Source organism: Chiloscyllium punctatum, chromosome 20 (assembly GCF_047496795.1).
Source record: "Chiloscyllium punctatum isolate Juve2018m chromosome 20, sChiPun1.3, whole genome shotgun sequence".
Classification (NCBI taxonomy): domain Eukaryota; kingdom Metazoa; phylum Chordata; class Chondrichthyes; order Orectolobiformes; family Hemiscylliidae; genus Chiloscyllium; species Chiloscyllium punctatum.
This window is the reverse complement of record NC_092758.1, coordinates 91,300,352-91,372,440: the sequence shown is the minus strand read 5'-3', so window position 1 is coordinate 91,372,440 and position 72,089 is coordinate 91,300,352. Positions and strand designations below refer to the sequence as shown.

The following is a 72,089-nucleotide window of genomic DNA, read 5'->3' as shown; positions in this document are numbered from 1 at the left end:
CCAGACACTGGAAGAAACATTGTACATCCTGCTACACTTTGATTATTCCATTGGCCACTGTGCCTTCAACTGCTACAACCCTAATCTCTAGAATCCCACTCAAACTTGCCACATCTCCTTACTCCTTTAATATATTTCTTAAAACTCTATCCCTTTGAACAAGATTTTGACAATCTGTTCATTATCTCCTTCTTTAACTCGATCTCAAACATTTGTCTTATGACTGCCTAATAAAGTGCATTGGGACCCAGTGTTACATTAAAGGTGCTATATAAATACAAGTTGTTTAGATACTGGAGAAGTGGGAGGTAACAGGATAATTAGGTTGTTGGAATATTGCAGAGTGTACTGTGAAGATGCTATAACTTAAACTGGAATGACAATATTTAATATTGGAACACAAGGGAGATTATAGATTGAATCCTAATATCCACTGGTTCAGAAAGTAAACATTAAGCCTAAATGATTCTTATAAAACGAATGCTTTCTAACTCACAGTCATTGACAATATTTTCTGGCTGTATGCTTGTGTTGTAATTGTGTCGTTTTTGCATAAGTCGATACTTTATAAAATACCGATACACTCTCAAAAGTTTACTTTAAAAATGTAGTAAAATTTAACAAGCAGACTGTTGACACTTTGGGATGTGGAAGCAGATGGGAGGGGTGTGGGGTGATTCAAGCTTCAGACCCCATCAACAATGAGTCTCACTCATAATCTACAGCTACCCATTTCTGAAATAACCATTTATATCAACTGCTTGGGGGAGGTACAGGGTCAGGTCTGGCTCTAATGCCTGTCTGTAATTGAAAAGCCAACAAATTTTATTGCCTAGCTTCAAAAATAAATGCAACCCACCTGATCATGTTAGCAGGGGATGAGTGATACCAATGGGTAAATGTCTGAGTAATGGGGCAATGCCCAGGAAAGAATGAGAAGGAATAAAAACAACTGAAATTGGCAAAAAAAAACCGTCAGAATCTTTCTGGTGCAGATGCTGTGTATTAGATGCTGTGTAATTCTCAGACTCCAGCGCTCCATCTGTCTTCATTGAATGTATTGTATGTGATTTTTTTTCCCCATTGAGGACAGCAGTGATTAATTCAATAAATATATTTCCTTCCTTTTACCAGCCTCGGCCATAGACAGCTTTAATCCACATTCTTCCAGCACAAAAGAGCATTCAGATGCAAATGAGGCGAATCCAGCAAGTAATGTATACACTGATTGAGGTGCAATAATCCGCAAGTAATATCTGTGCGCACTGTCTGAGAGAGATCCGACAACTCGAGAACATTCCTATACACCTCTACAACAAAGACATCAACCTTTAGTCTATTCCTGAAATGGGCTTCGCTGTCCTCACTCATTGAGATGTTACAGTCAATAACACCATTGTGTGGGACACAGTTCATTAGCCAGAGATGCACTGGAGTGCCCAGTCATGCCCTTCACAACTGAACACCAGAGACTGAAGGTGAGTCATTCCAAAAACATCTTAGTCAATTGCAGTTAAGAAATTTAACAAAACAATACCACCCTATCATGCAGATAGTTAAGACATGTTCCATTACAGGACTAATGGGATAGTTTTTTGTAGTTAACACTGGTGGTGTGAATGAATTTTGATAATAATTTCCCAATGTGCTGGTATATAAGGTTATCTGCTGCCAACCAGTGTCTGTTTGGTGTTAGAAAATCACCCACAGTAACTGTATCCAACATTTGGAAAATACAATAAAACCAATAAGTGCATTGATATGGAGGTGCTGGTGTTGGACTGGGGTGTACAAAGTTAAAAATCACACAACACCAGGTTATAGTCCAACAGGTTTAATTGGGGAAGCACTAGCTTTCATAGTGCTGCTTCACAACCACCTGGTGAAGGAGCAGCACTCAAAGCTAGTGCTTCCAAATAAACCTATTGGACTATAACCTGGTGTTGTGATTTTTAACTTTGTAAACCAATAGGTGCAGTGTTGTTTTCCAAATTAGTGAGTAAATGAACTTTCTAGTGTACACAAAGACCAGCTTAGCCCTTAGTTTGATTCTGGATAGTCCAAGATGGAGGATGGGAAAAATTTCTGACTGTAAGAGCTGCTCCTTTTTTTTTGAGGTATTTTAGGTGCTGGAGGTGATTTCCTCGAATTCCAGGAGCAGCAATTACTGTTTCATATGCTGTTGCATTGTTTTGGAACTTTGGGAAAAAAAAGTCAAAAAAACAGCAGTTTTAAAAGGGAGAAGAGCAGACAAAGGAAGCACATGGTGAGGTCAGTTCAGGAGAGAGAGAGAGGGAGAGAGAGAGCCTGCACAGTTACTGACTTTGCTGTTTGAATTCGTGTATCGCTGGACATCGGAGTGTGTCTGGGAAAATTAACAAACAGTGAAATTCATAACTAATCTTGGAGGAACTGTTGGGTGAAGTTCACAGCACAGAATCAGATAAGTTAATTGTTGTTTTAAGTCTGTCCAAGAGAAAGGCTGTATTAGGGAGTACAGTGGGTTCTTGATTATATGTTTTTGGAGATAAGTCTCTTGATTAAACTTAAAATATAAGCCATAGCTATTAATTTAACCTGGGGCAGTGTTTGTAGAGGGATAAGACAGTGTTATTTTCTGGGTCTGTAGATTGTGAAGGAGCAAAAATGGCCTTTGCAGTGAAATCTACTTCTTGTCAGATGTGGGGGTTTAAAGAGAGTTTAAGGGTTACTGTGGATTATATCTGCAATAAATGCTGTTGGATGCGAATCTTATCAGATCGAGTGGATCGGTTGGAGAGACAGATAGAAGCAATGAGGAATTTGCAACAGCAACAGTATGTAATGGAGGCAGTTATATGAAGGGGGGAAAGTCTCAGATACAGTCACATAGATGGGTTAACTCCAGGAAGAGTAAGAGAGGTCGGCACCTAGGGCAGGAGTCTTTTGTGGCTATACCCATTTCAAACAGGTATGCTGTTTTGGAAAATGTAGGGGGTGATGGATGCTTAGGGGAACGTAGCACAAAGTTTCTGGTATTGAGACTGGCTCTAATGCAACGAGGGGTACACCGGCTTCCAAGAGATCAATTGTGTTAGGGGATTCTGTAGTCAGATGTAGAGACAGACGTTTCTGTGTCCAGCAGAGAAAAAGCAGAATGGTGTGTTGTTTCCCTGGTGCCAGGATCAAGGATGTCTCAGAGAGGGTGCAGAATGTTCTCAGTGGGGAGAGGGGCCAGCAAGAGGTCATTGTCCACATTGGAATCAACGATATAGGAAGGGAAAAGGTTGAGACTCTGAAGGGAGATTACAGAAAGTTAGGCAGAAATTTAAAAAGGAGGTCCTCAAGGGTAGGAATATCTGGATTACTCCCAGTGCTACGAGCTAGTGAGGGCAGGAATAGGAGGATAGAGCAGATGAATGCATGGCTGAGGAGCTGGTGTATGGGAGAAGGATTCACATTTTTGGATCATTGGAATCTCTTTTTGGGTAGAAGTGACCTGTACAAGAAGGACGGATTGCACCTAAATTGGAAGGGGACTAATATACTGGCAGGGAGATTTGCTAGAGCTGCTTGGGAGGATTTAAACTAGTAAGGTGGGGGGGGGGTGGGGGGGTGGGGGGGGGGGGGGGTACCCAGGGAGATAGTGAGGAAAGAGATCGATCTGAGACGGATACAGCTGAGAACAGAAGTGAGTCAAACAGTCAGGGCAGGCAGGGACAAGGTAGGACTAATAAATTAAACTGCATTTATTTCAATGCAAGGGGCCTAACAGGGAAGGCAGATGAACTCAGGGCATGGTTAGGAACATGGGACTGGGATATCATAGCAATTACGGAAACATGGCTCAGGGATGGGCAGGACTGGCAGCTTCATGTTCCAGGATACAAATGCTACAGGAAGGATAGAAAGGGAGGCAAGAGAGGAGGGGGAATGGCATTTTTGATAAGGGATAGCACTACAGCTGTGCTGAGGGAGGATATTCCTGGAAATACATCCAGGGAGGTTATTTGGGTGGAACTGAGAAATAAGAAAGGGATGATCACCTTATTGGGATTGTATTATAGACCCCCCCAATAGTCAGAGGGAAATTGAGAAACAAACTTGGAAGGAGATCTCAGCTATCTGTAAAAATAATAGGGTGGTTATGGTAGGGGATTTTAACTTTCCAAACATCGACTGGGACTGCCATAGTGTTAAAGGTTTAGATGGAGAGGAATCTAAGTGTGTACAAGACAATTTTCTGATTCAGTATGTGGATGTACCTTCTAGAGAAGGTGCAAAACTTGACCTACTCTTGGGAAATAAGGCAGGGCAGGTGACTGAGGTGTCAGTGGGCGAGCACTTTGGGGCCAGCGACCATAATTCTATTCGTTTTAAAATAGTGATGGAAAGGATAGACCAGATCTAAAAGTTGAAGTTCTAAATTGGAGAAAGGCCAATTTTGACGGTATTAGGCAAGAACTTTCAAAAGCTGATTGGAGGCAGATGTTCACAGGTAAAGGGACGGCTGGAAAATGGGAAGCCTTCAGAAATGAGATAACACGAATCCAGAGAAAGTATATTCCTGTCAGGGTGAAAGGGAAGGCTGGTAGGTATAGGGAATGCTGGATGACTAAAGAAATTGAGGGTTCGGTTAAGAAAAAGAAGGAAGGAAGCATATGTCAGGTATCGACAGGATAGATCGAGTGAATCCTTCGAGTACAAAGAAAGTAGTATATTTAGGAGGGAAATCAGGAGGGCAAAACAGGGACATGAGATAGCTTTGGCAAGTAGAGTTAAGGAGAATCCAAAGGGTGTTTACAAATATATTAAGGACCAAAGGGTAACGAGGGAAAGAATAGGGCCCCTCAAAGATCAGCAAGGTAGCCTTTGTGTGGAGCCACAGAAAATGGGGGAGATAATAAATGAATATTTTGCATCAGTATTTACTGTGGAAAAGGATATGGAAGATATAGACTTCAAAGTTTGGTAGAAGATTTGTAGCTCGGGTGCTCGTTGTTGTGGTTCTGTTCGCCGAGCTGAGAATTTGTGTTGCAGACGTTTCGTCCCCTGTCTAGGTGACATCCTCAGTGCTTGGGAGCCTCCTGTGAAGCGCTTCTGTGATCTTTCCTCCGGCATTTATAGTGGTTTGTCTCTGCCAGTTGTCAGTTCCAGCTGTCCACTGTAGTGGCCGGTATATTGTGTCCAGGTCGATGTGCTTATTGATTGAATCTGTGGATGAGTGCCATGCCTCTAGGAATTCCCTGGCTGTTCTCTGTTTGGCTTGTCCGATAATAGTAGTGTTGTCCCAGTCGAACTCATGTTGCTTGTCATCTGCATGTGTGGCTACTAAGGATAGCTGGTCGTGTCGTTTCGTGGCTAGTTGGTGTTCGTGTATACGGATTGTTAGCTGTCTTCCTGTTTGTCCTATGTAGTGTTTTGTGCAGTCCTTGCATGGGATTTTGTACACTACATTGGTTTTGCTCATGCTGGGTATTGGGTCCTTCGTTTTGGTGAGTTGTTGTCTGAGAGTGGCTGTTGGTTTGTGTGCTGTTATGAGTCCTAGTGGTCACAGTAGTCTGGCTGTCAGTTCCGAAATGCTCCTGATGTATGGTAGTGTGGCTAGTCCTTTGAGTTGTGGCATGTCCTCGTTCCGTTGTCTCTCCCTTAGGCATCTGTTGATGAAATTGCGAGGGTATCCGTTTTTGGCGAATACATTGTATGGGTGTTCTTCTTCCTCTTTTTGTAGTTCTGGTGTACTGCAGTGTGTTGTGGCCCTTTTGAATAGTGTCTTGATGCAACTTCTTTTGTGTGTGTTGGGGTGGTTGCTTTCGTAGTTTAGGACTTGGTCTGTGTGTGTGGCTTTCCTGTATACCTTTGTGGTGAATTCTCCGTTCGGTATTCTCTGTACCATCACGTCTAGGAATGGGAGTTGGTTGTCCTTTTCTTCCTCTCTAGTGAATCGGATTCCTGTGAGTGAGGTGTTGATGATCCGGTGTGTGTTCTCTATTTCTGTGTTTTTAATGATTACAAAGGTGTCATCCACATATCTGACCCAGAGTTTGGGTTGAATTTGCAGTAAGACTGTTTGTTCTAATCTTTGCATTACCGCTTCTGCTATGAGTCCAGAGATGGGTGAGCCCATGGGTGTGCCGTTGATTTGTTCATATATTTGGTTGTTGAATGTGAAGTGTGTTGTGAGGCACAGGTCCAGTAGTTTGAGTATGCCGTCTTTGTTGATAGGTTCAACGTCCTGTTGTCTGTTCTGTATGTCCAGCAGGTTGGCTATTGTTTCTCTGGCTAGGGTTTTGTCGATAGAGGTGAACAGTGCTATTACATGAGACCATAGTTTCTTCCTTGGTCTATGTGTATATTTCTGATTTCCAAGAATTCCTGTGTTGATTGTATGGAGTGTCTGGATCCGCTGATCAGGTGTTTCAGTTTCTGCTGTAGTTCTTTAGCCAGTTTGTGAGATGGTGTCCCTGGTAGTGATACTATGGGTCTGAGTGGGATGTCTGGTTTGTGCACTTTAGGTAGTCCATAGAATCTGGGGGTGGTGTTGCTTTCAGGTTTCATTCTTTGTAGGTCAAACCTGGTTATCTGTCCGTTTTTTTTTGTAGGTTCCTCAGTGTGTTGTTTATCCTATTGGTGAGCTGTGGGGTGGGGTCAAACTTCCTCTTTTGGTAGGTGTTGGTATCTGCAAGTAGTTGTGCTTTTTTGGATGTACTCTGCTTTGTCCAGGATGACCGTCATTCTGCCTTTGTCTGCTGGTAGTATGATTATGTTCTTATTGTTTCTTAGTGCTTTTAGTGCTTCCCTCTCCATGGTGTTGAGGTTATGTGTTTGTCTTTTCCTTGTTATCAGCGGTACGATACTTTGTCTCACTGTTTGTTGTGTCTCTTCTGTCAGTCCATTGTTCCTGAGTGTACATTCTAGTGCTGCTAGGAAGTCGGCTGTCTTGGCGTCCCTGTGGTTGTAGTTGAGTCCCTTGGCCAGTATTGTTCTTTCCGTGTCTGTGAGCTGTCTATGGGAGAGGTTTCTAACCCAGGTGTGCGTTGTGGTCCTCTCTGTTATGTGTTAGTTTGGCTATTTTTTCTTTTAGTGCCATTTTTTTGCGGTGTGTGGTCCTGTGCTGTCCTATGGTGATGGCCTGTTCTATGGTCCGGGTCCATTCCTGATTGGTGGTTTTTGAAATTAACGATTTTTGGCGCGCAATTTCTTGTCTGTATTTGTGTAGTCTGTTGTGAGCGTCTGTAATCATTACCTGGATCATCCTGAATCCATTCTGTCTGGCTGTGTCCCTGGCTTGTGGGTTGTTGACTCGTGGTCTGTATCTGACACATGGTGGAAGGATTCGATTCTTTCGGCATTCATGCAGGAACCGGCGTTGTTTGTATGTGGCGCTCAGGCGGTTGTCACAGGATTCCCATTTCCTGGCTTGTCTTAGCGTCTCTCGCCCGTAGGTGTTCAAAGTTTGGGAGAAGATTTGTAGCTCGGGTGCTCGTTGTTGTGGTTCTGTTCGCCGAGCTGGGAATTTGTGTTGCAGACGTATCGTCCCCTGTCAAGGTGACATCCTCAGTGCTTGGGAGCCTCCTGTGAAGCGCTTCTGTGATCTTTCCTCTGGCATTTATAGTGGTTTGTCTCTGCTGCTTCCGGTTGTCAGTTCCAGCTGTCCATTGCAGTGGTCAGTATATTGGGTCCAGGATTCACTCGATCTCTGCTGTCTATACTTATGCTTCCTTCTTTTTCTTAATCAAACCCTCAATTTCTCTATTCATTAGGCTTCCCTTTCACCCTGACAGGAATATACTTTCTCTGGATTCTCATTATCTCATTTCTGAAGGCTTCCCATTTTCCAGCCGTCTTGTTACCTGCGAACATCTGCCTCCAATCAGCTTTTGAAAGTTCTTGCCTACAACCGTCAAAATTGGTCTTCTTCCAGTGTAGAACTTCAACTTTTAGATCTGGTCTATCCTTTTCCATCACTACTTTAAATCTAATAGAATTATGGTCACTGGCCCCAAAGTGCTCCCCCACTGACACCTCAGTCACCTGCCCTGCCTTATTTCCCAAGAGTAGGTCAAGTTTTGCACCTTCTCTAGGAGGTACATCCACAAACTGAATCAGAAATTTGTCTTGTATACACTTAACAAATTCCTCTCTATCTAAACCCTTAACACTGTGGCAGTCCCAGTCTATGTTTGGAAAGTTAAAATCCCTGACCATAATCATCCTAATATTTTTACAGATAACTGAAATTTCTTTACAAATTTGTTTTTTAATTTCCCTCTGACTATTAGGGGGTCTATAATACAATTCCAATAAGGTGATCATCCTTTTCTTATTTCTCAGTTCCACCCAAATAACTTCCCTGGATGTATTTCTGGGAATATCCTCCCTCAGCACAGCTGTAATGCTATCCCTCATCAAAAATGCCACTCCCCCTTCTCTCTTGCCCCCCCCCCCTTTCTGTCCTTCATGGAACATTTAAGCTGCCAGTCCTGCCCATCCCACGTTTCTATAATTGCTATGATATCCCAGTCCCATGTTCCTGAGTTCATCTGCCTTCCCTGTTAGGTCTCTTGCATTGAAATAAATGCACTTTAATTGATCAGTCCTATCTTGTTCTCTGCTTTGTTCCTGCCTGCCCTGACTATTTGACTCGCTCCTTTGCCCAACTGTACCAGTCTCGGATTGCTCTCTTTCCTCACTATCCCCCTAGATCCCCTCCCCACCGTACCAATTTAAATCCTCCTGTGCAGCTCCAGCAAATCTCCCTGCTAGTATATTAGTCCCCTTCCAATTCAGGTGCAATCCATTCTTCTTGTACAAGACACTTTTATCAATGATCCAAAAATGTGAACCCTTTTCCCAAATACCAGCTCTTCAGCCAAGTATTCATCTGCTCTTTCCTGCTATTCCTACACTCACGAGCTCACAGCACCGGGAATAATCCAGATATTACTACTCTCGAGGACCTCCTTTTTAAATTCCTGCCTAACTTTCTATTTTCTCCCTTCAGAATCTCATCCTCTTCCCTTCCTATGTCATTCGTTCCAATGTGTACAATGACCTCCTGCTGGTCCCTCTCCCCTTTGTGAACATTCTGCACCCTTCTACAAAATTCAGGGAGACAACACACCATTCTGATTTTTTGCTGTGTTGTGGATGTGGTATCAAATTGCTCTTCCTTGCAGTTGAAATGACATGGAGGCACCATTAGAGAATCTAATTCACTAGAAGAGACTGACTGTTGTGTGCATATTGGCAGCTATTTATTATCTTTTTGAGAGAACTTTTCAGATTTTCATTTTTTTCTACTTGCAGCTTTGTTATAAGTTGCAACTTTCCTTTCAATTAAACTCCTTAGTTACACATTCCTACGGTCTCTGGCAGGATTACACATTCCATTGTGCTTCCAGACCAGATTATACCAGGATCCTTCTGGGTGACCTCCCCCACGTGACCTCCTTGGTGACCTTTCCATGTGACCAGCAGCACAAGGAGTAAAGTTTAATCTTCAATAAAAATGCAGCTGGTCAATGGGTCCAGTAACAGGACTGGGACAAGAAGTTTGATTCCTATTATAGGTTTATTCATGCAATTACATTTTGCCAAACAAGTTAAGAGAAACAAGTTAATTAAAACACCGAGTTGTTCAGTCCACAATGAAGTGCAATTAGTCATTATGTTGGCTGTCAAACTTTTGTTCATGGGAATGATTTATTGGTGGGATTTTATGTCTTTGCCAGATGTCATATATTGCACTAAACTCACTGATTATGAACTTTGACTACGAACAATGTGAACATCAAATGTATTTATTACACCCAATCTACAACTACATCCCGGGCAAGGTTCCCCAAGTTGTTACAGTTTTAGACAGGAACCCCAAATTTGAGCCCTTCAATGATTGTAACAAGGATAACTTAGAAAAGGTTCCTCTCCCCTGTGGATAGTTTCTTCCAGACCAAACAAATTTATGTTTTAGAAGGAGCCAATTTAATCAGGCTTCCTTAGGTTCACAACAAGATGAAATTTTTAATTACCACACTGGGAAGAAATAAGAACAGCACACAGACTGGAAATGAGAAGTGAGCCCGAGACAGATGAAGGTTAAAAGATGTACAGTTAGTTGCTGTGTCATTATTGAAGTGTGGATTGTGGAACGTTGGTAGCCGAACAATTGTTTTTGAGTTGCTTGGCTTTGCAGGTTAACTGGAATTCTTTTATCCCGTTCCATTTTGACGGTTTGTTGGCTAGCTGCCTTTTAGCACTCAGAGTGAGGGGTTCCAAGATCTTCAATGCAGGGGTGAGCAAAGAGTAATTCTTTGACTGTGACCTTCACTCAAAATCAGGCTGCTGCACAAGAGCACCTCAGCTCATGAGCACACCACTGTCCGCTAACATACACAGACCAGGGTTGAACTGACTTTGAACCGCATTCCTATGTAACCATTGTCCTTGTGTGTGCTTGAAAGAGGAAGGCATGAAATATGTCTTTTGCCCACATTGTTATGCCCATCATATCCACAGGCAACTCCCAGGACATTATAATTCAGTCTCCACTGTATTTCTTCCTTTTTAAATCCGTTTGAAGTTTCCTTGACTCTGTCAAGATGGTACTTCAAGGTGGCTTTCCCTACGCAGCCACTGAATTTACATCCCCAGTCATTTGTTTGACTGCGATGTCCTCTTTTAAAAAAAACGTACACTAGAATCAAAAGTTGGATACCTCCAAAGGTGAATCAGGATTATTATCTGTGGTCATGGCACATTCTTGTAACATGCAGGAGTCTTGTCACATGTAGAACTAGTAAAGATGGGAATATAAGGGGAATGGCAAAAATGAAGCAAATTTGATTCTACAATTGAATATGGCCTAGCATGATTTTGCCAAGTCAAGGTGTTAGATTTTGTAGAGTGTTATTGTACAGTTTAATTTACAATGTTATATCTGGTAGAGTATGCAATTTTGCAATATCCACCAGCTTTCACGCCACGTAGGTGCCAGGCAAAGGCCAACTCCAACAAGAAAAGCTCCAACCTGAAACTCTATCAGTATCTTGACTTTAAGAGCAAAGCAGTACTGCGAGATGAATGGCTCAACCTCACTTCACAGAACCTCTTCATCAACCTTCCCTGGTGTGCAGGAATTTTATATAAATGCCCAGCTCCACTAAAGCTTTTTGTGCAGCTGCACACATACATTGAATTAAAAATGAGCGAATACTCAGAGTTAAAGGGAGCACCACTTTTCATCATCTACAAAACTGCAGTCAGGAGTGTGATGCCATACCCGTCATTTACATGGACAGCTGAAAGTATAACAACACTCGAGATGTTTGCCATCAAATAGGACAAGTAGTCCTCTCGTCACAGTTTGTATGATCTCCAGCAATTTTCCAAGACTGCCAGCACTGTCCAACGCTGTGATCTTGACTGAGTGACACAAAAACAGTAAGAGTATGGGAACATTACAACCTGCATATTTCCATCTAAGTGTTGGGGGGGGGGGGAGAGAGAGAGTGGGTTACTCTTTGGAAGGTCGGTGTGGACTTGTTGGGCCAAAGGGTCTGTTTCCACACTGTAGGGAATCTAATGTAAAAAAAATGGAGAGGGTTCAGAAAAGATTTTACCAGACTGCTGCTAGGAATAGAAGGTCTGAGTTATAAAAATGGGTTGGATAGGTTGGGGCATTTTTTACTCTAGCATTGGAGATGACCAAAGTTTGTGAGAGGATTTGTAGCTCGGGTGTAATTCGACTGGGACAACACTACTATTATAGGACAAGCCAAACAGAACAACCAGGGAATTCCTAGAGGCATGACACTCATCCACAGATTCAATCAACAAACACATCGATCTGGACCCAATATACCGACCATTACAGCGGACAGCTGGAGCTGACAACCGGAAGCGGCAGAGACAGGCCACCATAAATGCCGGAGGAAACAGCACAACACAGGAGGCTCCCAAGCACTGAGGATGTCACCTAGACAGGGGACGAAACGTTTGCAAGACAAATTCCCAGCTCGACGAACAGAACCACAACAGTGGAGATGACCTGACAGAAGTTTATAAAATCACGAGGAGCATAGATAAGGTGAATAACAACTGCCTTTTCCCTAGGATGGGGGAGTTCAAAACTACTGCCATATTTTTAAGGTGAGAGGAGAAAGATTTAAACAGCCTTGAGGGGCAACCTTTTCACACAGAGTGGTTTGTGTGTGAAATGAATTGCCAGAGGAAGTGGTAGATGCTGGTACAGTTACAGCATTTGGATGAGAGCATGAATAGGAAAGGGATAGCAGGCAGGTGGGATTGGTTTAGTTTGGGATCACAGTCGGCATGGATGAGTTGGACTAAAGGGTCTGTTTCCACGCTGTACAACTCTGTGAACATTATTAACACACTCACTCACTGCAGTGCTTGCAGGAACAGCTGTACCATTGCATATTTTCAAGGTGTCTATATGATCGGGCAATTATTGCAATTTCCAGCATTGTCCACAACCTGAGAGTAAGTAAAATAAACCTTCTACTTGGTGCGATATCATAACCATTGGCTATTAACAGGCTGGGGTTGCCTAGTCTTGAAGAATTAGGCAGAGGACATTGCAGACATCAACATTTTTTTGTGTGTGTGTTGTGGAGTTTTAATTCTACAACAGATACCTTTTCTCCATCACAGATTCCTTGCCTTGCCTCCCTTCAGCTGCCAGGTTTCCCAAGGTTGGGAAAACTGGCAAACCCCAGTTCAAATATCAAGGTAGGTCAAATTACCAGTTAATAGCCTCATTAAAATATTAAAATTGACAAACAGGCCTGGAAGCAGTTAATCTCTAAACCTTACCTTCCCCTTGATTCCACTTTGTTTAAAGCCAGAAATTGGGTGAGAGTTTTGGGTTTGAGATTCTGTTTAACTCTTTTCAGTGTTAAAATTCATGCCATAGAATCACTAGGGTTTGTGTGACAGTGTTGAGTGTTTGACCAAGTTATCAGCCATATGCTCAGCCCTGGCAAGTTTTCCTTTCTAAGCTCATATCTAATTGCCTACTGAATAAATCAAGGATCACTGTTATAGGCACATATTTTACACAGGGACTCTGCACATCTGTGTAAAACAAAGTCCCATGAAGTTGGAAAATTATATTCGTTACATGCATAACACCCCCAAAATAATTGTGATGAAAACAGACAAAACTTTAAAGCCATTTGATGGATTCTCCTAGGGTTTCTGAGCTTGACATCAGGCTGTATCAGGTTGCTGACATTGCTGGACAAAACTGGAATGGGTCTGCTGTTGATGACCTGACCTCCTCTATATGTGTTACACGATACAGGCCCACACAGTAATTTCAGGAGCTGCGATGGATTTCAAATATTCAACAGGGAAGTGGTTACAAAATGTAAACAGTGTCAAACTATGTAGCTTCTGTGAGAAGAAAATGAAGTAAGATCTCGGGTTTAATATCTAATCTATACAGTAGTGTGTGCTACAAACAGCTTCAATGTTTTTGGTTCCAGGATGAAAAAAAGAACTAGATTATTCTTAAGGATGTTATTTTACCAGAACAGCAGATCATTTCCATTCATTGGCTTGTGAGCATTGTTGGCTGGGCCAGTCTTTGCTGCACATCCCTAATCTCTTTTGAGAAAGTGGTGGTGAGCCATCTTGTTGAGCCTCTGCAGTCTGTTGGCAGGGGGAGGAGTACATTGTTGTTAGGGAGGGGGTCAGTGTGGGAGCAGTGGTACAACTCCAAATCAGGATTGTGAATGGCTTGGAGGAAGGGCAACCTGCAGGTAACGCTGCTGTCCTTGTCCTTCGAAGTGAGAGAGTTCATGGATTTGGAAGGAGAAAGGTGCTGCTGACATCAATTGAGTCCATGATGGACTTCTCTATCGATGTAAGCCATTTCCCACAAGCTGTTATGGCTCACACATAGAAGCTGCCACTTGGGAAGTTTACCACCTCCAGGGGTATATTCCAACAAGGAGCCAATATCATCTGGTGAGGAGAAATTTGGCAGGAACATTAAGTGTAAAGAAACCTCTCACATGATGGAGCTGCCGATCACAAGATAAATTCCTGCAGAGTATTCAAAACTGCCCTTGGAAAGATGTATTGACTTCCTGATTTTGTTGTCAAAGGCAAGCAACAGGAGCATCCAGTGGGAAAAGCAAATTTGGATCCTGAATTTTCTTTGGCCAGAGGATGATCAGATCTGGGTTGCTGACAGCAGGTAATCCACATCAATGTCAGTAAAGATCAACCACTCGTCACTAACTCTGGCTCATCGCTGGAACTCACCTGCAAGTTTCAGCTCATATTTTGTAAGTTAATAGTTTCTGAATGTTGATCCAAGTTAGAGTTAAGCATCTCATTTTCCCTGGATTGTTTTTTCCTTATGGTTGGCAATTGTTGTGGCCAGTCATCAGTGTGCCTATTGGGATAAGGACCACCACCTCCTATTCTCAACAAAAAGTTGAGACTCCTCAAAAGAATCAATGCAGACCTCATCATTGGCACTGCTCTCAGATTGTAGTAGTAGCCGGGACCTCTACGGGGACAGATCATTGTCTCTGTGGTGGAATCATTGATTTCCACTTGGTTTGAAAAAGCAAATTAAAGTCTAGAACATCATTATGGCTGGTCACCATCATTCCCAGAATATTCTTTTCCACTTTTAGCTTCTCCTCCAAGTGAAAGGTTCAGAAATAAGACCATGCTTACACAGTAACCGCTCAAATTCATTTCTGTTACATCAAGCAAATAAAGAATATGTCAATCCTACATAGTGTCTCTATTTAATAAAGAAAATAATGATTGACATTCCATATATCATTCCCAATCATCTTTCTCCCATTGTAGTGAAGCATAGTTTGCATCTGTCCTTGTCCTCTTGTTCTGATTCCTCCTGAATCCTGAAGTTTGATGGGACCCTATTGGAAGAATTGAGGCTTCACCCTCAGTGTGGAATCTGAAAGAATAGATACATTCTCCCTCTATCCAGTTTAAAATCATATTCTTGCATTTTCCATGATATCTGTACATCATATGGCACCCCCTTTCCCATCCTGTACATTGTCTACTGGCACATTGGTAGCTATCAAATCAATCACAGACTGGGATGGAGTAAGTGTTCTGGGCCAGGGGATGTTTTATTTGCCCATGGATAAAAGCAGTATTCCATTTCTGAGGTTCAGGCTGTTTAGAAAATGGCATGGTCTTTGCTAATGTAAGGCCTTTTTAGTCTGTAAACATTCTGGTAAAATTTGATCTAGCCCTTCCACTGTCTGCAGTCCTTGAGGATCTCATCTCTGTTCCATGTTGGGAATTATTGGCAAGGTGGAATGAGTCATCAATAATCAGTGGTTATGGTGTCTACTTTGCCTTCTCTGTAAGGAGCTTGAATCTGCAATTGTTTTGTTTTACTGTGGTGAGTTGGGAGGTCATGTTGCAGCTGTACAGGACGTTGGTTAGGCCCCCTTTGAACTATTGTGTACAATTCTGGTCTCCTTTGTATCAGAAGGATGTTGTGAAACTTGAAAAGGTTCAGAAAAGATTTACAAGGATGTTGCCAGGATTGGAGGATTTGAGCTACAAGGAGAGGCTAAATAGGCTGGGGCTGTTTTCCCTGGAGTGTCAGAAGCTGAGGGGTGACCATATAGACATTTTATAAAATCATGAGGGGCATGGATAGAGTAAATAGACAAGGTTTTTTCCTGGGGTTGGGGGAGTCCAGAACGAGAGGGCATAGGTTTAAGGTGAGAGGGGAAAGATTTAAAAGGATCCTAAGGGGCATCTTTTTCACGCAGAGGGTGGTGCGTGTATGGAATGAGCTGCCAGAGGAAGTGGTGGAGGCTGGTACAATGACAACATTTAAAAGGCATCTGGATGGGTATATGAATAGGAAGGGTTTGGAGTGATATGGGCCAGGTCCTGACAAGTGGGACTAGATTGGGTTGGGATATCTGGTCGGCATGGACGGATTGGATGGAAGGGTTTGTTTCTGTGCTGTACATCTTTCTGACTCTATGATTTTTTTGCAGCTTGCTGTATTCCATTTTGCAAATTTACATGTTTTGTGGGGTCTCCCTCTCCATGGTCCAGTTTCTTGGGTGGCCTCAAAATCCACCTCTCCCTCTCACCGCAGGGCTTCTCCTCAGATTTGTTCCCTACTTCTGCGATTGGAATGGATTTGAATTCCTTCATCCTTCACACAATGATAGATTTCTCTGCAGGTCTCTGTTGTCTTTTCTGTGGATCTGGTTGCTGTTTGGGACCATGTGGTTTGTCGTCAGAAGGTAACATGATAAGAAACAGTAAGGGAGGAACCCAACAGGCATGTCTTCCAGTGCCATGTGACCTGACATCATTATGACAGCTCCTTATGCATGTGCTTTGCAGCTATGTTTGAAGGGCAGTTCTGAGGTATGGTCACTGGACCCGAAAAGTTACCTCTGATTTTCTCTCCACAGATGCTGCCCAAACTGTCGAGCTTTACCAGCATTCTCTGTTTTTGCTTTCTGATTAAAGGTGCAATTGACCCTTTATTCCATGCTAGCTTCAGCAAGTGAAGCATTTCATACAATCACAGACAAGGGAGGAATAAGTGTGCATTTAAATTATGATTGCTTTTTCCCTCTCAAGCCCAAGGCAGAGAGATATCGTTTGAATTTCTCTTTTCCCTTTTTGCTTCTCTCCAGAGGTAGGCTAATGGGTATTTCCCAAACTCTGAATTTTTTGGATTACAGTTTTGCAATGAACCCATCATTTAAGATGAAATCAGATATAGGTTTTAAGAGTAAAGCACTTAAAACCCAAGAGAATTGCTTTGCTATTCCATCTGCACACACGCACTCAGGGGATTAAGGAAGCCAGGACATAGAAGGAGATATGTAATAAATTGCAAATTTGGGTAATTCCAATGTTTCAAAAGTCAGTTCATATGAGGTGTAGTTTCCCAGAGGTCAGTGTCCAATAATAGTCTGCACAAAAGAGAATTAAATAAACAATACCTGGCCATGGCTTTTCACACTCAATGAAGAGTCAGCAACCACTAAAGGATGGCCCCCATTCATCCCGTCCTGCAGTGACTAACAGGAGGATTCCCTATCCATGGTTCACAAAATTTCAAATGCAAAATTTGTAAATTGAACTTGGAATATTCACTGCAGTGAGATTAATTTCCCTCTTTGAGACCCGTTTTCAGATTCTTGTTGGCGACAGTCACATACAGTGAAGGTGTAAACGTTTGTAAATTTCAGTAAGTCACCATCCAAAGCACCTTTCTGTCTTACGTAATGTTTGGAACATAAAGTTTCATCATGTTTATTGCAAAGGAAAATACCTGAAAAGGACTGACAAAAACAGCAGTGGTGAATTCTGGAAGAGATACGGTACCAGGAACTTTAAAACCGATTTTGTTGACATGTTTTACCATAAAGGTTTAATGTTTTAATAACTGCAAAATGAATCTTTTTAGAGCCAACTTAGACAATCCTGCCTTTCAAGCCAATAGCAATGTTTAAATATCTGTGGTTCTTTCAGGATACATAAAAATAATAGGAATCCTACACACAGCAGTACAACTCTCGGATTTCCTTTCATTGGGCCCATTTTAATAGGGATGATTTTTACTGTCAGTTGATAGAAATAATTTAACTAAAATGTATTGTCTTAATTTGGAAGCTCAAACATTTTGTGGAGCTGCAATAATCCCAACTGAAAATTCATATTACACTGGCATCAAAAAGTTAGCTCAATGTCACCCAGGTCCCAGTGCCAGACCCTTAGGCAGGCAGTTTCAAGGAACAGAGTACTTGACCGACAGCACGTCCAGTTATGTGTTTGAGGAAAATGGTTTTTAATTTCAACCAGGTTCATGAAGCGAGTAGATAAAGGCTAGCTCTGTGCAGTCACACTGAAACATTGTCTCTCCTTTTTTTCGATGCTTTTGAACCTGCCATGATTTCAAATGATCCTGTTTTTAAAAGGCTCCACATGTCTCAATTATGCTTTCCAAACACAGACCTCCTGAATCTCCTCAATAGCAATTGTGTCCACATTATTAAAGCAATAATTTGGCCTCTTCCCTATTTCCATTCGCATCTTTTATTCCTCCAACACTTTGCACTGTTTCACAGCTCCAGCCCTCCGCCCCTGCACCAAACCCACTCTCCACCATTTCCGATTTCAGTTACCTTCCTAATTCTCTGCTCTGCTACTAAAGTGCAGTGCTGTCTAAACTTAAAACAGCAAGTGCTGGAAATGCTCAGCAGGTCTGACCGCTTTTGTGAAGGGAGAGAAACAGAGTTAATTATTCAGTTTGATCAGCTTTCAGCAGAACAGTTCTGATGTCATGTTTGAAATCCAAACTCCATTTCTCTCTCCACAGATGCTGCCTGACCCGCCAACAGTATTTGGCAACTCTGGTGAAGAGTCATCTAGACTCAAAGCATTCACTTGCTTTCTCTCCTCAGATGCTGCCTGACCCGCTATGATCTCCAGCATTTTTTGTTTTCAGTACAGTTTCCAGCATCTGCGGTAATTTATTCCTCACAGCATGTAGTGTTTCTATTCTACTCTGTTAGCTGTGACAGGTTGGTACAGCACTTCCACCTCTGAAACATAAGTTTTCAGGTTTAAGTTCAAAACTCCAACTGACTTTCTGGTGTAGTGCTAAGGCGGGTGTTGGCTTTCATACATGAAGTCCCCCAGCTGCTTACAGAGACACCTGTAAAAGATTATGTAGCGGTAATTAAAGAATATGAGGGGAGTTACTCCAATCTACTGCCTGATATTGATCCCTCAAACAACATCACAAAAAGTAATGAATATTGCCACAGTGTTGTTTGAGAGAGTTTTCTAGGTGTGCTTTGAACAGCCATGTTTTCTGCACTTGCAGCCAAGCCTGTGCACTTGGATTTAAAGAGCTTTGAGACAATAGATGCTCCTGAGGACACTGTACAAAGCCTAAATCTTTCCTTTTTTTTTGCACCGCTCACCTCCAGAACCAAATCAATGCTGTTCCCATCGAGCTTTACCATCCTTTGAAACCTCTCTTCCCCTCTAGTCTCATTCATTACCAAGACCAGTTGTAATTACATATGTGCATGTCTCCCCAACGATGTAACCAGGGGAGTGGGGGAGTCTTCACAAATACATTAGAAAATTATAGAAATTTTGCAATTAGGTTCCTTTGAAAGAATTGGTCTATTTGGATTCTCTGAAGCCTAGCAACAGCAGATTTTTTTTTGTTTTCCAGAGTCAGGGCCATAGTTTGATGATTGAAAACCAAATTGTTGATCTTGTGTCTTTCTCTCCTTTTCCTGGGATATTATTGTGAAAACTAAGGAAGTATAACATAGACTGGGGCATGGAATTTTGCAATTCAGATTCAGTCTGCCCACTTGTTTGGAGTTTGATTAATGGAATATTTTCATTTAATGTTTAATGAACAAAGGAGACAATTTAGTAACAAAGAAAATAAAAACAGTGGAAATGACACGATTCACAACCTAGTAACTGCAGTTTCCCTCGGAGAATGCAGCATTGAAAATTAGATAGCTAGTTACTGCTAGAAACTTAATATCCAACTGTTCAAAATGGAGCCAAAGAAATGTTATCATTTAGTGATCATTTTTCCACTTACTGGGAACATTTGGTGTTGTGTGTAGGTAGCACATTATTGGTATTGCAACACTACAGCAATGCTCCCCATTCATGGACAATGGTGTCACAGTCAGGAACATCCTGCCTGGCAGGATTAGGGAATTGGTTTCATCATACTTTTTGTATTTTTTAAAAGTAAAACTGGCACCATTGGGGAAAATAGGTATGCAGTGGAAACACATTTAAAAATAAACAAAAGTAAGAAAGTTATTTAAAAACCAATCGTCAGCGAATCCGGAAACAAATCCAGATCAGTCTTGGAGCTAGCAAAATGGGAACTTTGCCTTAGACCTCCAGTTTATAATTCTTCAATGAGTTGGTAAAAATCAATCCAAAACAAATTTTGAATGAAGTATTATTTTTAAGAAAGTCCTTTCTTAAACCCACCAACTGGAGATTACAAATCCCATTATTTACCAACGAAACAAACAGGAAACACTGAATTGTGAAATTATCAGTCCTTTCCCGAGTGCAGGCAGTGACTAGTGGGGTACTTCCAGATTCAGTGCTTGAACCCCAACCATTCAAAGCAGGTAGAAATAACGTTAATGAGGGAACCAAATACAACATTTGCAAGTTTGGCAATGATACAAAACTTGTGGGGGGGGAGGATTGAGAGAAGGAGGCTTCAAAGTGATTTTGACAGGTTGAGTGTCTGAGCAAGCACATTATACACATATTATCACGTGGTTATATGTGAAGTTATAATCTGGTGTGTAACACAGAAGGAGAGAGTATTATTTAAGTGGTGATATGGTGAGCAAGTGTGGATGTACAAAGGGATCTGCGTCCTTGTACACCGGTGGATGAAAGTAGACAGGCAGCTGCAGTAAGCAATTACAAGGCAAATGGTATTCTGGCCTTCATTGCAAATAGAGTTCCTTTGGTGCAATTTTACAGGGCCTTGATCACACCACGCCTGCAGTATTGTGTGGAGTTTTATTCTCCCAGTATAAGGAAGGAGTGCAGTGTCAGCTCAGTAGAATGGCACCGGGGCTGGCAAGTCTATCAAATGGGGAAAGATTGATTTGGGGAGTCAAGAACCAGGGGATACTGTCTTAGGATATGGGGTGGAGCATTTAGGACTGAGATGAGGAAACATTTCATCAAAGGGTGGTGATTCTGTGAAATTCTCTACCATCGGAAGCTGGGGAGGGCAAGTCACTGAATGTATTCAGGAAGAGAGAGGTTTTTTTTTATTTTGAAGGCATCAAAGAACACAGAAAGACAGTGGGAATATGGTATTGAGCTGATGGATCAACCACGATCCTGTTGAATGGTGGGGCTGGTTCGAAGGGCCGAATGGCCTACTCTTGCACCTAGTTTCTATGTTTCAATCCAAACTGACTGGTTAGAAAAACAGGAAGTCTCGCTACACCATCCTCTTCACCAATTTCTCTGCAAAACCTCACCCTCACTCTGTCCCTGTTACTGCACCCACCTCCCACCAAAGCTCATGCTGTACCACTCTCGCTGCTGTCTACAACATCTTCCGTCACGCACCGTCACCCAACCCAACCCATGACGACCACTAACACTGTGTGTCCTCTGCACTTCCTCTTCACTTGGTCAGGATACCTCTCCACTTGCAGCAACAGTAAGAGCTGTGCCATTTCCATCTCCATCAGATCAGCCTCCCTTCCATTCCAGCAGGAAAGCAGCCCCCAAAAGGCAGAAAGTCTCCTGATTGGTTGTAGGATCCAGCTCCTCACCTGTCCTGAGGTCACCTGTCCTGTGGTCAACTCCTTCCTGACGGCATACCACTGTGCTGCTACCTCTGGTGGGCCTGAACTGTGAATTGGACAGGACGTTTATACATTACTGATCTAGATGAAGGAACTGAGGCTGAGGGCGTTATGGCTAAGTTTGTAAATGATGCAAAGGTAATTGAAGGAGAGTGGGCAAAGAAGTGATAGCTGGAGTACAATGTTGGAAAGTGTGAGGTCATGCACTTTGGTAGGGAGAATACAAGCAGGGACTGTTTTCTAAATGAGGAGAAGATTCAAAAATCTGAAGGGCAAAGAGACTTGGGAGTTGTACTCCAGGATTCACTCAAGGTAAACTTGCAGGTTGAATCAGTAGTTGGGAAAGCAAATGCAATGATGGCATTTATTTTGAGAGAACTTGAATATAAAAGCATGGATATACTTCTGAGGTTCTATAAGGCTCTGGTCAGACCACATTTGGAGTATTATGCACAGTTTTAGACCCCTTATCTCAGGAAGGATGGACTGGCATTGGAGCATGTTTAGGTGAGGTTAACAAGAATGGTCCCAGGAATGAAAAGCTTAACATATGAGGAACGTTTGAGGACTCTGGGTCTAATCTCGATGGAATTCATTGCCACAGAAAGCTGTTGGAGCCAGGTCATTGAGTATATTTAAGATGAAGATAGATAGGTTCTTAATTGTCAAGGGGATAAGGAGTTATGGGGAGACAATGGGAGAATGGACCTGAATAGCCTAATTTCTGCTCCTGTGTCTTATGGTCTTATGGACATATTCAGGGTGGGTGATGGTGTTATTGGGGACATTGTCTATGAGGTATGATTCGATGAGTATGACCATGTCGGGCTGTTGTTTGACTAGTCTTTTGGAGAGCTCTCCCAGTTTTTTTTGTCCAGGAATGTGGGATTTGCCTATGTGTATTATCGGAGTGGTTTGATTTATAACATTAGTGTTCAGCATTGAGATCAGGCTACAGTGTGGAGACTGGATTCACCTGTCAAGTACAGTGGGGTTTACTGGATTGAACTGTTTACCTTCAAACTCCTTGTCAGAGCTGGGTATGAACACATTCCTTTCCGCAGTATGCCCTCACTTTGTGCTCTTTAAGCCTGGAATGCTCTTGAGATGCTGCCAGTCAAGACCTCACAGGTTTTCAGCACAGAATTAATGAGCATTCCTTTGCAAAGGGTGATGCAGAATGGGAGAAGGAGGAGTATCTTCTGAGCAGTCTGAGGTCTTGGCATTCTCACTTTGTGACCCAGTGATTTTCCGCATCCCTCCCCCCCCCCACCCCCCCCCACCCCCCCCACCACCCCACCCCCATTCTCAGTCCGCTGAGCCATGACTGAGCAAACTTGCCATTCAACTGAGTCAAGAAAAGATTATGTTGATTAGTTTAAGCAGTGTGCTCTTCACTTCAGAACGAGTTGGAACGCAGATCTGAACATTGCGCTCTGGTAGTCATTCTCACATATAAACTCTGTGCATTCAATGAACAACAATAAGAAAGCTGAGATAGCCTGGTAATTTATCCCAATTTCTTATGTATTCTTTCTTTCTTATTTTTAGTCAGTCTTGCTTTCTGTCTTTATAATAGAGGTGCTGTTCTAAAAATAAACATTGAAATCTTAAATTACTGTATTGCCAGGGATTTTCTTGCAGATCTCCCCAAAGCAGCTAGTGTAACTTCAGTGGAGAATTGGTGGCAAATTTGGTTACTTGAACAATCTAGGATTTTGCTGATATTCCCTCGAAATTGCAGAAACAGCTAGTGTTTGCCCCAGAAAAAGAAACGGAATGCGGTTTTCCATGAAACCTGACAGTGGCAGGTGCATGAGATCAAGTCTCTGAATCGTAGGCTTGGAGATCTTTATAAATTAGCTCATGGGTTGATAGTGACCCTCACACAGCCATTATTTGCTGCCTACCGCTAAATGACGAGCTGCTGTCTTGAACTACTTAAAGACAGTGAATGGCTTGCAGGTTATTTCAGTGGAGTCAGAAAATTGTGAAGCAATTCAGTCCTTAAAACAATAAAACAAATTCATGACCATTTTTACTGAGATGGTATGAGTTAAATGCCTACTCTTTAGATGATTAAGCCACTCTGGATTACTAGTCTGGTAACATAATTCGGAGACCTGTTTTAATAATAGAAATCGCAAAACAATACAGTTTGTAATTTCTATTATTAAACCAGGTCTCTGAAGTATGTTACCAGACTAGTAATGTCTATCCTTTTAATTGTGTCATATTTCTAACTTATTCCAAGATTCACTGTAAAGTAATGCAACTACTTTTTTTTTATTCCTCTTTTTGTACCTAAGATAGCAACATAAAGGCAACATTGTAAACTTTTCACTGTGCTCGAGTACACATGATAATAAAGGATATTCTATTCTATATTCTGACTGCCGGGTAGCATGTTGAATTACCACATTACTTAATTACAGTGTTGATCCATGTTGAAGTGCAATTAAAGAATAATCTCTGATTATCCTGGTAGCTCCAAAGATAAGAGTTTAAGGTGAAATGTTGGGCTCCTAGATAGCTGATTCAGAAATAAAATTTCAAATTGGATTGCAGCGAATCAAATATCCAGCACCAACATATCGGGCAGCTAATGCTCCCTTGCCGTTCCACTGTTGCAACAGCTGACACAAGTGGCAGGCAGTGACCATTTCCAGCAAAAGAGAATCTAACCACCGCCCCTTGACATTCAGCGGTATTACCATCACTGAATCCCTCACTGTCAACATCCTTGGGATTACCATTGACCAGAAGTTCAAATGTACCAGACATACAGATACGGTGGCTGCAAGAGCAGGTCAGATGCTAGGAATCCTGAAGTGAGTAACTTAATTCCTGACTCCTCAAAGCCTGTCCACTATTGATAAGGCACAAGTCAGGAGTATGATGGAATACTCCCCACTTGCCTGGATGGGTACAACTCCAACAACACTCAAGAAGCTTGACACCATCCAGGAGAAAGCAGCGCTCTTGATTGGCATCACATCCACAAGTATCCACTCCCTCCTTCATGGCTGATCGGGAGCAGCACTATATCATCGATAATATACACAGCAGAAATTCCGCAAGGCTCCTTAGATAGCCCTTCTCAAGCCCATACTCTGTGCTGTTTAGAAAGACAAGAGCTGAGATAGATAGGAATATCACCACCTGCAAGCTTCCCTCCATGTTATTTACCATTCTGAACTTGGACGTCAACGCTGTTCCTTTGCTATTGCTGATTACAATCTCCCTCCCTAATAGTACAGGATGTTGCTGCAGTCCTTGGGGGGTGTAGAAAGTCAAGAAAATAGTTCACTATCACCTTCTCAAGAGCAATTAGGGAGAGGCAAGAAATGCTGGCCTAGCAATCTCTCTCCTCTGAAAAATAAAAATAAAATGACAGGATTATATTATTCCTCAACAACCAGCACCCCCCCCCCCCACCCCTGTATTTCCTATGTAAATCGGAAGGTATGTAGGTATTTTTCATAATCTCACCTTCTCTTTCTGTTGTGGAATCTGAAGGAAAAGTGAAAAGTGTAGCAGGCAATCTGCTCCAATCCCTTTCATGCAGACAGCCCGAAAGCTGTACTTCCAACCTGTATAACAGAATGAGCGGAGTGCTAATGTTACTGCCCTTATAATCCAGAGGCCTGAAGTAATACATAATGATACACCTCCTGAAGGTTTAAGTTCAAATCTGGGAACTGCTGGAGTTAGAATTGAATCAACTAATCTGTGGAGCAGAATTGTTCTCCATACTGATGACAAAAGAAACAATTGGATTGTTGGAAAGAAATCCTTTAGTTTCACAATGGTGCTTTTAGGGAAGGCAGCCTGCTGTCTAATCAGGTCTGATCTGAATGTAACTCCAATTCTGCACCAATCTAATGAAATGACCAGGTATCTTATTCAGTTGTATCAGGCTTCATACCTGGTTGTAGTGGATAAGGAAGAAGGCTTCACAGGGTAACAAGGGATAGCAAAAATGTTGACCTTGCCAGCCAGACCTGCATCCTGAAAGTGAACTAAGTTAAACTCCAAAAATCCTTTCAGGATCAGAGTCAGGAACTCTGCTTTAATAAACGCTCGGACAGCTATAGCACCCACTGCAACCAGACAGACCACTAAATTCTCCCTTTTGTACAGCACATTACAATCTGGGTAAAAGCAACATTAACTCTAAAATTTTACACAACTATCTCTCTTCAAGGCACAACAGAGGAATTCATCACATAACTGAAGAATTATAAATGATGTTTGAACACTTTGTTAATTTTAAGATGGTAAGAGAGGGAGAGAACATCGAAATGTAATGGCATCTAAGGATGATGTTTGGAAATCAAATCCAGGTATTAGTCAAGATCTGTAGTTCCCTTAACTTACTGGAAAAGTAATCTCCTTATGTGATGAAGCTTCTTCCATTGTTTGCTAGAAATTGCCTTGACTCCATTGAGTTGCACTGCAGTTCATGCAGTGTCTGGGCTATCTTTCAGGCAGAGGCCACAATATCAGGCTGGCCTCTGGGTTACAAGGCTTACACACACTAGTGCTAAACAGTCAACTCAACTGCCTTCACCGTATTGGAGGGTTGCTTCAGCGGTGGCCCAGCAGAATCTCCAGACTGTGATTCTGTGATACGCGTTGAGTATTTACGCTAATTCAAGAGGAGAGCAAGCCAACTGTTGGACCATGTTCCTAAAGGAACATCATCAAGATGAAAACACAAAAGCTTCACCATTTGGCCTTTGCAAGGCAGGTTAATGTCTAAATTACCTCACTTCACTAAACAAAGAAAATTCCTCAAGCTCTCTAAAAGAAATTGCCATCTCTTATCTGTTTCCACCCTAGGAGTTAGTCACTGACAAGTGTCAACCAGGAATTTCCTCTCTCACTGTCGTTGCATCTAGAAGTTTCCATAACAGGATAGCATCTCTATACACAGTTGTTACAGTTACTCTCCAGTCAATGTTTCCCAAGTTTTATTATCATTCCAGAGGCCACCCGACATCATTAAACTCCCAGATGAGAAATGAGGAACTGGCTTCCCTTCTTTATTCACAAGTTCCCTTGGTTAGTTGCAACAAAGCTAATTTTAAAGGGATCCACTTCCTTGGGGATCACCATTTTCCCAGACCAAATGAATTTATGTTTTAAAAGAAGCCAATTTAACCATTTCGTTTTGGGTTAACAAAAGAGTGAGTTTATCAGTACTGAATACAAAAGGAATTAGTAACACAACACACTTACACACCAATTAGGATTAAGAAGTCTAAAAAGTTAGTTAAAGTTAAAAGATGTATGGACCAATCTCTGGGTGACTTGTGAAGAGTAGATGATAGAATGGTGATTGCAGTCCATTGATAGTACTGGTCCTTAATTCCGTACATGACCTGTGTGCATCATTTGGGCTTTACCAAATCTGCTCTTTGTGTGATTGACCATAAGGCCAGCTGACTGTATGTTCTGGAATAGGGCTTCCAATAATACGTTGTCCAGGTGTCACTGTTCCTAGAAGTTTGCCTAAGTACACTACACAATGAGATAAACCAGCCATTATCTGGTTCATCAGCCTTTGAAAGGTGACTGAAGCATTTCGGGGACATGGTATAACCTGGCTAGAGTAACTAAAGAAGAGGTTTCCTTTGCATTAACAATCAAGAGAACCCAGGAGAAAGTGAGGACTGCAAATGCTGGAGATCAGAGTCCAGAGTGTGGTGCTGGAAAAGCGCAGCATTCCTGATGAAGCGCTTATGCCCGAAACATCGACTCTCCTGCTCCTCAGATGCTGCCTGACCTGCTGTGCTTTTCCAGCAACACACTCTCGAATCAAGAGAACCTGCCGGTAAACCATAAATAAATCTATCTTTATCGCGTAAGCTGCTTTACCTGAACTCTCTGTGTAATCTTCCAGCCAGGATTGATATCGGTTAGGGGTTAGTTTTAGTCAGTGCCTTAACCTTTCAGTAGTCAATACAGAGCCTTGAGGAGGTGACAACTTTGGCATGAGTACAGTAGAGGCTGAAGCTCCTGCTGCTGGGACTTAGTTGATGCATCAGCAATTAGTGTCCTCCCAAACCAACGCTAGCCTTTCTGGGCCTACTGATAGGGTTCATAGCTAATGGGAGGGCCCTGTCCCACATCCACATCACAAAGACTGAGGGCTTTGGTGTGGCTTGTTTGCCTCTCTTTATTGCAGCTTTGTTAGAGCTGTACACATTTCTGCATCTGGGAGAGTGAATAAAAAGCCTCTACTTTCTATTGGCTGGCTGGATTGTAGTGGGTCTCACTCCAATTCATTCCCACTGCTACCCTCGTGCTTTAGGTTTGTGACAGTGGGGCAGACAATTACCTGCTTGTCCTCTTTTTGGCCTTGTCATGTTGACATGACATAGCCTTTTCCTTTTTCCCCTGATCTAGGCTGTCAATCAGATTATTGCCCTTCTGGGCCTTCTTTGCCACTGGATGGAGCCAACTGAATGGGACGTTTAAGAGTTCCCCTGGTGTTAGGAGGAGCACTAACACACAGTCTCCTGCTGAAAGGTTCACGTCCTGGTGAGTTTGCCTGTCTTTTGTTTCATAGCTGAAAATGTGTTGCTGGAAAAGCGCAGCAGGTCAGGCAGCATCCAAGGAGCAGGAGAATCGACGTTTCGGGCATCAGCCCTTCTTTTGTTTCATGGCTATCTCAGAAATTTTCAGGAGTTTCCGAGTCACTTCACTAGTTTTTGTGAAATATTTTTGGAACTCTACTGTGTAGTTAACATGGAGACTTTCTGCTATTGCTCCAAAAACCTCGCTTGGAATAGTTTCACAGGTCGTCACACTTGGCGGCTTTAGCATCGTTCGGATGGAATAAAACCAGTGGCCTCACTGGCAACAAACAGAAGAGATTCTAGCCTTTTATCCCATTCATAGGTTTACTCATGGTCTTATGCCCTGATCATTTTTTTTTATCGTTTGACAGTACAATCCAGTGCCCTTATAGACTGTGGGTGATATGCTAAAGGTTTCAGTTTGTTCACACCTATGACCTCCTGCATATTTTGAGCATGAAGTCTAAGCCCTGACCTAATGGACAGACTAGATTAGATCAAGAATTCGGTCAATTCCTTCACCAGTGTCCTGGTTGATATCGGTTTCAGGAGAACAGCCTCTGGGAATGGGTAACCATGTTCATGGTGGTCAATCCTATAGCCACGTTTTCTTTTGGACAGAGATCTGACATATTCCACTAAAGCCTTGTTGAATGGTTCCCCAACAGCCAGTCTGGGAATTGTAAGTGTTGTTCTTATTGCGGTTTGGAGTTTTTCCAAGATGTGGCAGTTCTAGCAACTTCTGCAGAATCTGACTACCCTGGAGCTGCGGCTATTATAAATACTGGTTTGACATGGGCATGGCTTTACGTATACTGATATTCCCAGCAGTTGGAATCCTGTGTGTTAGTGCAATGTTTTCCTACAGTACCTCAGTGACACTAGAGCAATAGCAGAAAGTTCCATGTTAACTACGCGGCAGAGTTCCAAGAAAGTTTCACATAAGCCAGTGAAGTGACTCAGAAACTCCTGGGTAGCTGCAGCAGAAAGAGCCTGTCATTTTCCCCGACCGCGTGCTCTCACGGACTGGGGCAGCCAGAGGAGGTTGAGTTGACAGTACGAACTGAAGCCTTCCTGCTTTGGTTCTCTGAACTCTTTTACTGGAGGCAACAATACCCCAAGGAGGTAAAAACAGAGCTGCCTTGGTAGCAGCTCCAACAAACTGACCCAGTAAGTAAAATCAATGGCTCAGCTCACTCCTGTTAGAGCCGATGCAGAAACAGTCCCTGAAAGCTGGAGTATGAAAGAGAAGGTACTGATGAGTTAATGGAGAGCCTGTCCCCTCACAGACCTGCACTTGTGAGGTGGATAGTCATCCACCAGGTAGTAGTGCCACTGAGGTGGTGTGAACAATATTATGGCGAGTGAACCTAGTTCAGATGGATGAGTATATGGATATGTGCAAAACCCACTTCTTGTGTGCAGGTCTGTGAGGGGACAAGATCTCTATGAACTCATCTGTTGCAGCTACTCAGTCTCTATGACCTCCGTGGGATTCTCGGAGACCCCAGGGGATACTGTTACCTTCGATACCAGCAACTCATTGCTGAGGAGCAGGGCAACTCCATAACAGTGAGGACAGCACCGAGGGTCAGTGATCACAAAACAAGGTCACTCTTCAGAAGTACACATTGGAGAGGAGTGGGCATCGACCCTCCTTCCATCCCTTTTCCACACTCCTCACAACTTGTGCACTCTCTAGTGCAGCCGGGTTCCACCTGGTAGAGTTTAGCTGGTGGTAGTATCACTCAGTATACCTGCCTGCCTCACTGAGGAAGTGGGACCACCTTTCCTTTGGGCAACGAAATTCCAGTAACTCCCAGGGATTTGCTTAATCTCATCCACATTCTCAGGAGTACAGGGATTCACAGCTGCAGTCTGAGCTATACCCAGGTAAGGAATCCAAAACAGCACATTATATTTTGTGTGTCATCTTACCAGTTGGAGGAAGACTTCAGTATTTTAATTTTGAACACTCCATTTGCCTTTCTAGCTGCTTGTTGCACTTACATGCTTGTTTTCAATGACTGATGCACAAAGACAACTAAATTCCTTTGTACGTCATCCTTTCCCAAACTATCAATATTTAAGTATTTCTCTACATTTTATTCTCCTTACCAATGTGGGCAATTTCATATTGATCCACATTAAACTGCATCTGTCATGTACTTTCCAATTCCCTTAACTTGTCTAAATTGCCTTGAGGCCCCTCCCATCCTCCTCACCACTCACAATTCCACACATGACAATAAAGGATATTCTATTCTAGTTTTGTGTGATCAGCAAAGTTGGGAATATTACACCGGATTCCCATCCAAATTGTTGAGCTATATTGTGCACAGCTGGGCCTGAAGCACTGATCCCTGTGGGATTCTATTTGCTCACCACCTTTTTTTCTGAAAATGATCCTTTTATTCTTACCCTCTGATTCTGGTCTGCCAACCAATTCTCAAACCACACCAGTATATTACCCCTAATCCACACCAGTATATTATCCCCAACCCACACCAGTATATTACCCCCAACCAACACCAGTAATTACCCCCAATCCACGTCCGCATATTATCACCAATCCACGCACGTATATTATCACAAATTCACACCAGTATATTACCACCAATCCACCCCTGTATATTACCACCAATCCACACCAGTATTTTACCACCAATCCACCCCTGTATATTATCACCAATTCACGCCAGTATATTACCACCAATCCACGCCAGTATATTTCCAACAACCCACACCATATTTTACCACCAATCCGAACCAGTATATTACCACCAATCCACATCTGTATATGACCACCAATCCACACCTGTATATGACCACCAATCCCCACCTGTATATTACCACCAATTCACAGCTGTATATTAACACCAATCATTCCAGTATATTACCACCAATCCACGCCAGTATATTACCCCCAATCCACGCCAGTATATTACCCCCAATCCACGCCAGTATATTACCCCCAATTCACGCCAGTATATTACCCCCAATCCACGCCAGTATATTACCACCAACACACATGAGACAATTACCACCGATCCACACCTGTATACTATCACCAACCCATGTCAGTATATTACCACCAACCCACTGCTGTATATTACCACCAATCCACAGCTGTATATTACCACCAATCCACACCTGTATATTACCCCCAATCCACACCTGTATATTACCACCAATCCACACCTGTATATTACCACCAACCCACTGCTGTATATTACCACCAATCCACGCCAGTATATTACCACCAATCCACACCTGTATATTACCACCAACCCACTGCTGTATATTACCACCAATCCACACCTGTATATTACCACCAATCCACACCTGTATATTACCACCAATCCACACCTGTATATTAACATCAATCATGCCAGTATATTACCACCAATCCACACCTCTATTTTACCACCAATCCACACGTGTATATTAGCACCAATCCACGCCAGTATATGACCACCAATCCACACCAGTATTTTACCACCAATCCACACCTGTATATTATCACCAATCCACGCCAGTATATTACCACCAATCCACGCCAGTATATTTCCAACAACCCACACCATATTTTACCACCAATCCAAACCAGTATATTACCACCAATCCTAACCAGTATATTACCACCAATCCAAACCAGTATATTACCACCAATCCACAGCTGTATATTACCACCAATCCACACCTGTATATTAACATCAATCATGCCAGTATATGACCACAAATCCACGCCAGTATATTACCACCAATCCACACCTGTGTATTACCACCAATTCACACCTGTATATTAGCACCAATCCACACCAGTATTTTACCACCAATCCACACCTGTGTATTACCACCAATCCACACCTGTATATTACCCCCAACACACACCTGTATATTACCACCAATCCACGCCAGTATATTACCACCAATCCACACCTGTATATTATCACCAATCCACACCAGTATATTATCACCAATCCACAGCTGTATATTACCACCAATCCACACCTGTATATTAACATCAATCATGCCAGTATATGACCACCAATCCACACCTCTATATTACCACCAATCCACGCCAGTATATTACCACCAATCCACACCTGTATATTATCACCAATTCACACCTGTATATTATCACCAATCCACACCTGTATATTACCACCAATCCACGCCAGTATATTACCACCAATCCACACCTGTACATTATCACCAATCCACACCTGTATATTATCACCAATCCACACCTGTATATTACCACCAATCCACGCCAGTATATTACCACCAATCCACACCTGTATATTATCACCAATCCACGCCAGTATATTACCACCAATCCACACCTGTATATTACCACCAATTCACACCTGTATATTATCACCAATCCACACCTGTATATTATCACCAATCCACACCTGTATATTACCACCAATCCACACCTGTATATTATCACCAATCCACACCTGTATATTACCACCAATCCACACCTGTATATTACCACCAATCCACACCTGTATATTAACATAAATCCACACCAGTATATTACCACCAATCCACACCTGTATATTACCACCAATCCACAGCTGTATATTACCACCAATCCACACCTGTATATTAACATCAATCCACACCTGTATATTACCACCAATCCACACCTGTATATTACCACCAATCCACACCAGTATATTACCACCAATCCACAGCTGTATATTACCACCAATCCACAGCTGTATATTACCACCAATCCACACCTGTATATTAACATCAATCCACACCTGTATATTATCACCAATCCACACCAGTATATTATCACCAATCCACAGCTGTATATTACCACCAATCCACACCTGTATATTACCACCAAACCACACCTGTATATTATCACCAATCCACACCTGTATATTATCACCAATCCACAGCTGTATATTACCACCAATCCACACCTGTATATTACCACCAATCCACACCTGTATATTAACATCAATCCACACCTGTATATTACCACCAATCCACACCTGTATATTACCACCAATCCACACCTGTATATTACCACCAATCCACGCCAGTATATTACCACCAACCCACACGAGACAATTACCACCGATCCACACCTGTATACTATCACCAACCCATGCCAGTACATTACCCCCATCCCACAGCTGTATATTACCACCCATCCACACCAGTATGTTACCACCAATTCACACCTGTATATTACCCCCAACACACACCTGTATATGACCACCAATCTACACCAGTATATTACCCCCAATCTACACCAGTATAGTACCCCCAATCCACGCCAGTATATTACCACCAACCCACACGAGATAATTACCACCGATCCACACCTGTATACTATCACCAACCTATGTCAGTATATTACCCCCAACCCACTGCTGTATATTACCACCAATCCACACCTGTATATTACCCCCAACACACACCTGTATATTACCACCAATCCACACCTATATATTACCACCAATTCACAGCTGTATATTACCACCAATCCACACCTGTATATGACCACCAATCCACGCCTGTATATGACCACCTATCCACGCCAATATATGACCACCAATCCACACCTGTATACTATCACCAACCCATGTCAGTATATTACCCCCAACCCACACCTGTATATTACCACCAATCCACACCTGTATATTACCACCAATCCACACCAGTATATTACCACCAATCCACAGCTGTATATTACCACCAATCCACACCTGTATATTAACATCAATCCACACCTGTATATTATCACCAATCCACACCAGTATATTATCACCAATCCACAGCTGTATATTACCACCAATCCACACCTGTATATTACCACCAATCCACACCTGTATATTATCACCAATCCACACCTGTATATTACCACCAATCCACACCTGTATATTACCACCAATCCACACCTGTATATTATCACCAATCCACACCTGTATATTATCACCAATCCACACCTGTATATTACCACCAATCCACAGCTGTATATTACCACCAATCCACACCTGTATATTACCACCAATCCACACCTGTATATTAACATCAATCCACACCTGTATATTACCACCAATCCACAGCTGTATATTACTACCAATCCACACCTGTATATGACCACCAATCTACACCAGTATATTACCCCCAATCTACACCATGTATAGTACCCCCAATCCACGCCAGTATATTACCACGAACCCACACGAGATAATTACCACCGATCCACACCTGTATACTATCACCAACCTATGTCAGTATATTACCCCCAACCCACTGCTGTATATTACCACCAATCCACACCTGTATATTACCACCAATCCACACCTATATATTACCACCAATTCACAGCTGTATATTAACACCAATCCACACCTGTATATGACCACCAATCCACGCCTGTATATGACCACCTATCCACGCCAATATATGACCACCAATCCACACCTGTATACTATCACCAACCCATGTCAGTATATTACCCCCAACCCACACCTGTATATTACCACCAATCCATACCTGTATATTAGCACCAATCCACACCTGTATATAACCACCAATCACGCCAGTACATTACCACCAATCCACACCTGTGTATTACCACCAATCCACACCAGTATTTTACCAGCAATCCACACCTGTATATTACCACCAATCCATGCCAGTATATTAACACCAATCCACACCAGTATATGACCACCAATCCACGCCAGTATATGACCAACAATACACATCAGTATATTGCCACCAATTCACACCTGTATATTACCACCAATCCACACCTGTATATTACCACCAATCCACACCTGTATATTACCACCAATACACGCCAGTATATGACCACCAATCCATGCCAGTATATGACCACCAATCCATGCCAGTATATGACCACCAATCCATGCTAGTATATGACCACCAATCCACACCCGTATATGACCACCAATCCACGCCAGTATATTACCACCAATCCACGCCTGTATATTACCACCAATCCACACCTGTATATTACCACCAATCCACACCTGTATATTACCACCAATACACGCCAGTATATGACCACCAATCCATGCCAGTATATGACCACCAATCCATGCCAGTATATGACCACCAATCCACACCCGTATATGACCACCAATCCACGCAAGTATATTACCACCAATCCACGCCAGTATATGACCACCAATCCACGCCAGTATATCACCACCAATCCATGCCAGTATATGACCACCAATCCACACCCGTATATGACCACCAATCCACGCCAGTATATTACCACCAATCCACGCCAGTATATTACCACCAACTCACTGCTGTATATTACCACCAATCCACACCAGTATATTACCACCAATCCACGCCAGTATATTACCACCAATCCACACCTGTATATGACCACCAATCCACACCAATATATTGCCGCCAATCCATGCCAGTATATGGCCGCCAATCCACGCCAGTATATGGCCACCAATCCACACCAGTATATTGCCACCAATTCACACCAGTATATTGCCACCAATCCACACCAGTATATTACCACTAATCCACACCTCTATATTACAACCAATCCATGCCAGTATATGACCACCAATCCACACCTGTATATTTCTACCAATCACACCTGTATATTACCACCAATCCACACACATATATAACCCCAATCCACGCCAGTATATTACCACCAATCCATGTGCTTTGATTTTGCATAATAATCTGTCAATGCGACTTTAACAAAAACTTTCTGAAAATCCAATACCACCACATCCTCTGTTTCTCTCTCACCTGTTAATTACATCCCCAAAATCTCCAAAGTGTTTTTCAACTCTACTCATCATAGAATCCTTACTGTGTGGCAACAGACTATTCTGCCCATCAAGTCCACAGCAACCCTCCAAATAATATCACACCCAGACACCCTATTCCTGTAACCCTGCCTTTCCCATGGCTAACCCACTATCCTGCACATCCCCAGACAATTTAGCTTGGCCAATCCACCCTAATCTTCACATCTTTGGGATGTGGGAGGAAACCGGAGCATCCAGAGGAAACCTACGTTGACACAGGGAGTATGTGCAAACTCCACACAGTCACCTGGAATCAAACTCAGGTCCCTGACACTGTGAGGTAGCAGTCTGAACTGCTGAGCCAATGTGCCTCCTACTTTTAAATCTATGCTGACTTTAAATAAACCTGTTGGTACTGTTTTAAGTCTTCTGTTATTCCATCCTTTGTAGGCTCCAGCACTTTCCCCGTGACTGTTGATTGGCTGTTAGCTTTCTCTAACCCTGTTTTTTTTAAACAGTGGGGCTACATTTGCCACCCGTTAATCTGCTGCGACTATTCTAGAATCAACAACATTTTGGAAAATGAAAATCAATATATCAACTATTCCCAAGGCCACTCCTTTGGTACCATGGGATATCGAATATCGGACCCTGCGAATTTGTCAGCTTTCACTCTCAGTATGAGATCTCAGCCGAGCACTTACACTCATTCATATCTAAATATGTTGCAGTTGGGGGAGTTGAAGTTGGAGAAGGAACATTTCGCAGTAGAAAAACTAAATGCAAATGGAAAAGCATATTATTGTATTAAATATAACTTTAAAAATTCAAGAAGATAAAATATACAAGTTTACATATTCACAAATTAACAAAGAACAGTTCAAAATTGAGCAGTGATTTCAGAAATGTTTTTGCTTATGTCAACTGCAGAAAGGCCTGTATTTCTGGGATGAACCAATAAAAAGGCAACAACGAATGATATCGGAATGATACAGGAGCATTAGAAAATCATTCAGCTTTGGAGCTGCTCTACCATTCTCTGGGATTGTGGCTGACGTTTTCCTCAAATGTATTTCCTGGACTTTGCTCCCCATCTCTTGATACATCTATGTATCAAAAAATTATCCATCTCTGTTTGGAAAGCTTCAAATAACCCTGCATCCAGAACTTTTTGGGGGAAAGAGTTAAAGGGTTTGACTACGTTTTTGTGTGAACATGATGTGTGCACAATTCTGCATTTCCGAGATGATCACCCACATTGATGTACTTTCTTTCATTTTAATAAATCCCAAACACACAGGCAGGCCGAGTCCTCGCTGAAATCAAAAATAGATGTGTTATTAGAAATAGCAAGGTCAGAAGTCACAAGACAGCAGGTTATAGTGCAACAGATTTATTTAAAATCACAAGTTTTTGAGGCGCTGCTCCTTCATCAGGTGCTTCCCCTCATTTCACCTGACCAAGGGGCAGCACTCCGAAAGCAACTTGTTGGCCTATAACCTGGTGTCGCGTGATTTCTGAGTTTGTCCACCCCAGACCAACACCAGCATCATTAAAATTGACACTGCACTTACAACATAACGGCAGCTTTGACAAAGGGTCAGTTAGACTCGAGACGTCAGCTCTTTTCTCTCCTTACAGATGCTGCCAGACCTGATGAGATTTTCCAGCATTTTGGATAACGGTAGGTGTGCCTGAGTTGGATGCTGGAGGGTGGGACTTAGGGTGTGGTAATGATAAGAGAGAAAAACACAAAGATGCCTTATAGATCTTTCTGTCTTTGCCATCAATCCTGTTGTGCTCATACACTAATGAAGCACATCATCAGGTAATTTCCCCTGTCATTTCAGTTGGATACAGGCAACGATGAAAGCAGACCTAACCCCCCCCCCCCGCCCCCCCAACACACACACACACACACACACACACACACACACACACACACACACACACACTCTTAACACTACAGAAAGTATAACCATCACATGCTTGACCACTCTTTCATTTCTCTTGTGTAATGATTGTTCACATTACAAATCTAGGCAGTAAAAATCACATGCAGGCTAAGATGTCCAACTGAAAGTGTCTTTGTTGGATAATAGAGTTGTATATCTCCACCCCTCCCCCAAAGTTGCTGCATAGACATTCTCCCCACACAGAAGAATACTGGGAAAGATGTACAACTTCATTGTGTCGGCTACCCTGGGAAAATCAAGCAGGTCATGGAACCTCTTGTCTGTGACTGGTCCGTCCAGTCAGCCTCCCTTTTTTTAATAAATCTCTCGGTGTTGCTGAATGCCACAGGCAAGGCTGACTCTAACAATAACCTAATCCAACTGTACACAAGCCTTCTCAAGTGCAAAGTCTTTCCGAAGCTTCAGGCCAGCATTCTTTCTCTTTCATTCTGATTGTCTCTTCGTATTTATTGCCTGATTTTAATGTGTTCTTGCCAAAACACCCCCCTTGACATTCAGCAAGCACTGAATTAATATCCAGCTTTCACAGTGACCCAGAGACATCTGTTTACTGATTAATGCACTCAAATCCACTCATTAAATAGGTTTGAAATTCCTGTTGTCTGAAGTACGAAATATAGTTTTATCAAGTCTCGATTTGTTGCCAGCTGATTCACAAATGATGTGGTTTCTACACCCAAATATAATTGCTGTGATGAACATTATCTTTACTTCCACTTTGTCTGCCAATGCAGATCTGGGTGTTTTATTTAAATCTAGTGGTTTTGTGGTGGGGAATTATACCAAGTGCCCGACACTGCCACAATATCTCAACTACATTCCACTTATCATAGATTCCCTACAAAGTGGAAACAGGCCCTTTTGCCCAACAAGTGCACACCGACCCTCCAAAGAGTATCCCACCCAAGCCCATTCCCCATTACTATACATTTACCCCTGACTAATGCACCTAACCCACACATCCCTGAACACTCTGGCCAATTCAGCATGGCCAATTCACCCTAACCTGCACATCTTTGGATTGTGGGAGGATACCCACACAGACATGGGGAGAATGTGCAAACACCACACAGACAGTCACTCGAGGTTGGAATTGAACCTGGGTCCCTGGTGCTGTGAGGCAGCAGTGCTAACTACTGAGCTATCATGCTGCCCCAAATCTTCAGTTCATTTCATAGAATTATTTGATTGCCTAATGAAACATTTATTATCCTTTGCAGCAACACTATTGTGATGTTGGTCTGGTACATCAGAAGCTAAAGAGGCATTGCAACACACTGGTCAGACTCGGTTTCACAGTTTTTATACTGTACAGCCATGTATAGCATTGTGCAGGTTATGGCTATCCATGGTTGAATGCTTTACATGTTCGATGGCTTTTTTATATTTTCTCAAATTATGAGTCTACTGTATTGCAAGTATGGGAGAATGTAGAGTTCACCTGCATTCACATGAGATAGTCCATGGGGGCTCAATAGTCACATGTTCTGCAGCTTGCACAGCTCATTTGGTTGTCTGTTGGCCAACTTGGAGTACATGTTGTTGGCTTCATTGTGTTTGAACAGATTATGGGTACTGGGTGAGCACTGAGCAAGATGTGGCCTTCCTTGAGTTATGTGTGGGACAGATTTATCGGGTTCCCCTGGTTTAGGTGGAGACAGATTGTGTGGTTCAATAAATGGGGTGTGTGCATTTCAAATTAGATTCCAGTAGCTGCAGAATTGATCCCATGTAATTGTGACAGCTGCTGTAAGAGCCATAAAGAATAGAACAAAAAGAATGTGATTGTGAGAATTTTCTGATTTTGAGGGACTTGATGTAGTGCATTATCGATAACCCAGTTTACAATAATTTGATTCTGAGCGAGTTTACAGTCAAGCATTAATTAACCAATCATTCTCAGTTGCTTTATCAAAGTTACATGCTTGGTGTTAAAGTGTGACGGTTAATATTCAGCACCTTTTTCAAAAAGAACATAGATTTAGAGAGCTTTCTGTTTGGATTCGACGTTCTTGGTGTTATACTAAACTTTCTCTGCATTTTCCTGTTGTTTGGGATTGTGTGAAATGTGGGAATAAGACTGTCATTCCATTGTCACTGCCTGGACCACCAATCATTCCTAACTAACAGTTATTATCTGAACATTTAGTTTACCCTCTGGATTGACATTTACCTTTCATTAAGACATTAAACTGAAGAGCCCTGTCTGTCCTTTGCATGTAAAGGATTGACCTGGCAGATTCCAAAGTCCTGATTAATACTAATACTTGAATCTGTTTCTTTTCATGTTGATTATCTGGTTATCATTGTATTGCTGTTTGTGAAGATTGTTGTGTGCAGCTTACCTATGTTAATGCTATGACTGGGACCTGGCTCTCACTCCAAGATGCCGCTTCCTCACAAGGAACCAGGGCAGTGCCAGCCAGAGGAGGAACCATCTGCAGGCTCTGGAGGAGTCACCTTTCAGTGTCCTCACCACATAGAGGAGACCACAACGGATACAGTAACTGACGTGTGGAAGTGCAGGGAAAACTCTGATGGATGTTGCAGGCTCCTTTGGGGCCTTGGATGGAGGTGAGGGAGAGGCTGTGGGTGTAGGCTTTGTATCCTTTGTGGTGGCAGGGGAAGGTGCTGGGAGGGGAGGATGGGCTGGTACGAGGCATGGACCTGACAAGGGAGTCATGGAGGGAATGGTCTCTGCGGAAGGGTAGGGAGCAAAACATAGCTCTGGTGGTGGAGTTTGTTTGTAGGTGATGGAAAAGGCAGAGGATGATGCGATGTATACAGCGGTTGGTGGGGTGGAAGGTGAGGACAGGAAAGTTCTGTCCTTGTTGGGTTGGGAGGAGTGGGGTTCATGGGCAGGAAGTGGATTAGATGCGCTGGAGGGCATTGTCGACAACGTGGGAGGGGAAATTGTGGTCTTTGAAGAAGGAGGCCATCTGGGCTGTTCTATGGTGGAATTGGGAGCAGATGCAGCAGAGGCGGAGGAATTGGGAATAAGGGATTACATTTTGACAGGAGGCAGGGTGGGAGCAGATGTAATCCAGGTAGCTGTGGGAGTCAGTGGGTTTATAGAAGATATCCATGTTGAGTTGGACACTCAACATGGAGATGGACAGGTCCAGGAAGGGGAGGGAGGTGTCTGAGACGGTCCAGGTGAACTTGAAGTCGAGGTGGAAAGTGTTGGTGAAGTTGATGAACTGCTCAACCTCCTCACGGGAGCACGAGGTGGCGCCAATACAGTCATCAATGTAGTGGAGAAAAGATGGGAAATGGTCCAGACTAACTACGGAAGAGGGACTGCTCCACATTATTCTCCAACATTCTCCTACAAACAGACCCCACCACCAGATTCTGTAAAGACCATTCCCTCCATGATTCTCTGGTCAGGTCCATGCACCCAGCCCCCACCTTTCCGCTTCCCCTCTGGGCACCTTCCCCTGCCACCACAGGAACTGCAAAACCTACGCCCACACCTCCTCCCTCACCTTCATCCAAGGCCCCAAAGGAGCCTTCCACATCCATCAAAGTTTCATCTGCACTTCCACCAATATCATTTATTGTATCCGTTGCTCCCGATGCGGTCTCCTCTACATTGGGGAGACTGGACGCCTCCTCACAGAGCGCTTTAGGGAACATCTTCGGGACACCCGCACCAATCAACCAAACCGCCTTGTGGCCCAACATTTCAACTCCCCCTCCCACTCTGCCGAGGACATGGAGGTCCTGGGCCTCCTTCACCGCCGCTCCCTCACCACCCGACGCCTGGAGGAAGAACGCCTCATCTTCCGCCTCGGAACACTTCAACCCCAGGGCGTCAATGTGGACTTCAACAATTTTCCCAGTTCCCCTCCCCCACCTTATCCCAGTTCCAACCTTCCAGCTCAGCACCATCCTTATGACCTGTCCTACCTGTAAATCTTCCTTCCCAACTATCTGCTCCACCCTCCCCTCTGACCTGTCACCTTTACCCCCACCTTCATCTACTTATTGCCGTCTCAGTGACCTTCCCCCAGACCCACACCCCCCTCCCATTTATCTCTCCACCCCCTCGACTCACAGCCTCATTCCGAATGAAGGGCTTTTTCACCCAAAATGCAGCACCCATCTCTCCACCCTGCAGCAACCATTACCCCCAGCCTGCAGCACCCATCTCTCCACCCTGCAGCACCCATTACCCCCAGCCTGCAGCACCCATTACCCTCAGCCTGCAGCACCCATTACCCCCAGCATGCAGCACCCATTACCCTCAGCCTGCAGCACCCATTACCCCCAGCCTGCAGCACCCATTACCCCCAGCCTGCAGTGCCCATCACCTCTGACTGCAACACCCATTACCCCCAGCCTGCAGTGCCCATCACCTCTGACTGCAACACCCATTACCCCCACCCTGCAACACCCATTACCCCCAGCCTGCAGCACCCATTACCCCCAGCCTGCAGCACCCATCACCCCCAGCCTGCAGCACCCATCTCCCCCACCCTGCAGCACCCATTAACCCCAGCCTACATTACACGTCATCCCCAGACTGCAGCACCCATCTCCCCCACCCTGCATCACCCATCACCCCCAGCATGCAGCACCCATTAGCCCCAGCCTGCAGCACCCATCACCCCCAGTCTGCAGCACCCATCACCCCCAGCCTGCAGCACCCATTAGCCCCAGCATGCTGCGCCCATCTCTCCACTCTGCAGCACCCATTACCCCAAACTGCAGCAGCTATCACTCCCAGCCTGCTCCACCCATCTCCCCAGCCTGCAGCACCCATCGCCCCCAGCCTGCAGCACCCATCACCCCCAGCCTGCAGCACCCATCACCCCAGCCTGTAGCACCTATTACCCCTAGCCTGCAGCACCTACAATCCCCACCCTGCCGCACCCCTCATCCCCACCCTGCCGCACCCCTCACCCCCACCCTGCAGCACCCCTCACCCCCACCCTGCAGCACCCATTACCCCGACCCTGCAGCACCCATTACCTCCAGTCTGCAGTACCTACAATCCCCAGCCTGCAGCAACGATCTCCCCAGCCTGCCGCACCCATTATCCTCCACCTGCCACACCCATCACCCCCAGCCTGCAGATCCCATCATCCCACCCTGCAGCACCCATTACCCTGACCCTGCAGCACCCATTACCCCAGCTTGCAGCACCCATCACCCCCAGCCTGCAGCACCTACAATCCCCAGCCTGCAGCACCCATCACCCCCAGCCTGCAGCACCCATCACCCCCAGTCTGCAGCACCCATCACCCCCAGCCTGCAGCACCCATTTAATCCAGCCTGCAGCACCCATTACTCCAGCCTGCAGCACCCATCACCCCTAGCCTGCAGCACCCATCCCTCCACTCTGCATCACCCATTACCCCAGGCTTCAGCACCAATCTCTCCAGCCTGCAGCACCCATCACCCCCAGCCTGCAGCACCCATCACCCCAAGCCTGCAGCACCCATTATCCCCAGCCTGCAGCACCCATCACCCCCAGCCTGCAGCACCCATTACCCCAGTCTGCAGCACCCATCACCCCCAGCCTGCAGCACCCATTACCCCCAGCCTGCAGCACCCATCACCCCCAGCCTGCAGCACCCATTACCCCCAGCCTGCAGCACCCATCATCCCCAAGCCTGCAGCACCCATCATCCCCAAGCCTGCAGCACCCATTACCCCCAGCCTGCAGCACCCATTACCCCCAGCCTGCAGCACCCATCACCCCCAACCTGCAGCACACATCACCCTAGTGTTTAGCACCCATCTCCCCCACGTGCAGCACCCATCACCCTAGTGTTTAGCACCCATCTCCCCCACGTGCAGCACCCAATTGCTTAGTGCCTGTGGATAAAGCTGATGGGGGCTCTCTGTATTCTATCTCTGTATGTGATCCAATAGTTAGCCCCAGAGGAGGAGGGCCTTGACCTCTGACTGATGAATACATCTCGCTGACTGAATTAGCCCTACTCCGACCCTGACCCTGACCCTGACCCTGACCCTGACCCTGACCCGCTGCCCAGAATGTACAGGCAATGGATTTCCAACTCGAGACCGCTCTGGTTGTGTGACTGATCATGGCTAAACCTTTGGAGTGGGATCAGAGTCTGCTGAGTCATGATCTCGTAACTCTATGGAATAGCTACATATGTACCCAGTATATTCAGAAAACTAGAACAGGGGCCTCTCTTCCAACCTCAGACAAATCCGAAAGGTTTTAGAGCCAAATGCAGAATCCTTGCCATCCAATAGAAGTGCTAGGAGTCCTTTATTAGATGTATCTATTTCGAAATAGTAATCTTGGTCATAATTGTTATGAAATTGAGGGCACGTACTGTACCTTTTAAGAGAGAGTGAAAGCTGTTTTGCACTAAAAGTTTCCTGGTACCTGTCGTGTGACTGACTAGCAGTCTCAGAGTGTTCTGGAAAACTGAAAATATGTAACATTGAAACAAACACCTGCGGTTTGGTTCCTATGTTGACAACCATTCAAACTTAATCAATCAGTTTAAAATATGTCCCAGCTTAATAAAACCCAATCAATTTTGGACTTACTGTTTTGCCAACATCAAACCAATGAGATGATCCGATGTTTGGGGTAAAATGCAGCAGGCATTTTGACAGTTGGCCATAAAGACCAACTGCCATCGACAGATAGTAACTACCAGCAAAACACACTCTATCAATGGGACCCTTTTCATATGAAACAACTTTACAACAAAAGACCAAAGATGACCCAGGGAGATCTGCAGCCAGAGGGAGACAGACACTAATGATGGCAGCCACTGTGTGGTTTTGAAATGAAGTTGATGTAATTTTAATATGGATGGTTATTGGAACAGTACATTGTTGGAGGCTAATAACAAGCAGTTAGGAGAAAGGAGACTTTAGAGTTGTAAATAGCTGTTGTTTAATATTCACATTTAGAATAAAGAATAAATGATAGTTTTTCTCTAAATCCTGGAATTTGGGAGTTTGCTGTAACTCATACTTTAACAGATTACGAGGAGAGGTGAGCTTTTCTGGGTGTTTGGTTTAATTAGCAGAAGGGTTCACCATCGTGTCATAACAGTTCGGGTGCTCAGCTCCATGCTTTGGACAGGTTTACACAGATCCAGTCTGAAATTTGGACAGATTTGAATAGATTTGGGGTTTGAGAGATCCCAGCAGATTTAAACACTTACCAATTAGTGCCCTAGATCTTTAAATAAAATGTAGGTGAGACAACTTGTTTAATCTCGGTGACCTGTGGTTGGTTCAATTAAAAGTGAGAGAAATGGCTCTTAAAATTGCTAAAGAAGTTCTGGGGGTTTGCAGATGATTCTCAAGTTTGCCAAGAACGTTTAGAAAGTCAGAAGAAGAACCCACTTTTAGAGTTATCAAATAGACACAATTCTAACCTAACAGGGGACCAAAGGAAAGCTGAAATTGTCAGGGAGTTAGTCTAGCACTTAGGTGTGTCAGAGAAACAGACAAGTGTAGTCGAGTTAGAAAAAAATTAAATTACAATTGAGGAAAAAGGAGTTAGAAGATAAAGAAAGGGAGAGAGGAAAGAGGAAGAGAGAGGGAGAAGAAACAGAGAGGAAAAAGGAGGAGAGAAGGTTCTTAGCTGAGCAAAGAAAGAGCGAAAGAAGAAAGGGAGAGAGAAAGAAAGAGAAAAGGAAAGAGAATTTGAACTTCAGAAGCTGTGAATTAGTCAGGAAAGTCAAGTTAACAGGATGGAGATGAAGAGAGAAGGTAATGATATATACAAATATATTAAAACAGTGCTACATTTTGATAGAAAGATATCAAAGTCTTCTTAATTTCATTTGAAAAATTGTCTCGGCAGATGGAGTGGTCCGAGGATTTATGGGTAATGCTAGTTCAGACTAAACTGGTAGGCAGAGCTAGTGGGGTATTTGATGCACTGTCAGATGAGGTGTCAAGAGATTATGAAGAGGTTAAACAGACTATTTGAAGTGCTTATGAATTGGTACCAGAAGCATATAGACAGCAGTTCAGAGACACAAAGAAGGTACCAGGGCAGACTTATACTGAATTCAAGAGAATTAAGGATAGTAATTTTGATAGATGGGTTCAGGCCTTAAAAATAGATCAGACTTATGGGGCTCTAAGAGAGATTATTCTGCTGGAGGAGTTTAAAACCTGAATTCCAGAGATGGTAAGATTTCATGTGGAGGAACAGAAAGCTCCGGAAGTGAGAAGGACAGCAGAGAGGGCAGATGAAGATACATCAGGGCAAAGGATGACATTTTGCTTCTATCAAGAATTTCATCCTTTTACTACTTTAAAAAAACTCAATCAAGTTTGTGAGACATGATTTGCCATGGACAAAGGAGAAAGTGAGGACTGCAGATTCTGGAGATCAGAGTTGAGACTTTGGTGCTGGAAAAGCACAGCAGGTCAGGCAGCATCCAAGGAGCGGGAGAATTGACATTTTGGGCATAAGCCCTTCATCAGGAATGAGGCTTGTGGGCTGGGGGGCTGAGAAATAAATGGGAGGGGGGTGGGGTTGGGGGAAGGTAACTGAGAATGTGATAGGTAGATGAAGGTGGGAGTGAAGGTGATAGGTCAGAGAGAAAGAGAGATCCTAAACCATGAAACCAAGAGTAGAGAGCACTGGTAAGATTCTGGATTAGTGGGGCTGGAAGAGCACAGCAGTTCAGGCAGCATCCAAGTAGCTTCGAAATCGACGTTTCGGGCAAAAGCCCTTCGTCAGGAATAAAGGCAGTGAGCCTGAAGCGGTGAGAGATAAGCTAGAGGAGGGTGGGGGTGGGGAGAGAGTAGCATAGAGTACAATGGGTGAGTGGGGGAGGGGATGAAGGTGATAGGTCAAGGAGGAGAGGGTGGAGTGGATAGGTGGAAAAGGAGATAGGCAGGTAGGACAAGTCTGGACAAGTTATGGAGACAATTACTGAGCTGGAAGTTTAGAACTAGGGTGAGGTGGGGGAAGGGGAAATGAGGAAACTGTTGAAGTCCACATTGATGCCCTGGGGTTGAAGTGTTCCGAGGCGGAAGATGAGGCGTTCTTCCTCCAGGCGTCTGGTGGTGAGGGAGCGGTGGTGAAGGAGGCCCAGGACTTCCATGTCCTCGGCAGAGTGGGAGGGGGAGTTGAAATGTTGGGCCACAGAGGTGGGACATATAAAGTCACAGTGCTGGTTGTTAAAGAAAGGCATTGTGGGAAAAGATGTGGTAAAAGAAGCTAAGCCGGTAGTAATAGTGAAGGTAGTAAAGGAGACCCCAAGAAGAGTGGAGGTGCTGCAGGAGAGTGCATAGCCTCAGCAGGGGCTGGGTGTGGAGTTAGTACCTGATCTCGACAAAGAATTCACCTCTGTGGTAAAGTTTACTCTGAAAGAACAGGGAGAGGACAAGTTATAATTTTGAGAGATACAGGATCTAACCAGTCACTGATAGTAAGGGACAAGTGAACATGCACTCTTTCTGATCTGTTACCTGAGAGTGTGGTAATTTGTGGGATAGATGGACAGAAATTTAGCATTCCCCTATGTAAGATCAGGTTGGAGTGCCAACTCAATACTGGGGAAGTTACAGTGGGACTGATCGACAGAGTGTCAGTTCCAGGAATTCAGTTTGTTCTTAGGAACAATTTGGGAGGACACCCCTTGTTGTATGGTTAGGCCACTGTTGGAATATTGTGTGCAATTCTGGTCTCCTTCCTATCGGAAAGATGTTGTGAAACTTGAAAGGGTTCAGAAAAGATTTACAAGGATGTTGCCAGGGTTGGAGAATTTGAGCTACAGGGAGATGTTGAATGGGCTAGAGCTGTTTTCCCTGGAGCATTAGAGGCTGAGGGGTGACCTTATAGAGGTTCATAAAATCATGTGGTGCATGGATAGGGTAAATAGACAAAGTCTTTTCCCTAGGGTCGGGGAGTCCAGAACTAGGGGGCATAGGTTTAGGGTGAGAGAGGAAAGATATAAAAGAGACCTAAGGGGCAACTTTTTCACGCAGAGGATGGTACGTGTATGGAATGAGCTGCCAGAGGATGTGGTGGAGGCTGGTACAATTGCAACATTTAAGAGGCATTTGGATGGGTATATGAATAGGAAGGGTTTGGAGGGATATGGGCCGGGTGCTGGCAGGTGGGACTAGATTGGGTTGGGATATCTGGTCAGCATGGACAGGTTGGACCGAAGGGTCTGTTTCCATGCTGTACATCTCTATGACTCTATGAACTGAATATTATTTAAATAGAGAAGGATTGCAGAAAACTACAGTCCTGAGGGAATTGGAAGTCCTCACTCTCAAAATCACAAAAGGTTAGCAAATACGTTCAGTGGATAAATGGGAAGGCAAATCAAATGTCGCCTTTTATTTCAAAGGCAATGGAGTATAAAATTAGAGAACTCTTGTTAAAAATGCTACACAAAACACTCATCAGCTGATACACTGTGAACAGTTTTCAGCCCTTTCTCTTAGGAAAGATATACTGGAGGCAGTTCCAGGGAAAATTCACTAAACTGATCCTGAATATGGAGGGATTATCTTATATGGACAGATTGTGTATTTTGGTCCTGTACTCATTGGAGTTTAGAGGAATGAGAGTTGATGGGGGTGGGTGCGGGGGATGTAGAAAGGTTGTTTCTCCTTGTGGGGAATCTAGGACCAGAGGACATCATCTCAGAATGAGAAATCACCCATTTACAACAGGAATGAGGAGGGTCACTGGACCTGAAACGCTAACTCTGATTTCTCTCTTCTGGTGCTGCCAGACCTGCTGAGCTTTTTCAGCAATATCTTTTTTTGTTACTAAATCACCTTATTCTGTCACTGGTATAATGTTAGCGTTATTGATAAGAATTATCAGTGTCAACACACAAGCCAAGCAATAGAAAGGTAATATTTTTTCCAAATGTGTGAAAAGACGGTAGAGATTTGCTAGATTAGAAGATGGAGCCCTATAACGACAGAACATTTGTGAAGCCAGTAATTAAATCTTTGTAAGCATTGTGGAAAATAACAGTTTTGCTTCATAGTTGGTGACATGAGTGTCAAACATATCTCACATCAGACCCGTTTCACTCAATTAAAATGGCATTAGATCAACAACCTCCATGGCAGCTTCCAAATAATAAGCCATTTTTCAGTACCCGAGTGTAAACATTGCAATAAACAGGAAGGAGCAAGTGTGATATTGATCGTTCCAAACCTGTCCAATCCAGCCTAGGACTATCCTGTCTACATGATTGAGGCCTCTGCCCCCAGTCAGATAATCTTATGGGAGAGGTTTAACAAAAAGCCTTATTACGTTTAAAGAAACTCCCAAATGTTCCTCTCTCAATGTGTGGAGGCAGATGGGTAAACTTTAGGTGATTGGAGTAATTGACACTCCAAATACTAACTTCACAGGAATTGACCAGTGTTCAATCATCATCAAGGGAGTATTTCAATAACACATTTTTCGTTTTGTTTTCCTCAAATATTGTTTTATCCGCCTGAAAGATCAGAGTCCTGCTCGGGTAGAGGTATCAGCTGCAACACAATCCCAACCTTGGATTAAGTGGGAATTCTTCACTGTGAAGGTAACCTTTCAGTGAATGGGAAGGTACTGAACCACTGAAGGATCACAGAACAGCCCAGACCTGTCTTAGTACACAGCTGTACCATTTCCACTGGGAGATAGTATGTCACGATCAGAAGTGGGAACATGGCTGACTTTCACCTTTCAATAGTTGATTGCTGTTTCAGCAATATGTAACAGGATGACATTGTTATATTTGAGTTAAGAATAAATGGCAGCTCACACAGTGCACATGGATACTCCATGGAATTGCTCTCCACAGAAAGCAGTTTCCTGAACATATCCTACTTAACAAACTGGGTAAATGGTGACAAAGCTGAAATTTATTTCATACAGATTTCATACTACCAAGTGACATATTGCAGTAGGGCTATCAAATAAGAAGATTTGTGAATATTATTTCACAGCAAAACAACATCATGTATGAGAATTTAGGAACATCAGTTATGTGACACTGTGACTTTGCTGTTGTTACTGATTGTGATGATATGAGGTGTTAAGATAGGATAGTAGTAATTACATTAATAGGAAAATCAGTTCTTGGTCTTGAGGAATCACCTTTCCATAAATAGAGAAATATTCTGGATGTAGGTTTGCTCGCTGAGCTGGAAGGTTTGTTTTCAGATGTTATGTCACCATACGAGGTAACATCATCAGTGAGCCTCCAGATGAAGCACTGGTGATGTGGCCCCTATTTTATTTGTGTTTAGGTTTCCTTGGCTTGGTGACATCATTTCTTGTGGTGATGTCATTTCCTGTTCTTTTTCTCAGGGAGTGCTAAATGGGATCCAAGTCAATGTGTTTGTTGATAGAGTTCCATTTGGAATGCCATGTTTCTAGGAATTCTCGTGGGTGTCTCTGTTTGGCTTGTCCTAGGATGGATGTGTTGTCCCAGTCAAAGTGGTGTCCTTTCTCATCTGTATGTGAGGATACTCGTGAGAGTGGATCATGTTGTTTTGTGGCTAGTTGATGTTCATGTATCCTGGTGGCTAGTTTTCTGCCCGTTTGTCCAATGTAGTGTTTGTTACAGTCCTTGCATGGTATTTTGTAAATGGCCTTGGTTTTGCTCATTGTCTGTATAGGGTCTTTCAAGTTCATTAGCTGCTGTTTTAGTGTGTTGGTGGGTTTATGGGCTACCATGATGCTAAAGGGTCTGAGTAGTCTGGCAGTCATTTCTGAGATGTCTTTGATGTAGGGGAGAGTGGCTCGGGTTTCTGGACATGTTTTGTCTACTTGTTTGAGTTTATTGCTGAGAAATCTGCAGATTGTGTTCATTGGGTACCTGTTCTTTTTGAATACACTGTATAGGTGATTTTCTTCTGTTATGAAAGAACAATGACTCTCACTAATATCTTTACATGTAGGTGAGGAAGGACAGCACTTCAACTGGGACAACACATCCATCTGGACAAGCCAAACGGAGACAAGTATGACGATTCCTAGAAGCATAGCATTCCAACCAGAAGTCTATCAACAAACACACTGACTTGGATCTCATTTACTACCCCCTGAGAAAAAGAACAGGATATGACATCATCACAGGAAGTGATGCCATGAACCCAAGGAAACCTAAACAGATAAATAGAAAGCAGGCCATGCCACCAGTGCTTCATCCTGAGGCTCACTGATAACGTTACCTAATATGGTGATGAAATGTCTGAAAACAAACCTTCCGGCTCAGCACATCTACACCCAGAACCTTAACCTGAGTAATGAATCTTCTCAAAACTCGCTAAGACCTATGGGTGCAATATGCTAAAAATGGCCCAAAAATGGGAAACCAATACCATCCGACAGAGCACCACCCATGAACAGCTGTACTTCCTGCACGAATGCCTCAGGAAACAGGTACTACCTCAATGTCTTAAATACAAGCCTCCCCTTAACACCCGACTAGCCAAAAGAATAGCAGAGCAAAACAGTTGCAGAATGTTTACAGAAATGATTAATGATGCCCACAACAGACTCCATAAATACAACCGGGCAGCACGGTGGCACAGTGGTTAGTACTGCTGCCTCACAGCGCCAGAGACCCAGGTTCAATTCCTGCCTCGGGCAACTGTCTGTATTGAGTTTACACATTCTCCCTGTGTCTGTGTGGGTTTCCTCTGGGTGCTCCGGTCTCCTCCCACAATCCAAAGATGTGTAGGTTAGGTGAATTGGCCATGCTAAATTGCCCTTAGCATTAGGTGGATTAGTTAGGGGTGAATGTAGGGGAATGGGTCTGGGTGGGTTACTCTTCAGAGGGTCGGTGTGGACTTGGATCCCATTTACCACCCCCTGAGAAAAAGAACAGGAAATTACATCACCACAGAAAATGACATCACCAATCCAATGAAACGTAAACACAAAGAAAATGCAGGCCATATCACCAGTGCTTCATCTAGAGGCTCACTGCTGATGTTACCTCCTATGCTGATGCAATGTCTGAAACCCAACCTTCCAACTCAGTGAGCAAGCCTACTTTCAGAACTTCAACCTGAGCTACAAACCTGCTCAAAACGTGATAATGGACAAATGTTGTTTATTGTGTGGTACTCACAATGTGGAAATGTTCGTTATCCTGACAGCAACTGAAAGAGAATAAGAGCTGGAGGTTAAAGTGTCACTAGTTGCAATGCCATGCAGTTATTGAGTCAAATGTATGAGACTGATTATTGTGTTATAGAGTCATAGAGATGTACAGCATGAAAACAGACCCTTTGGTCCAACACGTCCATGCCGACCAGATATCCCAACCTAATCGAGTCCCACCTGCCAACACCCGGCCCATATCCTTCCAAACCCTTCCTATTCATATACCCATCCAAATGCCTCTTAAATGTTGCAATTGTACCAGCCTCCACCACTTCCTCTGGCAGCTCATTCCATACATGTACCACCTTTTGCGTGAAAAAGTTGCCCCTTAGGTCTCTTTTATATCTTGCCTCTCTCACCTTAGACCCATCCCCTCTAGTTCTGGACTCCCTGACCCGAGGGAAGAGACTTTGCCTATTTACCCTATCCATGCCCCTCATGATTTTATAAACCTCTATAAGGTCACCCCTCAGCCTCCAACGCTCCAGGGAAAACAGCCTCAGCCTGTTCACCCTCTCCCTATAGCTCAAATCCTCCAACCCTGGCAACATCCTTGTAAATCTTTTCTGAACCCTTTCAAGTTTCCCAAATCTTTCCGATAGGAAGGAGACCAGAATTGCATGCAGTATTCCAACAGTGGCCTAACCAATGTCATGTACAGCTGCAACATGACCTCCCACTTCCTGTACTCAATACTCTGACCAATAAAGGAAAGCATACCATACGCCTTCTTCACTATCCTATCTACCTGCGACTCCACTTTCAAGGAGCTATGAACCTGCACTCCAAGGTCTCTTTGTTCAGCAACACTTCCTAGGACCCTACCATTAAGGTGTATAAGTCCTGCTAAGATTTGCTTTCCCAAAATGCAACACTTTGCATTTATGTAAATTAAACTCCGTCTGCCACTTCTCAGCCCATTGGCCCATCTGATCAAGATCCCGTTGTAATCTGAGGTAACCTTCTTCGCCATCCACTTCACCTTCAATTTTGGTGTCATCTGCCAACTTACTAATTATATCTCTTATACTCACATCCAAATCATTTATATAAATACAGAGTATTGAGTATGATATGATCCAAAATCATCTCGTGTGCTGACATGTGAATATTAAAGATTCAATGTGGTTTTCAGTTCTCTGCCTCTAAGTCAGTCTTGAGATGAAAAGATCTTGCTCAGAGATTTATTGAGAAAGAAATGAAATTAATGTTTAACTTCAGTATGGCTGTTCTTCAGAATTCTGAATTTTGCATCTATTTGTCAGGGATTGGTTTGAAATATGAAACCTACAATTGGGAGCATTGCTATTTATGTGCAGAATGGGATGGCACGGTGGCTCAGTAGTTAGCATTGCTACCTCACAACACCAAGGACCCAGGTTCGATTCCAACCTCGGGCGACTGTGTGAAGTTTGCACATTCTCCCAGTGTCTGTGTGGGTTACCTCCTGGTGCTTTGGTTTCCTCCCACAGTCCAAAGATGTGCAGGTTAGGGTGGATTGACTATGCTAAATTTCCCATAGTGTTGAGGGATGTGCATTAGTCAGGGGGAAATGGAGGGTTGCGGGGTAGGGGAACGGGTCTGGGTGGGATATTTTTCAGAGGGATGGTATGGTGCCCTGTTGGGCCTAATGGCCTTTTCCCACACTATAGGGATTCTATGGTTCAATGTGTTCAGTCGGTTTCAACTCCACGGCACCATGATTCATTCTGAGCCTCAGTATTGTCAAAAGAAAACACCTAAATGATGTAGAGTAAAAGAAAGCAGAGAGCAGCCATTCAAAAAATAGCCAGAATGTTTGGCAATGACACCAATATATTGCTATGGGTGATTCTCCCATTGTGGATGAGGTCTGTGCTGTTCCAGTCAGAGCAGATGTACACCTTCCTCCTCATGTTTAAACCTGCCAGAAGCACACACTCTACAGCACAGACCATACACCATATGCCTCACACTGAAAGTGTAGGGCCCGAGGCTACTGCTAATCTCATCCTGTCAGAAGGCATTGCAGTTTACGTTTGTAACACTCCACTGTGAAGGAGAGATAAAATCTGCTTCCTGAGAATAAGACCCTAGGCCTGAGCACCAACATGGCACAACAGCCTCTCCCTTTGTCTGAACAGTCTTTCATAAAGATAGCATCTCTTTTTAGTCAAACAGACATTAACCAGAGTTGATCAGGGTAAATGATTTTAATAGGAGCCTTACTGTCTCCACTAGACCATTTCAGATCAAGTGACAAGGTCAGGGTTTCTCAAGAAACTTAAATGCACAATAACAACAAAAACAATGTAAATCTATACAGGAGATTTAACATGCAATATTTAATTTTCGAAAGCAGGATGGGAAGAGACGACGCAATTAGAGGAATCGATAGGAACCACAATGCATTCTATTAATCTTGTTATACTCTAAACATATTTTAACATTTTACTCACCAAGCTGCAATATATTCACACTGTGGCTCATTTAATTTTTTTCGAAAATAAATATTCTTTAGTTACATCATAATAATGTAATAATAATTATTACCTTCATCCTACAGAGTTAGAATGTTGTTGGAAATATTCATCATACAGCTAGTTAATGAGGTCAGATACCTACCTTGTACCTTATTCTGCATGGACATCCAGAGTTTGTTTGGTATTTTCCAAAATTCCACATTATTCTTGGATTCTTTACAATTTCTAGGCTGTTTTGCAAATGCCATCCAGCTTGCCATCTAGTAGGTACAGTAGAGTCCACAGCTGCTGAGAAAAAATATACATATCCAAAAGCAGAGAAATCAAAGGAGGTCTAGCTTATTTATTAATAGCATATCAGTCACCTTATAAGATTCCACAGAATTACTGGGCCACATTATAGGGTTGGTAATTGGGTAGTGGTGAGAGTGAGTGTGGGGGCAGGACTGTGGAGTATTTAACATTAGGACATACTTAAGCCTTAAATAAAACTATTATCCTCTCAGTTTTGCAACCACATCTCCAGGCCTGTGTTTATTTTGATCACAGTTTCCTGGCATGAACTCAAACCTTGAGGGAAGGATCAATGATTTCTACCGAATGTTTCCTTGTCACATTTACCCACATTGTTCTCCAGTGCAGAACTGCACAGTTGTCTACATTTGCCATCCTTGATTCATTTCCCAGACTTTCCCAGTCAATTTGTGAGACATTTTCCTCTTCCACATTCCTTGTTCTTTCGTAAATCACCTCAGAAAGCAACATTAAACACTGACATGCAACTTTGTCATCTGTCGTATACCTTCTGGTGATGCAGGTTGACATAAAATAGTCCCTTCAGGGAAGGGTCTGAGTGAGCAATGCTTTACAAAATGTTCCCTGGTCTGGTCACTTCTCTATCTCATATGTTGGACCATCTTCCATGTTATGGTTTTGTAGCAGGTGCTTGTAACACATTTTTTGTCCTGATAGAGCTCAAAGTATTTTTACCCAAACACAATCTGCTGGTTGTTCTGTGGGATCATATCCTGATTCTTGATCATGTTCCTTTGCTGAATCATTCACCTCTTACCTTTATCTTTGAGCTGTCGAGAGAGGCCGACCAGGCTGGGGCTGTTTTCCCTGGAGCATCGAAGGCTGAGGGGTGACCTTATACAGTTTTATAAAATCATGAGGGGCATGGATAGGGTGAGTAAACAAGATCTTTTCTCCAGTGTGGGGTAATGTAAAACTAGAGGGCATAGATTTAAGGTGAGAGGGAAAAGATTTTAAAGGGACCTGAGATGTGACTTTTTCACGCAAAGGGTGGTATGTGTATGGAATGAGCTGCCAGGGGAACTGGTGGAGGCTGGTACAATTACAGCACTTAAAAGGCATCTGAATGGGTATATGAATAGGGGGGACTTACAGGGATATGGGCCGGGTGCTGGCAAATGGACAAGGTGGGATTGGGATGTCTGGTCGGCCTGAATGGGTTGGATCAAAGGGTCAATTTCCCTGCTGCATGTCTCTTATAAGTGACAGTTCAGAGGTTTTGATAGCTTCAGTCAGCCACTAAACTGGATTTAAGAGCTATCTTGGGTTATTCTGAAAATCTTAGTTGTCTCTTGATTTTTGTTTCATTGCTGAGAGGTAATGGTATTATGTGCAAGATGAGGATTGAAGATATTTGGTGCTAGTTGCAATGTTTCTGTGATGATTCTGGATTTTGTGCTGGTACACACTGTTCTGCCATTGAGAATATCAGGGCTAAGGTGGGTTTCCACAGGATAAAATTATCTTTGCCCTCACTCAACCCACACAATCTGAGGATTAGGTTGATCCTTGCCTTTGCTGCAGAGTTGATCAGATATTGACAGCTTGGGAGACAATGATCCAGAACCACCCTAAGGTAAGTTAGCAAATCCTCATACCTGTGTGTGGTACTGCAATAAGGAGCACTTAAACTTTATTTTTGTGATAAGATTTCTGAAATAAAATTCAGAGACAAACTGTTATTGGAGAATTTGGACAAGTGTGATTTGGTTTATAATAATCCTCAAAGTATGTTCAAGTCTTCAGCAAATGGATGCCTATTTAAAAGGCCATCTGCACATCTGAACTGATTTAACAGAGTTGGTGCTATACCAAGGGGGAGGTTGAATGAGGTCTCATGGTGCAGTCGGTATCAGTCCTGCCTTGGAATCAGAAGCTCTAGGCTCGAGACTCATGCCAGGACTTGGTGGACGAGGAAGGTGTGTTTAGAATGCAACCAAACAGGATCAACTTCCAATTGATGTCAATGGAGAAGTCACCATGGGAAGGACTTGAGACCATCATACTCCAGAGGTAACATTAAACTATCAGAGTGCATTGCCAAGCAAGGTCATGGAACAACACAACAGTTCATAGTCACCAATGTCCTTTTAGAGCCTGGTATCTGAAGAGAAAGAGAACAATGAGGAGGCCAGAACAGAGCCCTGCGAGAGCCTGATATTCATTTGCTTAGGTCTGATAATCTGTGGTATGTGATGTATATGGTATTCACAGGTGGAAAATGTCCTTAACATTTTCAGCAGGCGATGGTCCCTCCATGAATAATCAAATGCATGAGACAAGACTATTAAAACCACTGCAGTTTCAGCTCATTCTGAACAGTTTACTGTGGGTTGCTAGAACAAAGAACAAAGAAAATTTACAGCCAAGGAAGAGGCCCTTTGGTCCTCCAAGCCTGAACCGACCCAAATCCACTGTCTAAATCTGTCGCCCAACTCCTAAACATCTGTATCCCTCTGCTCCCCACCTACTCATGCATCTGACCAGATGCATATTAAATGAATCTACCATGTCTGTCTCTACTGGCAACGTGTTCCAGGCACCTACCACCCTCTGTGTAAAGTACTTGCTGCGTGTGTCCCTCTTAATCTTTTCACTTCTCACTTTGAAAGCGTGTCCTCTCATTATTGAATCTTTCACCCTGGGAAAAAGCTTGTCTCTATCCACCCTGTCTATACCCTTCATGATTTTGTAGACCTCAATCAGGTCCTCCCTCAATCTCCTTTTTTCTAATGAAAACAATTCTAACCCATTCAACCTCTCTTCATAGCTAGCACCTTCCATACCAGGCAACATCCTCGTAAACCTTCTCTGCACCCTCTCCAAATCGTCCACATCCTTTTGGTAATGTGGCGACCAGAACTGTACACAGTATACTAAATGCGGCTGAACCAACTTCATGTACAATGTTAACGTAACCTGCCAGCTGTTATACTCAATACCCCGTCTGATGAAGGAAAGCATACTATATACCTTCTTGACCACTCTATCCACCTGTGCAGCCATTTTCAGGGTACAATGGACCTGCACTCCCACATCTCTCTGCCCATCAACTTTTCCCAAGGCTCTTCCGTTTACAGTATAATTCACTCTAGAATTAGACTTCCCAAAATGCATCACCTCACATTTGTCTGGATTGAACTCCATCTGCCACTTTTCCGCCCAACTCTCCAGTCTATCTATATCCTCCTGTATTCTCTGACAGTCCCTTATGCTTTCTGCTACTCCACCAATCTTCGTGTCATCTGCAAACTTGCTGATCATACCAACAGTGCCCTCTTCCAGATCATTTATGTATATCACAAACAACATTGTGGAACACCACTGGTCACCTTTCTCCATTTTGAGAAACTGCCTTCAACTACTACTCTCTGTCTGTTGTTGCTCAACCAGTTCTTTATCCACCGAACTAGAACATCCTGCACCCCATGTGACTTCACTTTCTCCATTAGTTTACTATGGGGAACCTTATCAAATGCCTTACTAAAGTCCATGTATATGACATCTACAGCCCTTCCTTCATCTATCAACTTGGTCACTTCCTCAAATTACTCTATTAAGTTGGTAAGGCACAATCTCCCCACACAAAACCATGTTGCCTATCACTAAAAAGCCCATTTTTTTCTAAATATAAATATATCCTATCTCTCAGTACCTTCTCCAGCAACTTTTCCACCACTGACGCCAGGCTCACTTGTCTGTAGTTACCCAGAATACACTACTCCCCTTCTTGTACAGGGGGATAACATGAGCAACCCTTCAGTCCTCCAGCACCTCACCTGTGTTTAAGGATGCCACAAAGATATGTGTCGGGTCCCAGCAACCTGGAATAGATCTCATCCAGTCCTGGGGATTTGTCTACCCAATGTGATGCCAATATGATCTAGAGTTATCAAACTTCTATCTCTAATCTCAACATTCATCATGTCCCTCTCCTTAGTGAACACTGATGCAAACTAATCATTTAGAATCTCACCCATTCTCTCAGATTCGACACACAGCCTTCCTTCATTATCCTTTAGTAGACCAATCCTTTCTCTAGTTACCCACTTGCTTCTTATATAAGAATAAAATGCTTTGGGATTCTCAAGTCAGCCCACTAAAGTTATTTTATGACTCCTTTTAGCCCGCTTGATTCCTTGTTTAAGACCTGTCCTACTCTCCTGATATTCCTCCAGGGCCCATTCTGTTCTCAGCTGCCTAGACCTTATGTATGCCTCCCTTTTCCTCTTGGCTAGTCGTACGATTTCTCCTGTTATCCACAGTTCATGAATCTTGCCCTTCCTATCCTTTGCTTTCAAAGGGACATGCCTATTCTGCACTATCTTGAACCTATCTTTGAAAGCCTCCCATGTATCAAATGTGGACTATCCCTTCAAAAAGCTGCCCCCAATCTACATTTCCCAGCTCCTGCTGAATTTGGATATAATTGGCCTTGGCCCAGTTTAGTACTGTTCCCTTCGGACCACTCTCATCTTTGTCTACGAGTATTCTAAAACTTACAGGATTGTGGTCACTGTTCCCAAAGAAATCACCCACCGCAACTTCTACCACACGGCTTTGCTCGTTCCCCAACACCAGGTCAAATATGATTAGATTACATACAGTGTAGAAACAGGCCCTTCGGCCCAACAAGTCCACACTGACCCTCCAAAGAGCAACCCACCCAGACCCATTCCCCTACATTTACCCCTTCACCTAACACTACAGGCAATTTAGCGTGGCCAATTCACCTAACCTGCACATTTTTGGACTGTGGAAGTAAACCGGAGCACCTGGAGGCAACCCATGTAGACACGGGGAGAATGTGCAAACTCCACACAGACAGTCGCCTGAGGCGGGAATTGAACTTGGGTCCCTGGCGCTGTGAGGCAGCAGTGCTAACCACTGTGCCACCCAAATATGGCCCTTTCCCTTGTCAGGCTACTGACATACTGCTCTGGAAAATTCTCCTGGACACTTCTTACAAATTCTGCCCCATCCAGACCTCTGACACGAAGTGTATCCCAGTCAATGTTGACAAAATTAAAATCTCTCATCACCACTACCCTATTGCCTGTTAGTGCAATTACTCAGTTATTCAGGTCTAAAGCCATGTTGCATCTTGAGGATAGAATTCTTTAAAAATAGCATGTAATCCTGTTCTGGCTGGGATACCAGGGAACTTGCTTCCTTTTCTTTGAACTAATTCTGTGCGATCTTTACCAGCTGATTGAGAGTCTCAGTTTGTGTGTGTGTGGGGCAGATGATGATCGCTCATGTTAAGAACTTGCACATAAAGCCTTTTGACAAGGGGAGATGCTGCAGTTAAAACACTTCTGACTGACTACGGAACTCCCCCACAGGCATGCCTGAAGGATTTACAGATTAATAATCAACTTGTTTGGTTACATTATAACTTACCTTCCATGGGACTTGAATCTGTAGCTTCCAACCCAGATGTAGTGATTCTACCACTATACCTCCCAGGCCTTCGTTTTATGTTCAGTTAAAAAATGACAATGTAGTACTTCCTTACTCCTACACTGCAGTGTCTGCCTAGACTTCTGTTCTTGAACTAAAGTTCACAATTAAACAGCTAACAGCTTGTCAGTGGACTCCTGCTATGCAGTAAATTCTATAATTCTAAGTCATCATGGACGTAAAAACTAACCCACAACTTCCAAACTCTCATCTTTTGATCCTCAGCCTGAAATAGGATTATCTAACTTATTTGCAGTATCATGTGTTGGAATGACAGTCATTCACAAAGTGAAGTGATCCTTCAGTAATTAATCAGTTAACATGTGGCATTCATAAATCCAGGTGTGTAATATATTTGTCATACTGCTGACATGAAATGTTGCACAATACCAAAACAAATACACCACAACCTGCCCACCCTTCCAGCACAGAATCCCAACCAAAATAAATATAAAATACCTCCTCTCCCAACTGGGCTCCTCACCAGTGTAAGCACAAACTCTGTTCTTGTAACTTATCTTCCAGAGTTAAATAAGCACAGCCACAAGCTCCCTTTCAGGCCTGTCTTCAAGCCAATACAAACTCAACTTCCTTCCCCTTCCTGATCCATTTATAGAATGACAGAAATAAAGTACCAGCTTCCAGGTCCACTGGCAGACTAATAGAAGCAGAAGTTACCTTGTATCCATAACAATAGAAACAGATTCTGAAACCAGAGGAAACACAACCTACTCTCTTCAAATAGAGCAAATCAACCATTAGTGAGAAACTCAACACCTCGAGACCAAGTAACAGGAAAAACATGTTCATTATTTAAAACTCACGCAAAAAATATCTTCCCTCACCTATTAATATTAAATAGCCAAAAGATACAACTGAATTCTGCTGTAAGTTATGTGATTGTGCAACGTTAATGGGAGAGATTTGAAACTGTGGATGGATTCCTTGAATTCAATGGGATTGCATCATGCTCAGTAGAACTCCAAGAGAACCTGCATGGATTCTCTAAGACAGAAGATCACAGATAATCCGAAGCATCCACTTCATTTGAATCCAGACCCAAATGTGAATCAGTCTGTATTCCGACTGTAACAGGTCAATAAGTAATGGAAGCCATGCAAAGAACAAAGATCTTGAGATTAATGTGTTGAATGGTGGATTGTCACATTAACACAGATCAAAATGAATCACAACATGGTCAAAGCATCATGAAAAGTAATATTCACAAGGAAAGTTATGAATGGTTAGTGAATTTGGAACTTTTTTCATGTAAAATGCTGTGGTAAGAGAATCTTACATTGAGCACAGAAACAGACCCTTTGGTCCAATCAGTCCATGCTGAACGTAATCCCAAACTAAACTATTCCCACTTGCCTGCATTTGGCTCATATCCCTCCAAACCGTTCCTGTTCATGTACCTTTCCAAATGTCTTTTAAACTTTGTAATTGTACCCACATCCAACTTTTCCTGACAAAGTTCATTCCATACATGAACCACCCTCTGTGTAAAATACTTGGCCCTAAAGCTCTTTTTAAATCTCTCTCCTTTCATCTTAAAAATTACTCCCTAGTCTTGAAATCCCCCGCGCTCCTCATTAGTATAGTGGTTAGTGTCTCCGCCTGTCACACGGGACACTGGGGTTTAATTCCCCCAAACGGAAGACTAATGGGGCCGCACGGTGGCTCAGTGGTTAGAACTGCTGCCTCACAGCACCAGGGACCCGGGTTCAATTCCAGCCTCGGGCAACTGTCTGTGTGGAGTTTGTACATTCTCCCCGTGTCTGCGTGAGTTTCCTCCAGGTCCTCTGGTTTCCTCCCACGGTCCAAAAATGTGCAGATTAGGTGAATTGGCCATGCTAAATTGTCCATAGTGTTAGGTGGATTTAAATACAGGAGGCTGAGTTTCTCTTCAGAGGGTTGGTGTGGACTTGTTGGGCCGAAGGGTAATCTAATCATAGAATCCCTACACTGTGGAAACAGGCCATTCAGCCCAAAAAATCCACACTGACTCTCCAAAGAGTATCCCACCCAGACCCATTCCCCTACACTATTACTCTACATTTTCCCTGACTAATGCATCTAATGCACCTAACCTACACATCCCTGAACACTACTGCATGGCCAATCCATCCTAACCTGCACATCGTTGAGCATTGGGAAAGGTTTGGAGGGATATGGGCAAGAAGTGCGCAGGTGGGGCTAGTTTAGCTTGGAATTATGTTCAGTATGGACTTGTTGGACCGAAGGGTCTGTTTCCGTGCTCTCTGACTCTATTACTCTATTAAGGTAACCTGGGGAGAATGTGCAAACTCCACACAGACAGTCGCCCAAGGCTGGAATTGAATGCAGTTGCCTGGCGCTGTGAGGCAGCAGTGCTAACCACTGAGTCATCGTACTGCTCTTCTGAACCCTCACCAGCTTAATAATATCCTTCCTATTACTGGGCAACCAGAACTGGACACAGTGTTCCAGAAGAGGCTTCACCAATATCCTGCTAGACCTCAACATGATGTCCCAACTCCTGTACTCAATGGTCTGAGCAATGACAAATGCCAAATGTCTTTTTAACACCCCTGTCTATATGTGACGCAAATTTCAAAGAATTATGAACCCCTTGGCCTCTCTGATCCACAACACTACCTAGGGCCCCACCATTAATTGTATAATTCATACCTCTGTTTATTGTATCCCGAACATACAGACAAAAAATGAGGAGCAAAACATCAGTTATTTGGCCCTTGAGTGTGTACCTGCAGCATTCCTTCAGTAATCATCAATGAGAATAACTGACTAAATTGAAACTCTTGGAAAGGGAGTGCTACACTCTCAGAGGTTCCAGTTTTCAAATGCGGCATTTAACAGAGGCCAGAGATGCTGCCTTCCCTTCCCTGTCAGCTGAACTAGAAAATCTCTTGGAAAGAACTTCTCAGTTCTTCAAAATAATACTGTGTCTTGGCTAATATTAAAACTTAATACTTGTGAGATCCTGTTGTGTTCAAATTAGCTGCTCTGCTTCCTAAATTACAACAGTGTTTAAATTTCAAAAGTATTCCATTGGCTGTAAATACTCTGAACTTTATGAAAGGTGGCTGTACAAACGCTCCTTAATCAGATGAAAGTTATACACGTAAGAAAGAAAATCTTGTCTGAAAGTTAACTGATTTTTTAATAAAACCATTTTAACCAATTATTTTATATACATTTTTCATTAGTTATAACTAATTTTTGTTTATTTTACTCTTATCCATTTGTCCCCTCCTCTAACCATGGAGAGTCTGACGTTATCCCACATTTTATACATTTCTGTAATGTGTGGCAAACTGCTTGTTTACCTTGATAGAGTCATAAAGTCAGGGAGCATGGAAACAGACCCTTCGGCCAACAAATCAACTCCGAACATAATTCCAAACTAAACTAGTCCCACCTGTGCGCTCCTAGCCCATATCCCTCCAAACCTTTCCTGATATGGAGGTGCCGTTGTTGGACTGGGGTGGACAAAGTCAGAACTCACATGACACCAGGTTATAGTCGTCGGGTTTATTTGAAATCACAAATGTTTGGAGCGCTGCTCCTTTGTCAGGTGAAATAAACCTGGTGTTCTGTGACTTCTGACAAACCTTTCCTATTCACGTACTTATCCAAATGTCTTTTAAATGTTGAAATTGTACCCACATCCACCACTTCCTCAGAAAGTTAATTCCACATACAAACCACTCTCTGTGTAAAATCTCTCTTTTCACCTTAAAAATGTGTCCCCTAATCTTGAAATCCCCATCCTACAGAAAAGACAACTATCATTAACTCTATCTAAACACCTCATTATTTTATAAATCTCTATAAGGTCGCCTCTCAACCTCCGACACTGCTGTGAAAAAAGTCTCAGCCAATCCAGCCTTTCTTTATAACTCAAACCCTCCACACCCAGCAACATCCTGGTAAATCTCTTCTGAGCCCTCTCCAGCTTAATAATATCCTTCCTGTAACTGGGTGACCACACCTGGGCACAGTATTCCAGAAGAGGCCTCACCAATGCCTCAAGATGACGCCCCAATTCCTAAGCCCAAAGGATTGAGCAATGAAGGTAAGTGTGCCTAATGCTATCTTAACACTCTGTCTACACGTAATCATACATAAGAATCAAAATCATCCAGCAGAGTGCTGTCCATTTGTCCCGTCCAGCTTATGCTACTTTATGGAAGTTCTATCCAATCAATCCCAATCCTTTGTTCTTTTTCCCATAACCCACCATTTCCAGTTCCTTCAGGGTCATGTCCAGTTTTTGATTTCCTCCTCCTTCACTTTCTTGACCCTTTCAGTAATGACATTCCAGATAATAACTGGCTGTGTTAAAAAACAACTTCTGGAAGCAATGAGACACTCCGTTCCGGAGTAATATGGGCCATAACAAGTCACTGCTGAAACAATTACGTGCTTTATTCATGTGCCAATCATTGGTCAAGAAAGTTTTATTTGCATTCAGTCACAGGAAGTGGGCATCACTCATTGGGTGAGCACTTATTGCCCATCGCTAATTAATTTTAAAAGTTTTTTTTAGATTTGAACTTTATGGTCACATGTACTCAAGTACAGGGGTACAGTTAAAAGTGTATAATGTGGCCACGTACAGTGCCACCTTGGTACAAATACCTAGTTACAAAATCTTAAGAACAAGGTAAATAGAATTAAAGAACAAAGTTAAAAATTAAACATTACAGACCTTCCTAGAATTAAGCAGAAAAATAAAGAAATAAAGTTAAATGTTTACACACTACAGTCTTTCTAAAGTGCTTGGCCATGCTGGGACCATCCTTCCTACAAGGGCTCGATCTCCTCTGTTTACCTGGCGATTGAGCAGCTTGCAGGGCCATCTGGAAGTCAGCTGCATTGCTGTGGATCTGTAGTCACAGGTAAGCGCGAGTGGATAAGGATGGTAAGTTTCCTTCCCTAAAGCAGATTAGCGATAGATAAATTTTGACAATGGTCACCACCGGGTAGTCTTTAATTCCAAATTTTATTAAATTTGAATTTCACCATCTGCCAAGGTGACATTCAAACCCATGTCGCCAGAACATTTCCCTGTGTTCCGGATTACTAGCGAAGTAACATTGTCCCTACATCACTGTATCCTGGTAAATATTTCTAAATGCAAATGGAGCTAAGGGCCATGAGAGGTTTCTTGAGAATAATGCAGAAGAAATCATTCCCTTTGCAATTGGAGAAGTATTTTGATAGTTTCAATCCCTCAGGACAATAACTGAAAACAGGAAATCATAACTACAGGATGCAAAGCTACACCAATATGCTAGGCATCTTCAATTTACTCTCGTCAGAAATATTGTAACAATTTGTGATTCTTCTCATCTCCAACCTGCCCTTCAGGTAATATGATCTAAAATCAATCGACAATGACCATCTGGGTCATGTGGTCACTGAGCTAAAACAAAATCACATGATTGTGCAAGTCTCATAGATTTCTGTTGTGATACAAAAGCAAGTACTGTACATAGTTCTTTGAGTTTACTCTTTATCATTTCCTGTGACCAAAACTTATGAAATCAAGCTCTGGTGCTGCTTTATAAAGCTTGGCTGATAAACTTTTAATACTTTAATTTGAATAAAATCTTTTATGTAAATAGCTTCATAGATTCATACAACATAGAAAAGACCCTTCAGCCCATTGAGTCAGAACCGACATACCCACCACTAAAGGTGCGCTAATCACAATTTCCTGCACTTGTCCCATATCCTGCAATGTTAGGATATTTGATGTACTCATCCAAATAGTTTTAAACATTTCTAAGTTTCCAGCCTCCACGATCTTCCCGGGCACTGCATTTCAGATTCCCACCACCTGGAGCTGGGTAAAAAAGGTTTCTCCCAAATCCCCTCTGAATCTACGACCCCTTTCCTTAAAACTACATCGTCTGATGATTAACCCCGCAACAACGGGGAACAACTGTTCCCTATTCACCCTGTCCTTACCCCTCATAATCTTATACACCTCAATCATGTTCCCCCTCAGTCTCCTCTGCTGTAAAGTAAATAATCCAAACCTGTGGGGGTATAGCTCAGTGGTAGAGCATTTGACTGCAGATCAAGAGGTCCCTGGTTCAAATCCAGGTGCCCCCTTAGTAATGTGCCTTCTTTTGTGGGCGGCACAGTGGTTAGCACTGCTGCCTCACAGTGCCAGAGATCCGGGTTCAATTCCCATCTCAGGCGACTGACTGTGTGGAGTTTGCACATTCTCCCCGTGTCTGCGTGGGTTTCCTCCCACAGTCCAAAGATGTGCAGGTCAGGTGAATTGGCCATGCTAAATTGCCCGTAGTGTTAGGTAAGTGGTAGATGTAGGGGTATGGGTGGGTTGCGCTTCGGCGGGGCGGTGTGGACTTGTTGGGCCGAAGAGCCTGTTTCCACACTGTAAGTAATCTAATCTGTCTAGTCTCTGTTTACAGCTCAATTTCTCCATCCCAAGCAACATTCTGGTGAATGTCCTCTGTAGCTCCTCAAGTGCTATCACATCCTCCCTATAGTGAGGTGACCCAAACTGCACACAGTACACCAACTGGGACCCGACTAACTCTCTGTACAACTCTAACACTATCTCCTTGCTCCAATACTCTATGCCACGACTAATGAAAGTAAGAAGATTAGATTACTTACAGATTACTTACAGTGTGGAAACAGGCCCTTCGGCCCAACAAGTCCACACCAACAAGAAAGAAAGAAATCTACTAAAATTCATTGAATAAGCAGCCCATATGGTTTTCATGACAATTTTTCAGAATGACGGTTGTCAGTTTCTCTGCATTTAGTACAATGGTATAGTGCTTTCTTTCCTGTGTGACAATGGAAGATATCTTACTCTGATAGAACAAAAGTAACTAAAATTAAGTTCCCTGCAGTGCAGAAACAGGCCCTTCGACCCAACAAGTCCACACCGACCCTCCAAAGAGAAACCCATCCAGTCCTATTCCCCCTGACTAATGCACCCAACACAATGGGTAATTTAGCATGGCCAATTCACCTGACCTGCATGTCTTTGGATTGTGGGAAGAAACTGGAGCACCCGGAGGAAACCAACGCAGACACAGGGAGAATGTGCAAACTCCACACAGTCAATCACCTGAGGCTAGAATCGAACCTAGGACCCTGGCGCTATGAGGCAGTAGTGTTAACCACTGAGCCACCGTGCCACCCCAAAAATTCATGCTGATCATGCAAATTCTGTGTTCCATGATCACCATTTGTGTAATTCTGAAAAAAGACATTTTTTGTTAAAGCTTTGCAGCTTACCCTCATCAGCACCAATATTAAGAAATGCTAAAGTAAAATGAATACAGCATTGTTGCTATTATGAGAGGAGAGTGCTGATAGGCTGGCAAATAGACTCTGGTACAGGTGTGCCATGGAGAATTCACAGTTAATGATGACTGACAGTTAACTGCCAAGTTTATTTTAGTTTTAAAAAGGCAGGTTTATTCTGATTGCTCAGGACACTGCACTGAGAAACAAACTAGAGAATGGCTGTCCCCTATTCTGTTAAATTAAAACACACAGTATGTGTTCATCTTCTTTCTATCTGCAAACAGTAGGACCCTGTACATTAATTTGTATTGGAGTAGATGTAAGTGCACCATTCTGGGAACCTGGTTGTCAGCATTATTTGTTGCTGACTCAGAATAGCGTAGCCAATGCCCCCTTGCAAGCTCACATTTAATATTGGACATGGTGTTGTGAACATAGTAACTGCAGGTTGGTTGGGTGCAGAGACACATAGAAAACAATAGCTGGAGTAGGTCATTCTGCCCCTCGTGCCTGCTCCATTGTTCAACATGATCATAGCTAGTTATCCAACTCAGTATGCTGTTCTCACCTTGTACCCTTTGATCCCTTTAGCCCTAAGAGTTATAGCGAACTCCTTGTTAACATTCATTGTTTTAGTTTCAGCTGGTTTTTGTCAATGGAGTTGAGAGGATGAAGGGGAGACTAAATGAAGCTTACAGGATCCTGAGAGGACTGGATAGAGTGGACATGGTGAAGGTGTTTCCCCACTGGGCAAGACCAGGACCCGAGGGCACAGCCTCAGAGTGAAGGGAAGACCCTTTTGAAATGTGATGAGGAGAAATCTCTTCAAAAAGCGGCTGGTGAATCTGTGGAACTCTTTGCGATAGAAGGCTGTGAAGGCTAAGTCATTGAGTATATTGAAGACAGCAATAGATATGTACCTGAATAGTATGGAGCTCACAGGTTACAGAGAGAAGGCAGGAGAATGGGGTTGAGGAACGTATCAGCCATGATTGAATGGCAGCGCAAGACACAATGGGCTGAGTAACCCAACACTGTTTCTATATCTTTACCATTCTCTGGGTGAATAGTCTTTCTTCATCTCATTCCTAATGGCCTACCCCTGTCTTTAGACTGTGGCCCCTGGTTCTGGACTCCATGACCATCAGGAACATCCTTCCTGCATTTACCCTGTCTGGTCTGGTTAGGGCTTTCTATGAGATCCCTCCCCATTCTTTAAACCCCAGTGAATGTAATCCAGGGTGATCCAATCTCTCTTCATGTGTAGGTCCTGCCATCCCGGGAGTCAGTCTGGGTAAACCTTTGTTACACTTCCTCCACAGCCCAGAACATCTTTCCTCAGATGAGGAAACCAAACCTGCACACAAAACAGCACTACAGTCAGGACTTTTCTTGTTGTGAACAGTCTCATAGAATCTGACTTTTTTTATGAGATCACACCTTACACCTACATACCTGGCCCTGATATTCATGCACCACATTATAAGTAAGTACAGATATTGATACAAGGAGCACCTTGCTTTTTGCAAGCAGAGAAAACATGTAGACATACTGTTCCAGTTTCAATTCAACAATACAGGTGTCAGCCATTCCCTGGGTAATTTTCAGGGCAATGCTTTGATGAGTTAGAGTCGACATGCCTGGTTTAAAGTGTAAAAGTTAAAAATTTGAAGAAACTTTGCATCACTCAACATTAACTGGCACATTCGCTGCAGCAATATGTTACCAGAGTTCGCTTGCCAAGATCCAAAAAACTCTTATCCAGTTTAAATGTTCTTTACTCTTTGGCATCTTCATCAAAATACGATGTTTTCAGCAATGCTCAAATTCTATCAAACAGCAATTACTACAATTACTGTATAACACAATTGATAATACAACTGGTCACAGCTCAGCAGAAATCTAGTCATGGGATCACAATGAAGCCATTTAGATTTAGATAAAATAGTGATGGACAGTTGTGTCAGTATTTGCAATACCACGTGGAATAATTCAATCAAATTTCTTTCATGGGCTCATTTTTTAACTACTAAAAGAGATCAGATAATTTCATCAACAAGAATCCCAGACTTTTCGAACCTTCAGAACAACCCATTTTACACAGGCAGTGTGGTGCAATAGCTCCACCTTCTGGTAGTGGTTCATCATTGATTTCACAGGAATGTTCAGCAGAGAAGGAGCCCATTTGACCCATCATCATCACCGGGAAAGGTGATGGCCGAGTGGTATTATCTCAGGACTATTAATTCGGAGACCTAGGTGATGGAAACCTGTGTTTGAGTCCTGCCATTGCACAAATCGATTGTTAATTGTTGGAAAAACATCTAGTTCACTAATGCCCTTTAGGCAGTAAATCTGCCATCCTTACCTGGTCTGGCCTACATGTGACTCCAGACCCACAGCAATGTAGCTGAACTACCCTCTGGGCAATTAGGGATGAGCAATAAATGATGGCCTGGTCAGTGAAACTGTCATCCTATGAATGATTAAAAGAAATATACTTGTGCCGGCATCATGACTTGGTGCCAATCCCCTGCTTTATCATCAGAAATCTGAAAATTATTTCCATTTAAATAATCATCGAATTCCATCATAATGCATCAATTGAACCTGCCTTCACTACACATCGAGGGAATACATTTTATTCCCTAACAACTCAGTGCCAAAGGTTTATCTCACATCACATTTGCTTCTTTTGCAAATGCTTTAAATCTCATTCTTGATCCTTTTTAGAGTTTTTCCTTTTTGTATTGAAATATTGCTTTTGGTAAGTTTAGGAAAAGCACAATTTTCCAGCACTCATTCTCTGCTCAGACTTCCTACATTGTGGGTGCCTGATCAGAGTTGTGCGAGGTGGGAGAGAGTGCGCGAGGTGGGAAAGTGCGCGAAATGGGAGAGTGCGCTGGATGGGAGAGGTGCGCGAGGTGGGAGAGTGGTGCGAGGTGGAACAGTGCGCGAGGTGAGAGAGTTGTACTAGATGGAAGTGTGCGCGAGATGGGAGAGTGCGCTGGATGGGAGAGTGCGCCAATTTGAAGAGTGTACTAGATAGGAGTGTGTGCGAGATGGGACAGTGTACAAGATGGGAGAGTGCGCTAGATGGGAGAGGCGTGCGAGATGGGAGAGGCGTGCGAGATGGGAGAATGCGCCAGTTGGAAGTGTGTGCAAGTTTGAAGAGTGTGCTAGTTGGGAGAGTGTGCTAGTTGGGAGAGTGTGCTAGTTGGGAGAGTGTGCTAGACAGGAGATTATGCGAGATGGGAGAGTCGTGCAAGATGGGAGAGTGTGAGGTTTGGAAGCTAGATGCTTCTCCACAGAAAGATTAAATCCAAGGAAGAGTGATAGGTTCCGCAAACTCTCTCATATAGGCAGCACGGTGGCACAGTGGTTAGCACTGTTGCCTCACAGCGCTAGAGACCTGGGTTCAATTCCAGCCTCAGGCGACTCTCTGTGTGGAGTTTGCACATTCTCCCCGTGTCTGCGTGGGTTTCCTGCGGGTGCTCCGGTTTCCTCCCATAATCCAAAGATGTGCAGGTCAGGTGAATTGGCCATGCTAAATTGCCCGTAGTATTAGGTGAAGCGGTAAATTTAGGGGAATGGGTCTGGGTGGGTTACGCTTTGGCGGGATGGTATGGTCTTGTTGGGCCGAAGGGCTTGTTTCCACAGTGTATGTAATCTAATCTAATCATATCCAATTGTCCAAGGTAAAGCAAGTAACATGCTGAATAATCTAAAGAGATCTTAGCAATTCCATACAAAGGAGGGAAATACATCCAGGAAAGTTATTTGGGTGGAACTGAGAAATAAGAAAGGGATGATCACCTTATTGGGATTGTATTATAGACCCCCCAATAGTCAGAGGGAAATTGAGAAACAAACTTGTAAGGAGATCTCAGTTATCTGTAAGAATAATAGGGTAGTTATGGTCGGGGATTTTAACTTTCCAAACATAGACTGGGACTGCCATAGTGTTAAAGGTTTAGATGGAGAGGAATTTGTTAAGTGTGTACAAGACAATTTTCTGATTCAGTATGTGGATGTACCTACTAGAGAAGGTACAAAACTTGACATACTCTTGGGAAATAGGGCAGGGCAGGTGACTGAGGTGTCAGTGGGGGAGCACTTTGGGGCCAGCGACTATAATTCTATTCGTTTTAAAATAGTGATGGAAAAGGATAGATCGGATCTAAAAGTTGAAGTTCTAAATTTAAGAAAGGCCAATTTTGATGGTTTTAGGCAAGAACTTTCAAAAGCTGATTGGAGGCAGATGTTCACAGGTAAAGGGACGGCTGGAAAATGGGAAGCCTTCAGAAATGAGATAACAAGAATCCAGAGAAAGTATATTCCTGTCAGGGTGAAAGGGAAGGCTAGTAGGTATAGGGAATGCTGGATGACTAAAGAAATTGAGGGTTCGGTTAAGAAAAAGAAGGAAGCATATGTCAGGTATAGACAGGACAGATCGAGTGAATCCTTAGAGAGTATAAAGGGAGTAGGAGTATACTTAAGAGGGAAATCAGGACGGCAAAATGGGGACGTGAGATAGCTTTGGCAAATAGAATTAAGGAGAATCCAAAGGGGTTTTACAAATATATTAAGGACAAAAGGGTAACTAGGGAGAGAATAGGGCCCCTCAAAGATCAGCAAGGCTGCCTTTGTGTGGAGCCACAGAAAATGGGGGAGATACTAAATGAATATTTT

The 72,089-nt window shown here is 43.2% G+C and overlaps 1 long non-coding RNA gene and 1 other non-coding gene across 2 annotated transcripts; both read left to right on the top strand.

Moving 5' to 3' along the window:
* Window positions 1–27,798: 27,798 nt before the first annotated feature.
* On the top strand, window positions 27,799–51,502 carry LOC140491818 (uncharacterized). The gene is made up of 3 exons (XR_011963437.1): window positions 27,799–27,935; window positions 37,414–37,456; window positions 50,640–51,502. It is a non-coding gene; the product is annotated as an uncharacterized lncRNA (long non-coding RNA).
* A 14,647-nt stretch (window positions 51,503–66,149) lies between these two features.
* On the top strand, window positions 66,150–66,221 carry trnac-gca (transfer RNA cysteine (anticodon GCA)). Its single transcript has one exon. It is a non-coding gene; the product is annotated as a tRNA-Cys (tRNA).
* Window positions 66,222–72,089: the final 5,868 nt, after the last annotated feature.